The sequence below is a fragment of the Amblyraja radiata genome, chromosome 3, assembly GCF_010909765.2.
Source record: "Amblyraja radiata isolate CabotCenter1 chromosome 3, sAmbRad1.1.pri, whole genome shotgun sequence".
NCBI classification, from domain to species: domain Eukaryota; kingdom Metazoa; phylum Chordata; class Chondrichthyes; order Rajiformes; family Rajidae; genus Amblyraja; species Amblyraja radiata.
The window spans coordinates 89,818,575-89,890,663 of NC_045958.1; the positions used below are offsets into that span (position 1 = coordinate 89,818,575).

Consider the following 72,089-nt stretch of genomic DNA (forward strand, 5'->3'; position numbering starts at 1 on the left):
TGTCGAATCCCACGGACGAGTGGGACACTCACTACAGTGTCGAATACTCAGACACTGTAAATTTACTTGTTCTATTTTTTTTTAAAAATCACAATATGTCACATCTATGTGCTTCTTTTTCAAGGAAAATCGCGGAAGGGAACTACCAAAGAAGTCTATAATATAAACGCCCCCCAAATAACCAGAGTCCTGAGGTATGGACGCACCGCAATGCATGACGACAATCAAAAGAAAATGGGAGGAATCACACTATGTAGTTGGAATATAAGGGGTATTAATGAACCTATTAAAAGGGGCAAGATACTAGCTCAGTTGAAATCATTCAACACGGACATTTCGTTTCTACAAGAAACGCATCTTAAACACGAGACTGAGGGCGAATTGGATAGGCCAAACATGTCACTCTTCATTCACTTCCAAATCTAGAGGCACTGCAATCATTATTCGTAAAGGAATACCATTTAAATCAAAGAATATTATATCAGATAAGGAAGGAAGATACCTTATAGTAACAGGAGAAATCAATACTACGCCAATTACGCTGGTAAACATTTATGCGCCCAATTTTGATAATCCTCAATGTTTTAATAAAATGTTGAATATAATTGCAGAATTTAATTATCAAAATGTTATAATTGGAGGAGACTTCAACTGTGTTTTAGACCCGTATCTAGATAAATAGATGCAAAAACAAAGGTAACATGAAATCTAAAACCAGTGAACTCTTACATACATATATAAAAAACACAAATATAGCAGACGTTTGGAGGATTGCAAATCCGACGGGAAGGAATTATTCGTTTTATTCAACGGTACATAAAACATACTCACGTATAGACTATTTCCTAGTGGATACAAAATTAATTCCGCATACTATGAACCCTAAATACCACATCAATGCGATCTCAGACCACTCTCCGTTAACTTTTGTTTTAAAATTAGAAGGAATGTCTATGAATAAATCGTTCTGGAGGTTTAACTCGCAAATTTTAAAAGACCCACAAGGGAGTATATATCTAAAAAAACAGATGGACCTATTTTTTGAGATAAATGATACACCAGATATATCCCCCACGCTATTATGGGAATCCTTCAAAGCATTTATTAGAGGAGTCATTATTTCATTTCAAGCTTTTCAAAATAAAAAGAATAAGAATGAACAAAGACATTTAGAAGAACAAATAAAACAATTAGATACAGATAATGCTAAAGATCCAACTATGGATAAACATAATAAAATTCTACTATTGAAATTCAAGCTAAACAAATTGTTGTCAGAGAAAGTTATAACACTATTTCAAATTACTAAGCAAGAACATTTTGAATTTGGGGACAAACCCCACAAACCTTTAGCACGCCAATTGAAAAAACGAGAAAAAGAGAATGCAATACTAAAGATTAAATCAGATAGAGGGGAATTATTAACACTACCCAAGGATATCAATAAAAGATTTGCTCAATTTTACCAGAATCTATATACATCTAAAACGTCAATAGACAATAATAAAGTCTCAGAATTTCTGGATAATTGTAATCTCCCTCAATTAGAACTGAGGGAACAAGAGGAACTGGGAGCACAAATTACTTCTAAGGAGATAGAAGACACAATAAACACAATTAAGAATGGAAAAACACCTGGACCAGACGGATTCAGTAACGAATTCTATAAATCCTTTTACGACATAGTTACTCCACGCCTACAGAAAATGTATACATATGCTTTTAAAGAGCAAAGATTACCTGAAACATTAACAGAATCAACGATCACACTAATACTTAAAAAAGTTAAAAATATAGAAGAACCAGGATCATATAGAGCTATTGCTCTGTTAAATACGGATCAAAAAATAATAGCGAAAACACTAGCTAGAAGACTACACAAAATTGCTGGGGAAACTCAGCGGGTGCAGCAGCATCTATGGAGCGAAGGAAATAGGCGACGTTTCGGGCCGAAACCCTTCTTCAGACTGATGGGGAGTGGGGGGTGGGGGGAGAAAGAAGGAAAAGGGGAGGAGGAGGAGGAGCCCGAGGGCGGGCGGATGGGAGGGTGGGAGGAGACAGCTAGAGGGTTAAGGAAGGGGAGGAGACAGCAAGGGCTAGCAAAATTGGGAGAATTCAATGTTAATGCCATACGGACGCAAGGTCCCCAGACGGAATATGAGGTGCTGTTCCTCCAATTTCCGCTGTTGCTCACTCTGGCAATGGAGGAGACCCAGGACAGAGAGGTCGGATTGGGAATGGGAGGGGGAGTTGAAGTGCTGAGCCACCGGGAGTTCAGGTAGGTTATTGCGGACTGAGCGGAGGTGTTCGGCGAAACGATCGCCCAACCTACGCTTGGTCTCCCCGATGTAAATCAGCTGACATCTAGAGCAGCGGATGCAGTAGATGAGGTTGGAGGAGATACAGGTGAACCTTTGTCGCACCTGGAACGACTGCTTGGGTCCTTGAATGGAGTCGAGGGGGGAGGTTATATTCCGTCTGGGGACCTTGCGTCCATATGGCATTAACATTGAATTCTCCCAATTTTGCTAGCCCTTGCTGTCTCCTCCCCTTCCTTAACCCTCTAGCTGTCTCCTCCCACCCTCCCATCCACCCGCCCTCGGGCTCCTCCTCCTCCTCCCCTTTTCCTTCTTTCTCCCCCCCCCACCCCCCATCAGTCTGAAGAAGGGTTTCGGCCCGAAACGTCGCCTATTTCCTTCGCTCCATAGATGCTGCTGCACCCGCTGAGTTTCCCCAGCAATTTTGTGTACCTTCGATGTTCCAGCATCTGCAGTTCCCTTTTGAACAGCTAGAAGACTAAGCAGGTATGTTAGTAGATTAATAAATGAGGATCAAACAGGATTTATACCTAAGAGACACTCATTCAATAATTTGAGATGCTTGCTTAACATAATGCACTCACATAAATCTCATGACCAAGAATTATCTATCATTTCACTGGACGCAGAAAAAGCGTTTGATCAAGTAGCATGGGATTATATGATTAAAGTATTGCAAAAATTCCAAATGGGAGAGAATTTCATCGCATGGATAAAATTATTATATAACAAACCCACGGCTAGAATACTAACTAATAATATACTATCCACGAAATTTGAATTATCAAGGGGTAATAGACAAGGATGTTCATTATCACCGCTGTTATTTGCATAAATGTTCGATCAACGTACGACATACTCTCATTCAATTCAAAACATTACATAGACTATATTATTCAAAAACTAACATAAATAAATTCTTCCCTAATGTCTCACCCATCTGTGATAAATGTCTGTGTCAAGAAGCTACCATAGCGCATTCTTTCGTTTTTTGTACAAAAATACAAAAATCCTGGAATGAAATATTTGACATCTTTACAAAATTAATTAATATAAAATTGGTACCAAAACCAGAATGGATTATTTTTGGAATATCGGAAGGTAACCCTGAACTAAACGTGTTTCAGAAGAATTTACTCAATTATGGGCTAATAATGGGAAAAAAGCTTATACTTAAATTCTGGAAAAATGCGCCCACACCAACAATAAAAATGTGGATATCAGATATGTTTGAAACACTACATCTGGAAGAGATGAGATTCCTCTTAGCAGATAAAGCAGATCAATTCCAAAAGACGTGGTGTACGTTTTTGGAACTATTACAAGCATGAGGTGCAATAGTAATCTAAAAAATAAATAAATAAATAAATAAATGGTACCAGGATCTGGCAACAAAAACAGACTTGGTTGGGAGTTCCCTTTCTGCGGAGTTTAATGTTATAATAGAGCGATTGTTTCTCCTCTCTTTTTCCTTCTTTTCTAGGGTCTACTTTCTTTCTTTCTTTACTTCCTTCTCTAACTTATTGTCTAAGGGGCTTTCTTTTCTCAACACTTGCACCTTCACGACTCTTGCGCACTTTCCTTACTTCTATCTTTTTCTTAAAGCTTAAAAAATGAAGCGGTACAAAAAAATGTATTAAGACATATGTGTTGTGTATTACTGTAACTTACCGTACTTCTAATTAAAAGAAAAAATAAATAAATATTGATTTCTCTAATTTCAAGTAACCCTTGCATTCACTCTCTCTCCGTCTCTCCCCCACCCTAGTTGTCTTGTTAGTTTCACTGTTCGTATCCCCTCAATATAATTTCTTCTACAGCCAGCAATGGACCATTGTGGGCTCCATCTTTCTTGCGTCATCAGTGCCAGCTCTGGTTTGTTCTGTACCTTTTCATATCTCTAGTTTCCCCCTCCTCTGACTCTCAGTCCGAACAAGGGTCTCAGCCCGAAACGTCGCCTATTCCTTTTGTCCAAAGATGCTGCCTAACCAGCTGAGTTACTCCAGCGTTTTGTGTGCACCTTCAGTGTATACCAGCACCTGCGGTTCCTTCCTACACATAAATCCTGCAACCATCAGTTTCTTGAATCGACCTGCACAACCCTAATCCCACCTCAGCAACAGAGCACTACAGACCACCTCTTAGACTTGTTTCTCTAACTTGCTTTGCCCCGCCTTTTTTTGCAGTCTTTTTCTTTTCATTATCTTGTACATTTTTTTTGTGTCATTTATATTTTCTTGTATTGTCTGAGTTCATGTGCCTGAGATGCTGCTGCAAGCCAGATTTTCATTGTAACTGTACCTCACCATAGTTGCGCATGCGTTAACAAACTCGACTTGACTTGATGTTCCTTAGTCAAGGGATTCCTATGAGCTGTTGGTGACATTTCAGGGGCTTTGAGAACATTGTTCAACTGTTTCTTCCTAAAGAAACACTGCTCACAGGTATCTTAGTTTTTGTTTAGATACAGCATGGAAACAGGCCCTTCGCCACAGAGCCCACGCCAACCTTCGATGACCTGCGTACGAGCCCTGTGCGTCAAATGCTCATCATATGTTAACCCAATCATTCCCGGGATCATTCTCGTAAACCACCTCTGGATCCTCTCCAATGCCAGCATATCATTCCTCAGATATGGGGCCCAAAGCTGCTCACAATACTCCAAAGCAGCCTGACCGGTGCCTTATAAAGCCTCCGCTTAAAGTGATGGGGTCTTTAAGTAATGTTTCTTCCTAGCCTTGGTTTGACTGTTATTTCTCCAAATCAAAGAGGTCCATTTATAATCAGACCAAAACCACTGAGAACCTCACCAACGAGTAGGCACGGAAATCGCTATCAAAATATGGAGGGGACCGGGGGACACAATTTCTTGGCGGCCGCGCGTGCATGCGCACACTCACACACACACGCGAGGCTTTGGAGGCTCAATCCAGCGCTAAATGCTGTTCAACTCTGCCTGTCTCACCGGGTTAACCTACAGCCCTGCCTGGGCTGACAGGACACCAACGCTGCTTCTCCGCGCTGGCTGTAAACCTGGGCCATATTTCCCGCAAGTCCAGGCAGGGCTGTAGGTTAACCTGGCGGGACAGGCAGAGTTGAGCTGGGTTTTGCGCTGCTTCTCTGCACTGGCTGTGGGCCTGGGGGCACCGCGCCCGTCTGACTCAACGTCTCTGGCCCCCCCCGGGTGGGGGGCACTCGGGTGGGGATGGGACAGCGCCGGAGAGCCGGGTTCGATCCTGGCTGGGGATGAGGCGCAGATCTGTGCCGCCCCCATTGCCTGCTGACCAACGTCCCTCTTGTCCAATCGGCGTCCTCGATCAGCAGTCCCACCCCCACTATCTCACAGAAAGCGGAGATTTCACCGGGTTTTAAAATCCAATCAAATCAAAGAAAATATTGTCCAAAGACAAGCTGGTGATGTTAGCACTCATGGTTAGAAACATACATGACCATTACACCATTCTTTGCCAATTACACCAAACATGCTTAGGGTGGCACGGTGGTGCAGCGGTAGAGTAGCTGCCTCACAGTGCCAGAGACCCTGGTTGAATCTTCACTGCGGGTGCTGTCTGTACGGAGTTTGTACCTTCTCCCTGTAACCGCATGGGTTTTCTCCGGGTGCTCCAGTTTCCTCCCAAGTCCCAAAGACATGCAGGTTTGGAGGTTAATTGGCTTCTGTAAAATTCTCCTAAGTGTGTTGGAAAGAACTAGTGTGAACATGTGATCATCGATCGGTGTGGGCTTGGCGGGCCGAAGTGCCTGCTTCCATGCTGTATCTTTAAGACTAAAATTAAAAAAACTATGCCAGTGCAACTTTCAACACTATATTGCCATTTTGTCTTGGTGTTGTGCAGATGAATTTCCAAACCTTTTTCTTTTATCAAACTTTGAGATTCCCATTTTATAAAAAAAACACCTCTGGCAAAGAGTGATTGGAAAATTGAAAATGCAATTCAAGAATCATTAGATGTGGGCAGTGAAATGGCACCAAGTTGAGTGGTGGTGCAGGCAAGAAGGTCTACTGCTGTTTCTACCGCTTGTTCATGCGTATTTGGTGCCCTCTATTGTAACACAAGGTACAGAACTCAAGAGTAGATGTAAAGTCAATAATTGGCCCATATCTGTAGTTTTTGTTTTAATTGATTGAAAGATACAGCAGGGAAACAGGTTAATCAGCCCACTGAATACACGCCAGCTAGTGTGTAGTTCTATGTTATCCCATTTTCACATCGACTCCTTACACACAAGGAGCAATTTACAGCAGCCACAGCCTACAAACCCGCACGACTTTGGGATGTGGGAGGAAACTGGAAACCCACGCGGTCACATGGGGAACGTGAAAACTTCACACAGACAGTACCCGAGGTCAGGATTGAGCCCGGTTCGCCGGCGATGTGATGCAGCGGCTCTACCCTTTGTGCCGGTGATTCGTCAAGATCATCTCCTTGGCTGGCTGACCTACCAACCGGCACGACTTTGGCATGAGGGAGTGGACAGCAAAGCAGTGCATCCAGAGGAACCTCGCAGTTACAGGGAGAATGTGCAAACTCCACACAGGCAGCACACAAGGTCAGAATCAAACCCAGGCCGCCAGAACTGTGCAGTAGCAACAGAACTGACTACTGTGCCCGATCGCTCTGCCTGTTCACACTGAAGATGTGAACACAGATCACACACCCCCAGTCAGTTCAGGGAAGGAAGGGGTTGTAACACAGCACCCACAAAACAATAGGCACAATGTGCTGGAGTAACTCAGTGGGACAGGCAGCATCTCTGGAGAACATGGATAGGTGATCTTTCAGGTTGGGTCCCTTTTTCACACCCACAAAATGATTCTGTAAGGGCAATGCCTTTATATTGGTGTTAGTATTGGTTTATTATTGGCGTGTGTACTGAGATACAGTGAAAGAGTGGCAGTCACGGTGGCGCAGCGGTAGAGTTGCTGCCTTACAGCAAAAATGCAGCACCGGAGACCCGGGTTCGATCCCGACTATGGGCGCTGTCTGTACAGAGTTTGTACGTTCTTCCCCTGACCTGCGTGGGTTTTCTCCGAGATCTTCGGTTTCCTCCCACACTCCAAAGAGGTACAGGTTAGTAGGTTAATTGGCTTGATAAATGTAAAAATTGTCCAGTATAAGTTGTCCAACTTCCAGTATTCGAGGTGGACTCTTCGGAAGTGACGACCACAAGGTACAAGGGTTGTGTAGGAAGGAGCTGGTTTATACCGAAGATAGACGCAAAGTGCTGAAGTAACTTAGCGGGTCAGGCATCATCTCTGCAGAAAAGGAAGGATTGTAATGGATTATAGCAAATTCTGCTCTTGGCACAGGCAGAATAAAGGGGATTTTTACTGACACAATGCTCAAAATGATCAGACAAACAAGTTTGTGTGAAGCAAATTATCCAAAGAAAATTAAAATCATCATCTATCTGTTCTTTGGTGGATGTGCCAATGATATTTGGCACTGACGGGGTTTTTTCCTCCCAAACATCAAATCTCTGGTGAAGCCGTCCTCATTTCCGGATTTACAAGATGATTCGACACCATAACCAGAAAAAAAAGTGAGGTAATTTCTGATTTCAATTACTCTGGGCTTCATTGTGTGTTGTGTGCGGGAAGCAGCACTACACCGACTCCTTGATGAGTGCAGATAGTCTTTGTAAACCCTGAAAGAAGAAGAAAGATGCAAGTTAGGAACACTAATCAAATTATTTTAATGAGAAGACAAACTATTGTACAAAAAGATCTGCCATTTATATATCATCTAATTTTTATATCTCTATATGCAATGAGATATTAATTGAAGCAATGAGATTATCTGTTGAAGTAGAAAATGTAAGTTCTCGTTTTCGAGCAGTATAGTAGTTGTTGAGAAGAACAGCATGGAAACAGGCCCTTCGGCCCGAGCAGTCCATAGCGACCATCGATCATCTGCTCACACTAGTTCTATGTTATCCCCATTTCTTAACCACTTACTATACACTAAGGGCAATTTACAGAAGCCAATTAACTTAACAACACGCGCGCCTTTGGGATGTGGGAGGAAACCGGAGAGCACCCAGGGAAAACCCACGCGGCCATAGGGAGAACGTGCAAACTCCACACAGACAGTACCCAAGGTCGGGATCAAGTGACATGGATGGGAACGATTGCAGAGGTTGGAAGGAGCAAGGCCATGGAGGGATTTTGAAGACAAATTGCGTTGTTCCTTCATCAGCAACCAATGTAAGATGACAATGAAAGGTCTGGAAAGAGTGAGTGCGGAGATGATGTTTGCAATAGAGGGAGAGTCCAGGACCAGAGGGCAGGTGGGACTAGTGTAGATGGGGCATCGGCGAATGCAACCTGCCTCAACCACTTCCTCTGGCAGCTCGTTCCATATACCCATCCTGGGGAGCCTCTAGCCTCGCGATACATGAACTTTCAACCACCTTGTAAGCATGCATCGGAGAATGTGGGCAGTGTTTACCTGGTCTATTTCTTCAGGTGTAGAAATGGAGAAAGCAGCACGCACGTAGGCACAGGGCGCAGAGCTGTCAACCATGAATACAGAACCAGGGACAAACAACACCTGTGGGGAGACAAACCGAGGCAACGATTACACAGCGGCCATCTCCCAATGACCGATTACACTCACCAGAGTGATAGCTGGAAACTTGTGTAAAGAAAATATACATAGAACAGTACAGCACAGGAATGGTCCCTTCTGCCCACAATGTTCAGTTTAGTTTATTATCACATGTACTGAGGCACAGTGAAAAGCTTTTGTTGCGTGCTAGCCAGTCAGCGGAGAGACAATACATGATTTCAATCAAGCCATACACAGTGTTCAGATACATGATAAAGGGAATAATGTGAATAACATTTAGTGCAGGATAAAGTCCAGTAAAGCCCAATCAAAAATAGTCTGAAGGTCTCTAATGAGGTAGATAGTAGTTCATGACTGCCTTCTACTTGTTGGTGATCGGATGGTTCAGTCGCCTGATGCAGCTGAGAATAAAGTGTCTATGAATCTGGAGGTGTGCATTTTCACACTTCTGTGCCTCTTGCCCGATGGGAGAGGGGAGAAGAGGAGGTGACCGGGGTGAGACTCGATCTTGATGATGCTGGTTAGCCTTGCCGAGGCAGCGTGAAGTGTAAAAGGAGTCAATGAAAGGGAGGTTGGTTTGTGTGATGGTCTGGGCTGCGTTCACAATTCTCCCCCAATTTCTTGCAGTCTTGGATGGGGCTGTTCCCAAACCATGCAGTGATGCATCCCGATAAAATTATTTCTACAGCGCATCTGTAGAAGTTGGTGAGAGTTGTTGGGTAATTACAAACTTCTAAGCTATATTTGCACAGAACATGATCCCAAGTAAAACTAATCTCATCTGCCTGCCCGTACATGATCATTATACCATCATTCCCTGCAGTTCCACGTGCCTATCTAAAAGCCTCTTAAACGGCAATATCGCATCTGCCTCCACCACCACCCCTGCCAGTGCAGTTCAGGCCCCCCACCACAAAAATTTGCCCCACATATCTCTATTAATCTTTCCCCTTCTCACCTTACAGCTACACTCTCTCGTGTTGGATATTTCCACCCTGGTGAAAAGGTTCTGACTATCTACCCTATCCATGCCTCTCACAATTATATATACTTCTATCAATTCTCGTCTCGACCTCCGACATTCAGGAGAACACTAGACTTCTCTACTTCTAAACTCAGATGGTTTTGTAGAGAAACTATGCACAAATCAAATCATCTGTACGTAATGCGTCCAATACCAGGGTCAATTATGCCCAGGTTTTTGAAAGATACAGCACGGAAACAGGCCTACATTGTGCCTACATTTTTCACAACCATCTACACTATCTGCAAAACCACCCACTTTTGTATCATCCAAATCATTAATGTAGATGACAAACAGTAACGGGCCCAGCACCGAACCCTGACACACACCACTAGTCACTGGCCTCCAGACTGAGAGGCAACCTTCCACCATAACCCTCTGCTTTTTCCATGAAGCCAATTTTTAAAATCCATTCAGCTATCTTTCCTTGGATCCCATGCAATCTAACCTTCCAGAGCAGCCTACCATGAGGAACCTTGTTGAATGCTTTGCTGAAGTCCATGTAGACAACAGCTCTGCCCTCATCGACCCTTTTGTTCACGTCTTCAAAATACAATCAGATACATGAGAGACAACCTCCCACGTACAAACCCATGCTGATTATCCCTAATCAGCCCTTGTCTGTCTAAATGCCTGTATATCCTATCCCTCAGAATGCTCTCTCATAACTTTCCAACTACAGGTGTTAAACTGTAGATTTGTAGGTTAATTGGTTTCTGTAAATAAATTGTGTGTCAGAGTGATCTACGGGGTGATCGATGGTCGGCGCGGACTCAGTGGGCCAAAGGGCTGGTTTCCGTGCTGTAACTCTAAAGTCTAAAGGCTAAAAGGAAAAGAAGGTTAAATGAAAAAGAGGGTATAAAGCTTAGAGCGAGTGGGGAACAATGTGAGCCACAACATTACCTCCTTTTGCACGGCTTTCTCCGAGATGAGTTGGTGAGTGTCCGGGATCCCCTTTAGCTTCATCCAGTAGAACATGCCAGCACTTGGAATATTCCAGTCAACTAAACCTGCAAGGACAGCAAGGCAGTTCAAGTTCAAGTGAGTTTAGTGTCATGTGTCCCTGATAGGACAATGAAATTCTTGCTTTGCTTCAGCACACAGAACATAGTAGGCATTTACTACAAGTGTCCAAAAGTGGACGGGCGAGGAGAGGGACACGACGTCCATGGAAGGAGATGGCTGGAGGCCCGCAACAGCGTGGGACTCGCCTGGAACAGGCACCGCTCATAAGAACTGGAGCGTGGACTTTAAAATGGTGCCAAAACATGGCGTCTCTTGCATGCTGGCTCAGTAGACTATTTCTGTACACCTGCTAATTGAGGATTGGGTTATATGGCAATATTCTACTGGACTGTTTGTATAATAAAGAATTTCACTGTGTTAGCACTTTGCACACGTGACAATAAAAGCAGCAATGAACCATTGAAGATTTGAGATCCTGTCTGACTGTCCAACCTGGTGCCTTGGTTCTAGAATAATCCACTCTATAACCCCCGGTTCTCGAACAATCCAGGCCTTCCTTAAAATTCCTGGTTTTACAACAATCCAGGGGTTCTACACAGCCCTAGTTCTAGAATAATCTCGACTTTCCATGTAACCTGGTTCTGGACTCATCTACGATTTCCACGTAACTCCTGGTTCTAAACTCTTCGTCCTGGGGAGATGTCCAAGATGTCCTCCTGTGTCCGTCTCATCCTGCAAGAACTTTGCAAGTTTCACTGTGACTGCCTCTCATTCTTAATATGTGGTAAGTTATTGAAGTTATGGCCACAAAAGCTTACCAACGCCTCTACTTCCTTAGAAGGCTTAAGAAATTTGGCATGTCTCCAACAACCTTCACCAACTTCTACATAAGTGCAGTAGAAAGCTTCACAGTCTGGTTAGGGAACAGCTCCATCCAAGACCACAAGAAATTGCAGAGTTGTGGACATAACCAGACCATCACATAAACCAACCTACCTTCTGGTGACTCCATCTACACTTCACACAGCCTCAGCAAGGCCACCAGCATAATCAAGGACCAGTCTCATCCTGGTCACCCTTCTCCCCTCTCCCATCAGGTACATAAGCTTGAAAAGAGACACATCCAGATTCAGGTTTAAGAAGGAACTGCAGATGCTGGAAAATCGAAGGTAGGCAAAAATGCTTGAGAAACTCAGCGGGTGCAGCAGCATCCATGGAGCGAAGGAAATAGGCAATGTTTCAGGCCTGAAGAAGGGTTTCGGCCCGAAACATTGCCTATTTCCTTCGCTCCATAGATGCTGCTGCACCCGCTGAGTTTCTCCAGCATTTTTGTCTACCTCCAGATTCAGGGACTGTTTCTTCCTAACTGTTATCAGGCAACAGAACAGTCATTTCACCAGCTAGAGTGCGGTCCTGAACTACTATCAACCATTGGAGATCTTTGAACTATCTTTAAATCTGACTTTATTGGACTATATCTTGCACTAAATGTTGTACCCTTTATCTGTTCTCTGTGGACAGCGTGAATGTAATCATGTATTTTCTTTGACTGGATGACATGCAAACACAAGCTTTTCACTATACCTGGTTTATACTAAAGATAGACACAAAGTGCTGGAGTAACCCAGCAGGTCAGTCAGCATCTCTGGAGGAAACGGATAGGGGCCGTTTCGGGTCAGGTCCTTTATTCAGTCTGAAGTAACTCCAGTACTTTGTGTGTACGATATTTAAGAAACTAGAAGCTCTCCTCTTTAAAAAAGTGTGCATCCTAATCTTTGCAAACCGGGAATATTGAGAGTTGGAAGATAAATCCTGAAGTAAAGGTAGGTTCATTGAGTATAAGAGTCAGGAAGTCTTGATTCAGCTTTATAGGACTTTGGTTAGGTCGCATTTGGAGTATTGCAGGCAGTTCTGGTTGCTCCATTACAGGAAGGATGTGGAGGCTTTGGAAAGGGTGCAGAGAAGGTTCACCGGAATGATGCTTGGATTAGGGGGTATTAACTACAGGGAGAGGTTGGAAAGATGCATTGTTTTCTCTGCAACATGGAGGTTGTGGGGAGACCTGATAGTGTCGCATAAAAATTATGAGAGGCATAGAGGATAGACAGTCAGAATCTTTTTCCCAGGATAGAAAATTAAAATACAAGAGAGCATAGCCTTTATTTGAGGGGGAACCAACTAGAGAGCAGTCCTGACCTACCACCTGCCTCATTAGAGACCCTTGGACTCTCTTGTATTGGACTTTATTAGACTTTATCTTACGTTAAACTTTATTCCCTTATCTTGTATTGTGCGTTGTGGACGGCTTGATTGGAATCGTGTATAATCTTTCCTGCTGACTGATAGCTTTTCACTTTTCCTTGGTACACGTGATAATAAACTAAACTAAAAGCTTAAAGGAGATGTGCAGGTCGACACAAAATGCTGGACTAATTCAGCGGGTGAGGCAGCATCTCTGGAGAAAAGGAATGGACGACGTTTCGGGTCGCGACCCTTCTTATGACTGGAGAAGGTTCTCAATCCAAAACGTTGACCATTTACCTTCGATTTAAACCAGCATCTGCAGTTCTGTCTTACACAAGGGGATGTGCAAAATATGTTTTGCCACACAGTAGGTGGAGAGTGCCTGGAACGTGCTGCCAAGGGGTGGTGGTTGACAATAGACAATAGGTGCAGGAGTAGGCCATTCGGCACCTATTGTTTATTGTAAGCCAATAGGCCATTCGGCCCTTCGAACCAGCACCGCCATTCAATGTGATCATGGCTGATTTGATAGTGGCATTTAAGAGACTTTTGGATTAGATCATGGATATGCAAGGAATGGAGGGATGTCGATCACGTGCAGGTTGGTAAAGAGTTGGCATCATGTTCGGCACAGACATTCTGAACCAAAGGGCTTGTTCTTGTGTTTTAGTTTTAGAGATAGAGCATGGAAACAGGCTATTCAGCCCATTGAGTCTGTGCCGACCAGCGATTCCCACACACTGTACACTGTCCTATACACTAAGGACAATATACATTCTTTACCAAAGCCAATTAACTGACAACCCTGTATGTCTTTGGAATGTGGGAGTAAACTGGAGCACCCGGAGGAAACCCACACGGTCACAGGGAGAAGGTTGAAACTCCGCACAGACAGCACACGTGGTCAGGATCGAACCCGGGTCTATGCGCTGAAAGGCAGCAACTCTACCGCTGCGCTACCATGCTCCACCCTGCTCCACCGTGCAACCCCTACTGTTCTACTGTGCTGTGCTGTACTGTTCGATGAATTTACCGATGAAAAGCCAAGCCATGCACTTCCAGGTCAGTGGATTCACCAGAACAAACTAACAGCGAGCCGAAATACAGTGGCAGGATCACTTCTTGTAAATGATGGTGTCGGGGGTTGATGTTGGTGTATGAGCAGAAACATTTTTGAATTGGAGTTTCCTGTCGAGAAGCCGTTTTAGCAAATGGCTGCTACAATCAATTTTGTTGTACCAAAGGGAATCATAGTCAGTTAAAGCACATGAGCTGAGACTGATTAGAATTTAATCTACGTCAAGAAAATTGTAGCATCTCATATGATACCGGTTTCCAGGAAGTCCAAAGCTCGTTAGTCCTAATAAAATATTTTTAGTTGTAATGGCTGCACCAATTTAGCAACTTAGACAGACGGTCTGTCGGCAGCAGGTTCCACACACTGTAATTAGAATCACAGATGTGGAAACAGGCCAATCTGGTCCTTGCTGGTGCCGAACATGATACCAAGTAAACTCATCTCCTCTGCCTGCATGTGATCCATGTTCCTCCAATCCCTGCACATCCATACGTTATAGGAGCAGAAGTAGGCCATTCGGCCCATCAAGTCAACTCTGTCATTTGATCATGGCTGATCTATCTTTCTTTCTCAACCCAATTGTCCTGCCTTCTCCCCAGAAACCCTGACACTCTTACTAATAAAGAATCTGTCAATGGGGACGGAGCTGCACTGCAGCAGCCTCTACCTACAGCCAGTCTGTATTTCAATCTTTTTTAAAATTTTTAGTTAGTCTAAAGTTTTGTGTTGGGGGAAACTTTAACTTTTCTTGTGGGGGAGGGGGGCAGGGTAAGGGGGAAACCGTTTCCCAGTCTCCTCCTGGCGACTATTTTTCCGAGTTGCGTCCTCGCCCCCCACCTCGCGGCCAACCAGCTGGATCGGAGCGGCCTTTCCTGCCGGGGACCGGGAACCGGACCAGGAGTTTCTCCCTCCTTCCCCTCCCCTTCCCAGCTTGTCCACAGCCCACTGTCTCCGCCTCTTCCTTTCTTTTTCCCGCCACCCGACATCAGTCTGAAGAAGGGTCTCGACCCGAAACGTTGCCTATTCTCTCCATAGATGCTGCCTCACCCGCTGAGTTTCTCCAGCATTTTTGTCTACCTTCGATTTTTCTAGCATTTGCAGTTCTTTCTTAAACATTATGCACTCTGGTATTTGTCTCTTTGTACCTACTCGTGTATAGCATGTTTTGACTGGATAGCAAGCAAACAAAGCATTTCAGTGTATCTTGTATTAAAAAAAAAACTCGTACATCTCCTTGAAGATGTTGCCCTCTCACTTCAAACATATGCCCTCTGTTTATTTGACAATTCCACTCTGGGAAGACACCTCTGACCTATCTATATCTCACATACTTTTATAAACTTCCATCAGGTCTCCCCTCAGCCTCAGATCCTGCAAAGAAAGCAATCAATCGGTCCAACCTCCTCCGATAAGCTAATACGCCCTAACCCAAGCAATCTCCTGGTGAATCTCTACTGCATGCTCTCCAAAGCCTCCATGCCCTTCTAATAAGACCACCAGGGGTGATGGCTGCCCTGCCGGCAGTCTGTTCGTCTTTTCACTCTTTTTGTTATTTTTTAGTTTGTTAAATTTGTGTTTTAATGTTCTTCGGTTTGTTTTAAGTGGGGGGAGGGGGGGAGGGGATTGGGGGAAACTTTTTTTCAAGCTCTTACCTTCCTGGAGATGTGATCAATTTTCAGATTCCATTCTCCGGGCTCTGCTGCCTACCATCGATGGAGCTGGAAGCCTCCTCGGACTGTAGTGAGCCCCACCGCGGGGCGTGGACTTAATATCGGAGCCGATACCTTGCCTGGGATCGCTCCAACTGCGGCCTGCGGACTTACCATCAAGGGCTCGCAGTCTCGGGTGAGGCCGAGTCGAGAGCTCCAATGTCGCGGAAGGTTCGACCAGCCCCGACGCGAGGTTTGATCGCCCAGCGCGGGGGAACTGACATCCTCCCCGACGCAGGAGCAGATCACCTCAACGTGGAGGGCCCAAACGCCGCTGGCTACGGGAGTCAAGATCATCCCGTCAACGGGTGCTCGAGGCCCACGACCACGGAAGAACTAAGGGGACTTGAACTTTATTTCGCCTTCCATCACAGTGAGGAATGCGTAGAAGTCACTGGGGTGGATGTTCATGTTAAAATGTGTTTTTAAAGTGATCTGTTACTTTTAATTGTATGACTGACCTGGCCAATGAAATTCCTCGTATGTTGAAAACATACTTGGCGAATAAAGTGTGATTCTAATTCTGATAACGTGGTGACCTGAACTGCACGCAATGTTCTAAATGTGCCCTGATCAGAGTTCTACACAACAACCGTTCTTTCCCTCGCTCTATGTTGGTGCTGGCTTGCAGGTTGATAACTTTGAAAAGGAAAAGGGAGTCAGATAAGGAGGTGTGAAGTGTGAAGCCAGAGGGAGGGATATTGGTAGAAGGTGATAGGGGAGGGGGGGAAAGACAGACGGGATAGTGGGAGAAATGGGACTTTTCTGGGGTAATGGGAAGACAGAAAAGAGGGTGTATGGATACGAGAAGAGGGCTGTTTACATAAACTTAGAGAATGCAATGTCAATACCATTAGGCTGCAAGCCCTACCTTTCAACCATCTTTCTGCAGACAACTGCATGGCATCCCTCTGCTTGCTGTAGAATTCAATCACTCTATCGTGGAAAGAATGGAGAAAAGGACAGTTCAAAATCAGTCACCAGTGTTGTAATATGTCATGGATTAAACAGCGGATTAAATTCCCCACCGTCTGTTCGGGGATTTGAATTTCTCTCTCAAACTCATTAATCTAGGCCTCTAGCTAACTCTAGTTTATAGGTAGGGTACGGTGACTCAGCGGTAGTGTTGCTGCATCACAGCGCCAGAGACCCGGGTTCGATCTTGACGACGGGTGCTGTCTGTACGGAGTTTGCACATTCACCCTGTGACCTGCGTGGGTTTCCTCTGGGATCTCCTGTTTCCTCCCACACTCCAAACTCATACAGCATTGTAGGTTGATTGGCTTCTGTAAAAATGTAAAATGTCCCCGGTGTGTAGAATAGTGCTAGTGTGTGGGGATCGCTGGTCGGCCAAGACTCGCTGGGTCAAAGTTCCTGTTTCTGTGCTGGGGAGGAAAGCCAATGTTCCTACGTGGTCTGGCATATGTACAAATTTAGATCCAATCGTCCCAAACCTCCCAACCTGTGTTGCTATCCCTATCCTTTCGTCTCCCATCTGACTCCACTTGCCAATCAATCCTTCCTTACATGCAAACACCTAGCGTTTGCCAGCTCCTGCCCCACTCCTCCCCCTCACCCTTCTCGTGTCCCGACCCGAAACATCGACTGTCCATTTCCCTCCATTGACGTTGCCTCACCCTCTGAGTTTGTTTGTATGTACTACTTGCCTAGTGAGCTATTATTTGGCCACTCACATCATATGTGGACACTGGTGGCACTGCCTGTGATTATCATCTCTTGTGAATGAATAAATAAAATAAAGAAACAACTAACTCACTACATTTAGAGATGCAATTTAAAGAAGGGTCTCGACACAAAACATCGCGCATTCCTTCCCTCCAGAGATGCTGCCTGACCCGCTGAGTTACTCCAGCATAGACCACCAGGGGCGCTGGGGAGATGGCAGCCCTGCTGGCAGTCTGTTCGTCTTTTCACTCTTTTTGTTATTTTTTAGTGCGTTAAAAGTTTGTTTTAATCTTCTTTGGTTTGTTTTATGTAGGGGGAGGGGGGAGGGGGGAGGGGATCGGGGGGAATTTTTTTTCTTCAGGTTCTTACCTTCCCGGAGATGTGATCAATTTTCGAATCACATTCTCCGGGCTCTACGGCCTACCATCGACGGAGCTGGAAGCCTCCTCGGACTGACTTTGAGCCTTATCGCGGGGCGCACTTAACATCGGAGCTGAACCCTTGCCTGGGATCGCTCCCACCGCGGAATCAACATCAAGGGCTTGCAGTCTCGGGTGAGGCCGAGTCAGGAGCTCCAACGTCGCGGAAGGTTCGACCAGCTCCGACGCGAGGTTTGACCGCCCGGTATGGGGGAGCTGACATCCCCCCGATGCAGGAGCAGATCGCCTCGACACGGAGGGCCCAAACGCCGCCGGCTACGGGAGTTAAGATCATCCCGTCAACGGAGGGCTCGAGGCCGACGACCGAGGAAGAACTAAGAGGAAGGACTTGAACTCTATTTCGCCTTCCATCACAATGAGGAATGTGTAGGAGTCACTGTGGTGGATGTTCATGTTAAAATGTGTTTTTGAAGTGATCTGTTACTTTTAATTGCATGACTGACCTGGCTAATGAAATTCCTCGTATGTTGCAAAACATACTTGGCGAATAAAGTGTGATCTGATTCTGATTATGTGTCTACCTTCGATTTAAACCAGCATCTGCAGTTCTTTCCTACACATAAGATGTGGATGATCAGCCATGATCACATTGAATGGTGTTGCTGGCTCGAAGGGCTGAATGGCCTACTCCTGCACCTATTGTCTATTGTCTAAGAGGAGGTGAATGTTACTGTGCAACTGTTACCTGTCAACGTGCTGCAAGAATCCACTCTGTCCCCACTGTTGCAGGAGCTCGACAACCATGAGCTAGGATGGAACATATGTTAAAATTAACATCGGGTGAGCAACAACGCCACAAGCTTTCCTCAAAGTTAGCAAGACCGAAGAGACTGTGACTGACTTCAGGAAGCGAAGCAGTACACACACACATCCCTTGACGGCGTTGAAGTAGAGTTAGTCAAAAGCTTCAAGTCATCATAGTCATGAAGTCATACATTGTGGAAAAAGGCCCTTCGGCCCAACTTGCCCACACCAGCCGATATGTCTGTTCAATTTGTCCGCGCGTGGCCCATATCCCTCTAAACCTGTCCTATCCATGTACCTGTCTAAATGTTCCTTAAAGGTTGCAATAGTACCAGCCTCAAATACCTCCTTCAGCAGCTTGTGCCATACACTCACCATCCTTTGTGTGAAAAAGTTACCCCTCAGGTTCCTAATAAATCATCCTCCCCTCCCACCCCCCCCTCCCCCCCCCCCCCCCCACCCCGATCACCGCATACACTGACACTATCCTACACACTAGGGATGATTTACAATTTTTATTATGAAAGTCAATTAACCTACAAACTTGCCCGTCTTTGGAGTAGGTAGGAAACCGGAGACCCGCAGGTCGCAGGGAGAAAGTACAAACTCCATGCAGACAGCACTTGTAGTCAGGATCGAACGCGGGTCTCTGGCGCTGTGAGGCAGCAACACTACCGCTGTGCCACCGTGCCGTCCCGATCAATTCCTTTTTACAATGATTGTGCCAAGTAAGTCCCATTTTCTCAACATCAAACTCAGCATCTTGAAAACATGTTCATTCCAATTAATCAGGATTTGTCACAAAACTTTTTTTGGAAAATTACATGATGGTGAAAATTCATTATCATAAAGGTTGAAATTCTGGGCTTTCGGAAGGGGTTTGAACATAAAATGAGAAGACATACAGAAGTGCAATTTGTAGACACAAGGAATTGCAGACGCTGGAATCTTGAGTGAAACACAAAGTGCAGGGGGAACTCAGCTGGTCTGGCAGCATCTGTGGATGGAATGGACAGATGTCATTTTTGGTCAGGAACCTTTTTTACTGACAGTCTTCTCCAATCTGAAGAAGCGTCCCGAACTGAAACATTGCCTGTCCGTGCCCATCTAATTGCTGCCCGACCCGCTGAGTTCCTCCAGCACTTTGCATTTTGTATACCATTGATAAAAATAAGCATGGTTCAATTCCTGGAACATTTTTCATGTTGGTTCACATTTTACACAACTTCTCTTGACGCACAGTATTTGTCAAAACATAATATGGTATGTTGTTCATGGAATACGATTTTCAAAATTGTAAAACTGAAATTTTATTAGTTTTTAACCTGCAGTTTTCAGAGAAATGCAAAGTGTCCTTCAAACCCAAGATACACATTAGGCTTAAACATTGAAGTTAGCACCAATGAGAAGTGACTTTATTTGCTACTAAGAGATGTACTGGGCAGCACAGTGGCTTCATCTTCGTTCGTGTCTATCTTCCAGGTTTCAAATGTTGACATCGCTGTCATCGTCCGTCCTGAAAAGGACGCAAGCTTCCGGCGACAAACAGTGGGAGCCATCACTTGTTGCAATAGATGACGGTGGCAGCAGAATTAGCTCGGGATACTTTCAGTTTCCAGCCCCACGACGTGGACGCTGCCTTGCAGCGCCAGACACCATAGTTCGATCCTGACTACGGGCGCTGTCTGTACGGAGTTTGAACATTCTCCCTATGAGCGCGTGGATTTTCTCCGGGTACTCCGGCTTTCTCCCTCATCCCAAAGATGTTTGTAGATTAATTGTCTTTGGTAAAATTGTAAATTGTCCCTAGTGTGCAGGATAGCGTTAGTGTACAGGGTGATCGCTGGTCAGCACGGACCCGGGGGGCTGTTTCAGCGCTGTTTGTTGAGATGGGTACGCGGTTAGTCAAGATAGATTAAGTATTCACAATGATTGATTATTCACTTAATCAGAGAATGAAACAATGGAGCGTTTAAATCAATTGATTATTTATTTGGCCAATTTGATTATGACAACTCCAATATACATTGAAAGAATGCAGTCAGAGAAGCAGAGTAATCTCTTGGGCCAATTGATTATTTGTCCTGTTACACTTCCGGCATTGCTAAAGTTATCAAAGTTTGTTCATCGAGGTATCAGCATGGTTATTCCATTCATGTAAAACATTTAACACAGCAAAGTGTCTCAAGGTTTGACAGGAATGTTCTCAGCAAAAAAGCTTGGCCTCAATCCACATCGGCTTGGTTTATTATTGTCACATGTACCACCATACAATGGAAAATCTTGCTACCAACCATGTTATAGGAACAGGATTCAGCCATTTGGCCCATCAAGTCCAGTCCGCCATTCAATCGTGGCTGATCTATATTTCCTCTCAACCCCATTCCTCTACCTTCTCCCCATAACCTTTGACACACTCATTAATCAAGGACCTGTTAATTCTCTGCTTTAAAAAATACACAATGACTTAGCTTCCACAGCTCTATGTGGCAATGAATTCCACAGATTTGCCACCCCCTGGCTAATAAAATTCTTCCTCATCTTTCTAGAGGTACATCTTTCCAGAGGTACCACCGGTGCCCTCTGGTCTTAGACTCTCCGGATACAATAAGTGGCGCAGTGGTAGAGTTGCTGTTTACAGCACCAGAGAACTTGGTTCAATCCTGACTGTGGGTGCTGGCTGTAGAGTTTCTACACTTTCCCTCTGACCATGTAGGTTTTCTTCAGGTGCTCCGGTTTCCTCCCACATCCCAAAGACGCGCAGGTTTGTAGGTTAATTGTCCCTAGTGTACGGGGTGATTGCTGGTCAGCGTGGACTCGGTGGGCCAAAGGGCCTGTTTCCATGCTGTATCTCTAAACTAAACTAAAGGTACTGAAATATCATCAGCTTAAAGACTCTCCTACTTGTCTTCAAAGTCCTCCAGACATTTCTTCCTCCCATTTCAAAGATCCCAGAATCTTCTCCAGTTCTCATTATTGAAAATTCTCAAACATAATCTCCTCATCGTTGACAGATGTGCCTTCATCTGCCAAGGCTCCATGAATCCTTCTATTCCTTCTTCCCTTCCTTGAAACTTTCCCTCCTGTCCAGATTCTTGTTCATCTACCCTAATCAAGGAGCATTTTCATCCTGGTCCTCTCCTGTCGGGCAGAAGATACTAAAACTGGCCACCAGATTCAAGAACAGCTTCTTCCCCGCCGTTAACAGACTAATGACTGGTCCTCATGTACGGTAGGGTGCAGTCCCGACCATTCCAACCAACTTCATTGTGGTCCTTGGACTTTTTTAAAATCTGTACTCTCTCTGTAACTGTTTCACTCATGGGCCTGTCCCTCTTAGCGATTTTTTAGGCGACTAGGCTGTCGCCACATGGGCGGGAATCCTGGGGGGAACGGGGGAGGGGGGCACGTCTCCCCTATGCTTTGAGAGGTGGGGGACAATCCCCCCCATGTTTTGTAATCCAGACTTTATCAGACGCTTTCTAAGGGCTGAATCGGCCCGTTCACAGGACCTTTCAGTGCCCGGCGCGGCTTAAAATCAAACTGATGCATCGAGGCGATCGAGGCTCCCGGTGTTGAAGCCCCCACCGGCCGATGAAAGGCCCCGTGAACGGGCCGATTCAAGCCCACAATTTGGGACGGATGAAGCAGCTGTTGCTCGAGTTCGGAGTCGGTTACCACCCAGGTCAGCTCCTGATGTTACCGTCCACAGGACCCACGGCCGAAGCCTCGCGTGTGTGCGCATGCGTGTGTGCGCGCGCATGCGGCCGCCAATAAATTGTGTCCTCTGCATGTTTTGATAGCGATTTCCATGCCTGCTCGCCGGGATGTTGCCTGTATGGTCGTGAGTAGTCTCCACAATCGCCCAAAGAGTCGTAGCATCTTTCTGGTCACTGCTGGATTTTCAACATGTTGAAAATTATCGGAGACAGTCGGCAACAGTGGGTTTGACGCCAATGAGCGTAGCTGTCGCCAGGTTAACGTAGGTTGTCGCTGGTGCTGACTTTATTTTTGTTGTTAAAGTAATGATTCTACTTCAAATTTTATGTCGAAGGGGGGGGTCCAGTCGCCGGTTTTTCGGTGGCCTGCTATGACTATGACAGTCACCGGCAGTCACCTAAAAATAGCCTAAGTGGGACAGGCCCATAACACTATATTTTACATTCTTGTATTTTCCTCTTTACACTGCCTGTGATACAAGAGTGTGGCCCTATTCATGTATGGTATGATTGGACTGACAGCTCTGGGCCTGCACTCGTTGGAGTTTACAAGAATGAGGGGGACCTCATTGAAACTTAGCGAATAGTGAAAGGCCTAGATTGAGTGGATTTGGACAGGATGTTTCCACTAGTGGGAGAGTCCAATAGGTTTCAGTGAGATTCCCCCACTCATTCTTCTGAACTAATACCAATATTGGAGTCTGAAAATTACAATAATCTTGTTTGGAATTGTCTAGAAGGAATCACTATCTTTAAAGATGCAGGGGATGATAATGCAATAGGTTTGCACGCGCAGAATTTTAAAAGGGCGGCACAGTGTCACAGCGGTAGAGTTGTTGGCTCACAGCTCCAGAGACCTGGGTTCATTCCCGACTACGGGTGCTGTCTGTACGGAGTTTTACGTTCTCCCTGTGACCCTAGGGTTTGCCTCCAGGTGCTCTGGTTTCCTCCCACACTCCAAATACGTACAGGTTTGTAGTTTGGTAAAATTGGAAATTGTCCCTTGTGTGTAGGATAGTGTTAGTATACGGGTGATTACTGGTCGGCGTGGACGCTGTGGGAGCAAGGACCTGTTTCCACGTTGTATTTCTAAAGTGTAAAGTAAAGTTTGATCTGACTCACCTGTGTGAATGTGCTGGTGTGCATTGTAGAGGATTGGATGTGGAGAACGACTCGATTGATGAGTGGCTTCGGGCCAGATACGAATCCTATCCGCAGCCTGTTAAAATACAACGTAAGACCAGATGCATAAACAGACAGTCAGCAGGTCGGGCAGATCTGTGGAATGAGGAACAATTAATTGTTTCAACAATTGGAGGTCTTTCGTTGGAAGTGGAAACAAGACAAAACAAGTTAGGACGTAAAGAATTGGAGTAACTCAGTGGGTCAGGCAGCATCTCTGGAGAAAGAGGATGTGACGTCTCTTCTTCAGACTGTCATTGCCATCAAGGTTTTAAAAATAGATTAAATATATATGCTTAAGAGGAAGACTGAAGGTGGTATGGAAACATAAATGATTAAATACTCTGTAGAATTCAACGCCTTGAACTACTGACGAAGGATGAGTCACGGTTGAAATGATGCAGATTGAATTAGAACAGCATCATTTATGAGGCATCTCCTTAAAGCTATACCCTCTGCTACTGCATTTCTGCATCCTGGGAAAAGCTTCTGACGGTCTACCCTATCCACGTCGTTCATCATTTATATACTTCCATCAGGTCTCCCTGCAACCTCCGGCATTCCAGAGAAAACAATCCAAGTCTGTCCAACTTCTCCCTGTAGATAATAGCATCCCAATCCCGGCATCATTCTGGTAAACCTTCTCTTCTCCCTTTCCAAAGCCTCCACTTTCTTCCTGTAATGGGGTGATCAGTACTCCGAATGCGGCCTAAACAAAGTTCTATAAAGCTGCCATGGAGACATATGGAGATAAAACTGAAACTTTATCCAAGGGTGGATAGTTTGGGCTCAGATGTCCCAAATATTTGAAGCTGATTTACATTTTTTTAAAAAGAGGAATGATAGATTTTGCTTTTCACATTAAGTAGCCGGATTAATATGGTGTTATTTCTTGATCAAGAAGGGCACACAATGAACTCATTTAGTTCTTCCCGAGGTAATCTCTCCTGCCTAACATTATATCATCAACCTTTTGTTCTCTGTTTTGATCATATTCTCTTATTCCAATTCCGCTGCTCTAGAAGTCGAAACAAATGCTGGTTTAATGCAGATGCTGGTTTAAAATGCTGGTTTAATGCAGATGCTGGTTTAAAACAAAGGACGCAAAAGTGCTGGAGGAAGGAGAAAATGTTTCTCTCTTCACAGTTGCTGCCTAACCTGCTGTGTATTTCCATCATTCGATTTTTATTACAAACTTCACATAATCATAATGTTTTGCAACACACGAGGAATTTGATTTGACATACAGTCATACCAATAAAAATCACACAAAATACATTTTAACATAAACATCCACCACAGTGACTCCTCCACATTCCTCACTGGGAGGGAAGGCAAAATAAAAGTTAAATCTCCCCTTCATTGTTGTCCCGCAGTCGGGGGGCCTTGAGCCTTCCGTTGTCGGGACGATCAAGAGAGTTCAAGAGAGAGCGAGTTCAAGAGACATTTAGTATCACATGCACCAATTGGTACAGTAAGATTTGAATTACCATACAGCCATATGAATAAAAAGAACACAATGCACTATAGAATTTAACATGAACACCCCCCCCCCCCCCACAGCAGAATTAACGTTTCCCACTTTGAGGGAAGGCAATAACGTTCAGTCCTCTTCCTCATTGTTCACCCGTGGTCCGGGCCTTTGGGCCCTCCGTTATTTGCCGCAACAGCAGCCCAATGTTTCAGGCCCTCTCGCCGGGATGATCAGAGCTCCGGCGTCGGAGCGGAGAACACTCTCAGCGGCTTGGAGTTTCCGAATCGGCCACTTGATAACGTAGAACGCAGTTCCCGGTCCACAGTCGAGCTGGACGGAGCTCCAACACTGGCGATCCTTGGCAAGATCTCAGGCTCCGCGATGTTAAAAGTCAGTGTCGCCCTCGTCTGGAAGCCCTGCAAACCACAGCCACAAGTCAGCTGGCCGGTAAGGCATCGCCCGGTCTGCGATGGTAATTCAGCGCCGCCACTGAAGCTCTGGCCGGTCTCCAGCAGGAAAGGCCGCGCCAATCCAGATGGTTGCCCCCTTCCCCTCCCAAACTCCCTCACATAAAAAAAGAGTAAGAAACCTCCAGGAACATACTGATAGACTAAAATGTAATGGTCTTGTAATGTAAAAAACTGTAGTAAATGTAATTTCGTTCAAACCTAGGTTTGAATGACAATAAATAGCATTCCATCCATAATCACAGCGTCATATAACACAGAAACAGGCACTTCAGACCTGTCTGAAGAAGGGCCTCAACCCGAAATGTCACCCATTCCTTCTCTCCAGAGATGCTGCCTGTTCTGCTGAGCTACTCCAGCATTTTGTGTCTATCTTCAGTTTAAACCTGCATCTGCAGTTCCTTCCTATGCCCTTCAGCCCAGTGGGTCCATGCCGACCAAGATGACCCATCTAAGCTAGTTCCATTTGCCTGCATTTGACCCTTATCCCTCTAAACAGTTCCTATTCATGTACTGGTCCAAATGTGTTTTAAATGCTGTTATAGTACCTGCCTCAACGACCTCTTCTGGAAGCTCGTTGTGAATAACCACCACCATCCAAGTGAAAAAATTGCCCCTCAGATTTGTGTTAAATCTCGCCCCTTTTCATCTTAAACTATGTCCTCTTGTTTTTGATTCCGCTGCCTTGGGTAAAATACTCTGTGCATTCCACAATGAAAATCTCCATTCTATTCCAACTCTCAAACCATTCTCCCCTTTCGCATGAAGCCTTGGTTGCCACAGTAACAATTGTACAGTGTTTATCTCCTGCCCATTCTTAGTTAATATTGATCGGAGGTTTTCAATTTTCCTTTAACTGAGTCACGTATGAGTGTCAGCCTAGCACCGTCATTCAGTTGAACATTGAACAGTACAGCACAGGATCAGGCCATTCTGCCCACAATGTCCATGATAAACAATGCAAAGTGTCATTAATTGTGTGTATGGAGTTTGTGCGTTCTCCCTGTGATCGCGTGGGTTTTCTCCCACATACCAAAGATGTGCAGGCTTTTGGTTAATTGGCTTCTGTAAATTTCCCCTAGTGTGTAGGATGTGAAACTGGGACATAGTGAACCAATGTGAACGGGTGATCATTGGTCAGCGGGCTGAAGAGCCGTTTCCGCACTGTATCTCTACACTAAAACTAAACACCCACACACACTGCACTGTCCACACGCCGCACACCTGCAGCACCCGTGCTGCACCATCGCAGACACAATTTCTACATTCGGCCTCCCTTGATGCCGACCTCGTTCTTCTCTGGGGCGTAACATCCATGATTGCAGACAAGCGGTTAGGGGGGTCCTGGGGGCAACTGTCGAGGCTGACACTGCCACTGCCACAGTAGGGGCATCTGGCAACTGATGGTGATTATGGGGGGGGGGGGGCGAGGGGGTGCTTATACTGCCACTTCTACGTGCTCTCAATGTACAGCATCGAGACTGTCAACACTCCAGCACTTTGTGTTCTATACAAGGTTCCAGCAACTGCAGTTCCTTGTGTAGAGGCACTATAAAGCAGGGCTGGGGAGTCGAAGTCGGAGTTGTCGAGTTGTAGTCGGAGTCGGTAAAAGAGTCCCTACTCCGACTACGACCTCAACATACATTTCAGAGACTACCTAAATAGGAAAAAAATCCCGCTTTTTTAAACATACCGCACACTTTATTTCCACCCGAGAGAATGAGAAATCACATCGGTGCTGCCATCTGGCAGCAGAACGACGAGAAACATAATGTAAACAAACACCATCACCAGCTGACTTCCCTCCACATGTTACTGAGTCAACATGTCTGCATAATTTCTGAATTCAAAACGTAAATGTAGTCATTCATTTATGGGGAAATATATTATAAATGAATAAAGATTACGAATTATATTATACCTAGGGGTCGGAGTTGGAGTCAGAGTCAGATTCCGAGTCGGATACACAAGAAATCAAGGAGTCGGGTGGTTTGGGTATCGACTCCACAGCCCTGCTATAACAACATTTAAAAGACATTACAACAGGTATGTGGATAGGAAATGGGCCAAACACGGGCAGGTGGGACGAGCCGAGATGGGGCACTTTCAATGATTCGATGATACTTTATAGTCACATGTTCCTCGGCACAATGAAATGCTTTGTTTTGCGTTCGACCCGGTAAAAATCACACAACAGACCTCATCTAGGCAGTACACACGAACGCCACGTTTCTGGTGCCGACAGTTACAAATGTTCACTGAACTGAAGTCCTATCTGCTGCCTACCGCCGCACGTGGCAGCAGCCCCACCCCCGCTCGGTCCCCCCCATTGTTCCCGACGGCCCACTTCGGTCTCGATACTTCATCTCACTCTTGCTCTTGGTGACGCCGGTGGCTCGGGGCTGGCTTCAGGGTCTGCGGTGGGCAAGCCGGGCCTCTGTCCCCTGCGGGCGATCCTCGGTCCTCTGAGTGAGTGAGTGAGTCCTCGGTCTGTGGCGGGTGGGTCCTCTGGCGTCAGTCCGGTCACCACGGACACATTGGGCCGAATGGCCTGGTTCCATGCTGTGTGACTTCATGACTACTCACCACGACTGTGATGCACAATGAATACTGACCTTGATGCCAAGATCCCACAATGATAACATATTTTTAAAAGTAACATTAACTAAACACCTTACCCTGAAGACAAGATCTTGGAGAAGGAATCCATCCTGAGTACTCGCCCATCTACATCCATAGAAAGGAATGATGGACCCCAAGGCTGCAAATGAAATGAAATACAGAAGAAATTTATAAAGTTATGAGAGGCATAGAGAGGGTAGATATTCAGAACTTGATGGGCCGAGTGGTTTAATTCTGCCCCTATAACTTATGAACGCTTATTTTTAAACAGAGGATGGTGGATGCCTAGATGGAGGGTATTAGCCAAAAGAGGACAAACTTGGATTGATTTCTCTGGAGCGTCAGAGGTTGAGGAGAGACCTAATAGTAGTGTGTAAAATGATGAGTGGTGTAGATAGAGTAGACAGTGAGAACCTTTTATCCCAGGGTGGAAATGCCAATAGACTAGGGGGCATAAGCTTTCAGGTCAGAAGGGGAAAGTTTAAAGGAGATACGCAGGGCAGGTATTACACAGAATGTGGTGGGTGCCTAGAACGCGCTGCCTAGGGTGGTTGTGGAGGCAGTTACTATAGTGGTTTTTAAGAGGCTTTTAGACAGAGGAATTTACAGGATTTAGAATCAGTACTGATGAAGAATTGACGATCTATATGGGCCAAATGCAGGCAGGTGGGACTAGTATAGATGGGACATGTTGGCTGGTGTGGGCAAGTTGGGCTGAACAGCCTGTTTCCACGCTGTATGACTCTATATATAAAAGTACAGCACAGGAACAGGCCCTCCATCTCACAATGTCTGTGCCGAACATGATGCCAAGAAAAATTAACCTCATCTGCCTGCACACGATGCATATCCCTCCATTCCCTACATATCCAAAAAGCCTCTTAAACAGCAACTAGAATATTAAAAGCAGCATTTGGACTGTAAAATCTCTCCTCAATGCAATTAAACAGGATTAAACTGGAGGAATGTTCATCGCATGCTACTTCACAAGCCTCAAATCAAGAGAAAGAAAGAGTTGCATTTCAGGTCAGTTTTGACCAAAGACCATCAGACTGAATCTCTGAGCACCTATTTTTCTCTTCCAACAGTTTCATTTTATTTTACTTTTGGTTCCCTCGCATCTGCAATGATTTGCACCCTTCATAAAAAAACTGTCATTACATGCAAGCCCTGCTATCATTACCATAGCAACCACGTTGTGCTTAATTGCGCTTTAATAGGTCGCTGAACAGACCTATGGGGCTTTCAACCTCTGCTGCCTGCAGTAAATGCACGATGCAGTAATGTACCGAGTATTCAAAATTGCCACCGAGTTTCATCAACCTTTCCCCTCTAGGTTAGGGGACTCTAAAACTAGAGGGCACAGGTTTAAGGTGAGAGGCGAAAGATTTATAAGGGATCTGAGGGGCAACCTTTTTCACACAGAAGCTGGTGGTACATGGAACAGGCTGCTGGTGGAACTGTTAGAGGCAAGTATAATTACAATATTTAAAAGACACTTGGACAGGTATATAAAACACAAGGTTGCTGGAGAAACTCAGTGGGTTTGATCCTGACTAATGGTGCAGTCTCTATGGAGTTTGTATGTTCTCCCTGTGACCACGTGGTTTGTCTCCGGGTGCTCTGGTTTCCTCCCACATTACACGTACAGGTTTGTAGGTGAATTGGCTTCTGTAAATTGTCTGTACTCACTCTATACTCATGACTGCGTAGCCGGTCATAGTGCAAACTCTATCATCAAGTTCGCTGACGACACCACGGTTGTGGGACGTATCGCTGATGGGGACGAGTCAGAGTATAGAAGAGATATCGAGCAACTGTCCATATGGTGTCAGCACAATAACCTGGCCCTCAACACCCGCAAAACCAAGGAACTGATTGTGGACTTTGGAAGAGGTAGGATGGGGACCCACAGTCCCGTTTATATCAACGGGTCGATGGTGGAAAGGGTCAAGAACTTCAAATTCCTGGGAGTGCATATTACCAAAGATCTCTTGTCCCAGCACACTAATGCAATTATTAAGAAAGCACATCAGCGCCTCTACTTCCTGAGAAGAATACGGAGAGTCGGATTGTCAAGGAAGACTCTCTCTAACTTCTACAGGTGCCCAGTAGAGAGCATGCTGACCGGTTGCATCGTGGCTTGGTTTGGCAACTTAAGCGCCCTCGAGCGGAAAAGACCACAAAAAGTAATAAACACTGCCCAGTCCATCATCGGCTCTGACCTCCCTACCATCGAGGGGATCTATCGCAGTCGCTGCCTCAAAAAGGCTGGCAGCATCATCAAGGACCCACACCATCCTGGCCACACACTCATCTCCCCGATACCTTCAGGTAGAAGGTACAGGAGTCTGAAGACTGCTACTTCCCCACAGCCATCAGGCTATTAAACTCGGCTCGGACAAAACTCTGAACATTAATAGCCCATTATCTTTTTATTTTCACTTTATCAGTTTATTTATTCATGTGTGTATATATTTATATAATGGTATATGGACACATTGATCTGTTCTGTAGTCATGCCTACTATGATCTGTTGTGCTGAAGCAAAGCAAGAATTTCATTGTCCTATTTTGAATCTTGAATCTCTCTTGAATCTTGATAGAACTAATCTATGGGTGATTGCTGTTCAGCACAGACTCGATGGGCCGAAGGAGCTGTTTCCACGCTGTATCTCTGAACTAAATTAAATAAACTAGTGTGATAATTAACAAAGTTAGCCACGTGCGCCATTTGGAGTCAAGAGTCAAGAGTCAGATGCACTGAAACCGAACAACAAAATTTACAAAACTAATACCAAACTAACACCTTCCATACAGGTGCATAATAAATCTCTTGATATTTTACCTTTTCAAACTGCAGGAAGAAATAAGGATCATCCTCAATTATCAGTAAATCATATTTTCTGGCAATCTGCAAAGAAACAAGAGCATAGGTTAGAAATTATGCAATGAGAGGACTTTTTGCCTGGAGTCTCAGCTCTGCAGTGTGAATAGAAACATAGAAACATAGAAATTAGGTGCAGGAGTAGGCCATTCGGCCCTTCGAGCCTGCACCGCCATTCAATATGATCATGGCTGATCATCCACTCAGTATCCCGTACCTGCCTTCTCTCCATACCCTCTGATCCCCTTAGCCACAAGGGCCACATCTAACTCCCTCTTAAATATAGCCAATGAACTGGCCTCGACTACCCTCTGTGGCAGGGAGTTCCAGAGATTCACCACTCGCTGTGTGAAAAAAGTTCTTCTCATCTCGGTTTTAAAGGATTTCCCCCTTATCCTTAAGCTGTGACCCCTTGTCCTGGACTTCCCCAACATCGGGAGCAATCTTCCTGCATCTAGCCTGTCCAACCCCTTAAGAATTTTGTAAGTTTCTATAAGATCCCCTCTCAATCTCCTAAATTCTAGAGAGTATAAACCAAGTCTATCCAGTCTTTCTTCATAAGACAGTCCTGACATCCCAGGAATCAGTCTGGTGAACCTTCTCTGCACTCCCTCTATGGCAATAATGTCCTTCCTCAGATTTGGAGACCAAAACTGTACGCAATACTCCAGGTGTGGTCTCACCAAGACCCTGTACAACTGCAGTAGAACCTCCCTGCTCCTATACTCAAATCCTTTTGCTATGAAAGCTAACATACCATTCGCTTTCTTCACTGCCTGCTGCACCTGCATGCCCACTTTCAATGACTGGTGTACCATGACACCCAGGTCTCGCTGCATCTCCCCTTTTCCTAGTCTGCCACCATTTAGATAATAGTCTGCTTTCCTGTTTTTGCCACCAAAATGGATAACCTCACATTTATCCACATTATACTGCATCTGCCAAACATTTGCCCACTCACCCAGCCTATCCAAGTCACCTTGCAGTCTCCTAGCATCCTCCTCACAGCTAACACTGCCCCCCAGCTTAGTGTCATCCGCAAACTTGGAGATATTGCTTTCAATTCCCTCATCCAGATCATTAATATATATTGTAAATAGCTGGGGTCCCAGCACTGAGCCTTGCGGTACCCCACTAGTCACTGCCTGCCATTGTGAAAAGGACCCGTTTACTACTACTCTTTGCTTCCTGTTTGCCAGCCAGTTCTCTATCCACATCAATACTGAACCCCCAATGCCGTGTGCTTTAAGTTTGTAAACTAATCTCTTATGTGGGACCTTGACGAAAGCCTTCTGGAAGTCCAGATACACCACATCCACTGGTTCTCCCCTATCCACGCTACTAGTTACATGGTTCCTCTATTTCTGTCCTGGGTCTCCTCCATTGCCAGAGTGAGCAACAGCGGAAATTGGAGGAACAGCACCTCATATTCCGTCTGGGGACCTTGCGTCCGGATGGCATTAACATTGAATTCTCCCAATTCTGCTAGTCCTTGCTGTCTCCTCCCCTTCCTCGACCCTCTAGCTGTCTCCTCCCACCCTCCTATCCGCCTGCCCTCGGGCTCCTCCTCCTCCCCTTTTCCTTCCTTCTCCCCCCCACCCCCCATCAGTCTGAAGAAGGGTTTCGGCCCGAAACGTCGCCTATTTCCTTCGCTCCATAGATGCTGCTGCACCCGCTGAGTTTCTCCAGCAATTTTGAGTACCCTCTATTTCAGAACAGTTTTGCCTTCCGACTGTGAGGATTTCATGCGAAAAGCTGACGACACAGTAATGGGTTTGCACACTGGAGTGTCGGGAAGAGAGCACAATGTGTGCACGCTCCTGCAATCACACATTTAATGCTGCTGGCGCGAGGAGAATTCACTCCCCTGCCTTTGAGGAACTTGTCAGTCAGGTTAAGAGGAAATTATAGAGGGGGACCGTCAGATAATCAAGAAGGGGAGAGTCAAGAAAGAAAAAAGACACAAATTGCTGGAGTAACTCAGCGGGCCAAGTAGCATTTCTCGAGGACATGGATAGTTGACATTTTGGGTTGGGACCCTTCTTCATGCTGTCGGGTATCCATGTTCTCCAGAGATGCTGCCTGATGCGTTGAGTTACACCATCCCTTTGTGTTCTATCCAGAGCCATCTCGATAATCTAGACTTATTTAATGGATGTGACATTTTAGGGCTCTTCTTCATGCTGTCATACAAGGTTAATTCCCGGGATGGCGGGACTGTCATATGCTGAGAGAATGGAGCGGCTGGGCTTGTATACGCTGGAATCTAGAAGGATGAGAGGGCATCTTATTGAAACATATAAGTTTAGTTTCATATAAGGGTTTGGACACGCAAGAGGCAGGAAACATGTTCCCGATGTTGGGGGAGTCCAGTACCAGGGGCCACAGTTTAAGAATAAGGGGTAAGCCATTTAGAACTGAGATGAGGAAACACTTTTTCACACAGAGAGTTGTGAGTCTGTGGAATTCTCTGCCTCGGAGGGCGGTGGAGGCCGGTTCTCTGGATACTTTCAAGAGAGAGCTTGATAGGGCTCTTAAAGATAGCGGAGTCAGGGGATAGGGGGGAAAAGGCAGGAACGGGGTACTGATTGGGGATGATCAGCCATGATCATATTGAATGGCGGTGCTGGCTTGGTAGGGCGAATGGCCTACTCCTGCACCTATTGTCTATTGTTGGGTATCCATGGTCTGCAGAGATGCTGCCTGACCCATTATGTAACTCCAGCACGCTGTGTCCCATCTCAATTATCTAGACTTATTTCATGGATAGGTGGCGGTGGCATTTCGGGGAACTTTCTTTGAACTAACTGGCGGGTGGCGGGGGGGGGAAACTGGGGAATAGGAGGCAGGACAAAACAGGATGAGTGATAGGTGGATACAGGTGGGGGGAGGGGATATTGATTGGCAATGTTTGGACACAGGACAGAAATGAAAAGACAAAAGGATGTGAGATAAAGATAGACGGAGTGGGGATTGTGAAGCCAAAAGATGGAATAGAGGTGGAAGGGAGGGAGAGGTGGAGAAATGTTCAAAGAAAGGTTCTGACCCAAAACATCTCCTATCCATGTTCTCCAGAAATGCTGCTGGACCCAATGAGATCCTCCAGCACTTTGTGTCTTTTTTGTAAACCAGCATCTGCAGTTCCACTTTTCTATATATGTGACCCAACTTGACTTGGGAATATCTGCCTCCACCTCCTCTGCAGACAGGGTATTCCTGACTCCAGCCAATCCTTTAGAGACACAGCACGGAAACTGGCCATTCACCCCACTGAATCCATGCCGACCAGCGATCACCCCGTACACTAACCTACACACACTAGGGACAATTTTACAACTTACCAAAGCCAATTAATTGACAAACCTGCATGTGGGAGGAAACCGAGCACCCGGAGAAAACCGACACGGTCACAGGGTGAATGTTAAAAAAAAACTCCATACTGACAGCACCTGTAGTCAGGATCGAACCCGGGTCTACAGCGCTGTGAGACATCAACTCTATCGCTGCCACTGTGTCGCCCCTTCTGTGTTGATTCTTATTCAGATCCCCTGTAAACCTCACTGCTTAAACCTATCCCCTCTTGCGTTCGATACCCTCACCACAGGTGGGGTGATCAGGCAACTGAACCATCCTACCAACAATTGGAGAGCAGTCCTGAGCTACCATCTACCTCACTGGAGACGCTCAGACTATCTTTGATCGGACATTACTGGACTTAATCTTACGCTAAGCATTATTCACGTTACTGCCCTTATCATTTACATGTACACTGCGAATGGCTCAATTGTAATCATGCATTGTCTTTCTGCTGACTGATTAGCACGCAACAAAAGCTTTTCACTATACCTCGGTGCATGTGGCAATAAATTAAACTCAAACTCAACTCAATGGCTTCAACCCAATCCATCCCCATCAATTGTGCAATTTTGTACACCTCCATCAGGCCACACCTCAGCCTCTGACCTCTCTCTTTGCCCACCTATCATCCTCTGCTCTGGTCTGTCCCACTAATCACTGAATCAGGAGACTGGAAACACTTGCATGTGTGTTGCCAATCTCAGAGTTATACAGCACAGAAACAGGCCCTTCGGCCCATACCGACCAAAACGCCCCATCTAACCTAGTTCTATTTGCCTGAGTTTAACCCATATCTCTCTAAAGCTTGATCAAAAAAATAATTTAGCAATGAGTTTTGTTTAGTTTCCTGTATATTATGTTTAACTGACAGATTAATGGGTTTCAAATTAATTCATAAATTATTAACTTTTTTAATTTGAAGCAATTTATGTAATTACTCAAATCGATTTAAGTGTCCCTGATCACTGTAACCAATCCCATGGCTTGTGGGAATGAAGTGTAATGAGAGCTTCTGTCTGTAGAGATTAGCGATGAAATGGAAAAGATGAGCTACGACAGAGGAAAGCGAGAGAGGCGGAGGGTGTGGGCTAGAGGTAGGGAATGGAGAGGTAAGTGAAAGACAGTGGACAGGGTTTGGAAATGATGCATCGATAACCAGTTATAGTGCTGTTCTGAAACATACACCTCTGTGTAAACCGAACCCGACTGTTTACAACACTGGCAACGTTTTTATCTCTAAGATTTAAGATTTAACTGGAACTCTAAGGGCAGCACAGTGACACAGTGGTAGTGTTGCTGCCTTACAGCTCCATAGACCCAGGTTCAATCTTGGGTGCTGTCTGTACAGAGTTTGTATGTTCACCCCATGACCTGCGTGGGTTTTCTCCGGATGCTTCGGTTTCCTCCCGCACTCCAAAAATGTGTATGTTTGTAGGTTAATTGGCTTCAGTAAAATTGTAAATCGTCCCTAGGGTGTGTAGGATAGCATTAGCGTACAGGGATCACTGGTTGGGGTGGACTCTGTAGACCGAAGGGCCTGTTTCCGTGCTGTTTCTGAACTAAACTAAACTAAATTAGCTTTAATTTATACTTATTTTTTTTTTATGCAGATTTTTATTTAGAGTATGGAGTTCAGTTTTGGGCACCATGGTATCAGGAAGATGTTGCCAAGCTGGAAAGGGCGCAGAGAAGATTTACGAGGTTGTTGGGGGTCTGAGGTTGGGAGAGGTTGAGCACGCTCGGACTTTATTCCTTTGGATCGCAGGAGGATGAGGGGTGATCTTACAGAGGTGTACAAAATCGTGAGAGGAATACATCGCAGTCTCTTGTCCAGGGTAGGGGAAATCGAGAACCAGACTTAAGTTTAAGGTGAGGGGGGAAAGATTTAATAGGAATCTGAGGTGTATGGTTTTTTTTACACAAAGAGTGGTGGGTATGTGGAATGAGTGGGCAAAGGTGGCAGTTGAGGCAGATACAATTGCAACATTTAAGAAACATTTAGACAGGTACATGGATAGGATAGATTTAGAGGGATATGGGTCAAATGCAGGCAGGTGGGACTAGGGTGTCAGAAAACCAAGGGTGCCAGAAAATCGCTGGTGGACCTAGAAGTGACTGCGGTCTTACCTGATATACCTCCTTCTTTCTCTCAGTACTAATGGAGGCTCCAGTTGGGTTTCCACCGTTTGGAACAGTGTACAGTAATTTCGGGATATTGGAGTCGGGGTTCTTCGCATCCGCCGGCTTCCATCTCGAAAGGATGTCGGACAGGGACTGGGGAATGATCCCGTGTTGATCACTCGAGACGGCGAGGATCTTGCACCCCAGTGGATGGAGCTGCTCAGAAAACAAGAGATCACATGGGACATTTATTACAATAAAGCCAGCAACTAGTTTAGTTTCAGTTTAGAGATACAGCGCAGAAACAGGCCCTTCAACCTACTGAATCTGCACCATCCAGCGATCACCCGTACACTAACATTATCCTACACACTAGGGCCAATTTACAATTTTACTAAGCCAATTAACTAACAAACAACCAAGACTGCAACTCTACCCTACACCACTGTGTCGCCATAATATTTTCACTTGTGTGTCATTATCACTTGTGCTCCCTAACGAGTTTCCTATTTAAGTGGTGACATTTGTCTCTGTCTTTGCTCAGTCTTTGATCTCATCATATCAAGCCTTGTACTCTTGTTGATTAAGATTCTAGTAAAAGCCATTTTGAGTTTATGGCTCCTATATATAGATATATATATATATATAGAAACATATAAAATAGATGCAGGAGGAGGCCATTCGGCCCTTCGAGCCAGCACCGCCATTCATTGTGATCATGGCTGATCGTCCCCTATCAATAACCCGTGCCTGCCTTCTCCCCATATCCCTTGACTCCACTAGCCCCTAGCGCTCTATCTAACTCTCACTTAAATCCATCCAATGATTTGGCCTTCACTGCCCTCTGTGGCAGGGAATTCCATAAATTCACAACTCTCTGGGTGAAAAAGTTTTTTCTCACCTCAGTCTTAAATTACCTCCCCTTTATTCGAAGACTGTGGCCCCTGGTTCTGGACTCTCCCAACATTGGGAACATTTTTCCTGCATCTAGCTTGTCCAGTCCTTTTATAATTTTATATGTTTCTATAAGATGCCCACTCATCCTTCTAAACTCCAGTGAATACAAGCCTAGTTTTTTCAATCTTTCCTCATATGACAGTCCCGCCATCCCAGGGACCAATCTTGTGAACCTACGCTGCACTGCCTCAATCACAAGGATATCCTTCCTCAAATTAGGAGAACTGTACACAATACTCCAGATGTGGTCTCACCAGAGCCCTATACAACTGCAGAAGAACCTCTTTACTCCTATACTGAAATCCTGAGATCCCACAAATCCAGTACTCTGATTTGTGTCTACAAATCCCTCTACTGTTACACAAACTCCATGCAGACAATGCCAGCGTTCCGGACTGAAGCTGGACAGGGGTGGCACACTGGCACAGCGTTAGAGTTCCTGCCTAACAGCGCCAGAAACCTGGGTTTGATCCTGACTACGGGTGCTGTCAGTACGGAGTTTGAACTCCCTGTGACCACGTGGATGTTTTCAAGATGCTCCTGTTTCCTAAACACGACAGGGTTATAGGTTAATTGGCCTCTGAAAATTGTCCCTAGTGTGTATAGAATTAGGGTATGGTTGATTGTTGGTCAGCGGGGACTCGGTGGGCTGAAGGGCCGATTTCCACTCTATAATTCTAACATAAACAAAACTAACTATTTCTAAAATAAACTAGGCTAGAGACGTACAAAGATTTGCAACCTCTGGCATTCCCCTCATCCCAATCCCAGATCCATGTCTCCACTGTTCCTCCAGTTATTATTTGTTTACCTTGCTTCATCTCTCTCCTACTGTGGCACAGCCGTGGAGCTGCTGACTCGCAGCGCCAGAGACTCTGGTTCAATCCTGACTTTGGGTTCTGTCTGGGTAGAGTTTTCCCTGTGACTGCATGGGATTCCTTCGGGTGCTCCCACATCCCACTGACAGGAGAGTTCGTGTGTTATGTGGCCAAGGTTAATTGCTCGTGATCTGTGAGTGGTTGGTGGAATCCGAAAGGGATTACAGTTGGTCTCTGGCCAAGAAGAACTTAAACACTTCTTACCGTGGCAAGGGTCCCAGCGTACGTGGGGCAGTCCAGAAGAATGTTGTCCCCAGGACTGATAAGCATCTCAAACACCTGGGAAAAGGGGGGAGAAAAAATTGATGCAAAGTTACTGAGGGTAGAGCCTGATTTTGCCATATATGCCATGTGCCTTTTCATGCCTTTTTGATGATTTCACCAGGATAATGCCTTTTTCACAATCGAGTGCCTAAATCAGCCTTTTTTTTTGCCATTTTGCTAAAAGATCGTGCTTTTATGTAGTTGTACCGTGATTACAATGACATTTTCTACGTTAACACGTTAATATCAATGTTATTATTAACGTGTTAACATAGTATAACTTACAAGAAAACTTCCACCAACGGGGCAAAACCCGGGATGCCACCATCGGTCGTTCATTTGTTCGTGCCGCTGCCCGCTGGTTCAGTTGTCTCCAAGATCTATTTAAGAAAGAACTGCAGATGCTGGAAAAATCAAAGGTAGACAAAAAAATGCTGGCGAAACTCAGCGGGTGAGGCTCAGTGGAGAGAAGAAATAGGCGACGTTTCGGGTCGGCACCCTTCTTCAGACTGATATGGTGGGGCGAGGGCTGGAAAAAGAAAGGAAGAGGTGGAGACAGTAGGACGAGAAGGAGAGCTGGGAAGGGGGAGGGGAAGGAGGGAGAAGACAAGGGCTATGTAAAATTAGAGAAGTCAATGTTGATACCGCTGGGGTGTAGACTACCCAAGCGAAATACCCAAGCTTGTCTCCTCACTACATTTACTGCTGGCTCCAGTCGCAAATCTGTATTTTCGAGTGATCTGTGCAAGGCATTCATTGATGCTGGAATTCCACTGTGGAAATTGGAAAACAAGTCTCCCAGAGGGTTTTTAGAGAAATAAACAGAGGAACATATACCAAGCAAGTCATCATTACGGAAAAATTATGTTGACAGCAACTTCAACATTGTTGTGCAGAAAATTAGAGATAAAGTTGCATGCAACAAAATATGGATCACAATAGACGAAATAACCAATGCTGTGGGGAGATGTTGCCAATGTGGTCATCGATACACTGGAGGCAGGTCAACCATCAAAGGAGTATTTGTTGACATCGGAAGTATTGGAGAAGTCAAACAGCTCAACTATTGCTCAGTTGTTTACATCCTCACTTGCTCTACTTTGGCCAGAATGTATAAAACACGAGAATGTACTTCTGTTTGTGACTTAAAGTTTTATTCCCCAAAATGTTGCAGTTATTTAGTGCCTAAACATCTTGGCTCTACCGACTAGCCACAGGCTCGAGGATTGGCAAAGAGGCATCTTCTTGGTTGTTTAGTTTAGTTTAGAGATACTTCATGGAAACTGGCCCTTCGGCCCACTCAGTCCTTGCCGACCAGCGATCCCCGCACATTAACACCGCCCTACACATACTAGGGATGATTTACATTTATACCAAGCCAATTAACCTACAAACCTGTGCCTCTTTGGAGTGTGGGAGGAAACTAAAAATCTTGGAAAAAACCCAGGCGGTCACGGGGAGAACGAACAATCTCCATACAGACAACACCCGTAGTCGGGATCGAACCCGGATCTCCGGCGCAGAAAATGCTGCAAGGTAGCAACTCTACTTCTGCGCCAATGTGCCGCCCGTAAATTGTAATCATATTCACGCCCTCCAGGAGAGTATCCGGGAATCAGAAAGGAGGGGGAGGGAGTCGGTGACGGCAGCGAACACCGGACAAAAAGCCCGGTAAGAAGAACCAAGGTGTGGAGGGGGAGGGGGTTGGGGGGGGAAAGGTGGTCTTACCTTCCACGCCTTGAAGGCCGGTGGTGGGAGTCTCCTCTCCCCCACACCCCCTCCCAAGGAACAAAGGCTGAAGAGTGCCGTGCAAGGAGAGGGACGACGGTTTGCGGAACGACCGGAATGGAGGCGACGGCTGCAACAGGCCTTTGTGGCCGGCTGAAGCGGGGACTGTGAAACGGGGCCAATACAGCGACTCTTGCCTATGGACTCAGTGGGCTGTTCTGTACTAACTAGGGGACTGTGCTTATTATGTATGGTGATAATCCTGCTGATCAAACAAAGTATTTTGCTGTACCTTGCTACACGTGATAATAAAGTAACCATTAGGAGGGTAACTCTACAGTTTCAGACAGCAGAAGCTATAAGAATATCTGACGGGTAGTTGAGAGAGGAAACTGGAGGAACAGCACCTCATATTCTGCTTGAGAAGCTTACAACCCAACGGTGAGAACATTCAATTATCCAGCTTTAGGTAATTAATCCATCACCCCTTCTCCCCTCCCTCTTCCTGTGCTACACCAGAATTTGCACCCATTTCTCCCCACCCTCTTCACCCATATTCCTTCCTCTGACCTCAGAATTCTTCTATCTTTATCTCATATCTTTTGTCTTTTCATCTCTGTCCTATGTCCAACCATCTGCCTATTAACCCCTCCTCACCTGTATCCGCCCATCACTTATCCATCAAGCTCCGTACTGCCCCTCCTCTCTTCCAGCTTCCCCCCCCCCCCCCCCCACACTAAGCCTGTAAAAGGGTCCCGACCCAAAACGTCGCCTATACATGTTCTGCAAAGATGTCCAGTTACTTCAGCAATTTGCATCCTGTTTTCCCCATATTCTAACCATATGGTTGAAGATGTTTCTAAATGGATTTTACGAATGATTCAATTCTGGTCCTTAATGAAAAGACCTCTCCTCTCTATCCCGTTCCTCACCAATATCCATATTATTGGATAACTCCTAGTAATTATATTTTATCCACAGGTTGAAAATATGTATCTCAAAACGAAAATCCTGAATTTGCTCCTGCATCTCCTATCCATTCCCTCCACAGATGCTGCCTGACCCACTGAGTTACTCTTGTTTTAAGGTTTAAGGTGAGGGAAGGAAAATCTGATGGGCAACTTTTATTTTGCACAAAATGGTGGTAGGTATATGGAACGAGCTGCCAGATGAGGTAGTTAAGGCAGGTACTATCACAACGTTTAAAACACATTTGGACCAATAAGATAGGTTTGGAGGAATATGGGCCAAACGCAGGCATGTGGGACTAGTGTAGATGGGTCATGTTGGGCGGTGTTAATTGGGCCAGGTTCCATGCTGTATGACTCTATGATTCTAGCACTTGGTGTTCTGCTCCTGTACCTATTATTTAAAAGCTTCAGTCACACTTTTAATTGTACCTCGGTACACGAGACAATAATAAAGCCAACTCAACCCAAAACAAACCAACCCAAACTCTTCTGCTGCTGATAAGAGTTCAAGGTTATATCGTGCACTCATGCGTCCCAGTTTCTCTCACCTTACTGAGCCCCTCCTGACTGCCGTTGGTGACACACAAGTCCATCTGCTCTTGCTCCGGGCTGTAGCTCATGGTTGGTGGGTTGTGAAGCCTTTTCTGCAGATCCTTCATCCAGGAAATTAACTCTGGAATTCTGTAAAACACAAGATCGAACAGGTTAATTGGTCTCTGCCAATTACCCCTTGCGTCCAGCAAGTGCACGAGAAAGTGGGGTAACATAGAACTAGTGTGAACAGGTGAAGGGCCTGTTTCTATGCAGTCTTCCTGAAACAAGAACAATGGGCCGCTGTCGAGAAAAGGGCACAGGAAAATAGAAGCAGGAATGGATCTCTCACCCTGCCTTGCCATTCAACCTGATCTACCCCAGGCCTCAACCCATCTTTAAAGCCAATACCCCATAGCCCTCAATTCTCCAATCTTCCAAACATTTAGCTAGTTAAATTTGGGGTTAGTTTAATATTAATGTCACATGTACCAAGATATATAGAACAATAGAAAATAGGTGCAGGAGTAAGCCATTTGGCCCCTTGAACCAACTCCACCATTCAATGTGATCATGGCTGATCATCCACAATCAGTACCCCATTCTTGCCTTCTCCCCACATCCCCTGACTCCGCTATCTTTAAGAGCTCTATCTAACTCTCTCTCGAAAGCATCCAGAGAATTGGTCTCCACTGCCTTCTGAGGCAGTGAATTCCACAGCTTCACAACTCTCTGGGTGAAAACGTTTTTCTTCATCTCCGTTTTAAATGGCCTACCCCTTATTCTTAAACTGTGGCCTCTGGTTCTGGACTCCCCCAACATTGGGAACATGTTTCCTGCCTCTAGCGTGACCAATCCCTTAATAATCTTATACGTTTCAATAAGATACCCTCTCATCCTTCTAAATTCTAGTGTATACAAGCCCAGTCGCTCCATTCTTTCAATATATGACTGTCCCGCCATCCCGGGAATTAACCTTGTGGACCTACACTGCACTCCCTCAATAGTAAGAATGTCCTTCCTCAAATTTGGAGACCAAAACTGCACACAATACTCTTGGTGTGGTCTCACTGGGGCCCTGTACAACTGCAGATGGACCTCTTTGCTCCTCTACTCAACTCCTCTTGTTATGAAGGTCAACATGCCATTCGCTTTCTTCACTGCCTGTTGTACCTGCATGCTTACTTTCAGTGACTGATGAACAAGGAAGTCCAGATCTCATTGTACTTCCTCTTTTCCCCAACTTGACACCATTCAGATAATAACCTGCCTTCCTGTTTTTGTCACCAAAGTGGAAAATCTCACATTTATCCACATTAAACTGCATCTGCCATGCATCTGCCCACTCACCCAACCTGTCCAAGTCAACCTGCATCCTCATGGCATCCTCCTCACAGTTCATACTGCCACCCTGCTTTGTGTCATCTGCAAATTTGCTAATGTTACTTTTAATCCCTTCATCTAAATCATTATGTAAATAGCTGCGGTCCCAGCACCGAACATTGCGGTACCCCACTAGTCACTTCCTGCCATTCTGAAAGGGACCCGTTAATCCCTACTCTTTGTTTCCTGTCTGTCAACCAATTTTCTATCCATGTCAGTACCCTACCCCCAATACCATGTGCCCTAATTTTGCCCACTAATCTCCTATGTGGGACCTTATCAAAGGCTTTCTGGAAGTCCAGGTACACTACATCCACTGGCTCTCCCTTGTCCATTTTCCTAGTTACATCCTCAAAAAATTCCAGACGTTTAGTCAAGCATGAACAGTACAGAGCAGACCTGAAGAAGGGTCTTGACCCGAAATGTCACCCATTCCTTCTATTCCGAGATGCTGCCTGTCCTGCTGAGTTATTCCAGAGGGAGTGACCGGGATGAGACTGGCCATTGATTATGCTAGTGGCCTTGCCGAGGCAGCGCAAAGTGTAAATGGAGTTAATGGAAAGGAGGTTGGTTTGTGTGATGGTCTGGGCTGGGTTCTTGATTAATAAGAGCGTCAAAGGTTACGGGAAGGAGGCAGAAGAATGTGGTTGAGAGGGAAAAGTAGATCAGCCATGATCGAATGGCAGAGCAGACCTGATGTTCCAAATAGCCTAGTTCTACCCCTATGTCTTAAGATCTATCATTACCCTGATGAGGGGGAGTATTGTAGAGCTCGCTTCATGGTCTCCTTGCCAAACGTGATACTCCTTCCACCCTTGATGGTGAAGCTGGCGGTCTCAAAGGGGAACATGTTGGGGTTCGGCATTCCTCCAGCGAGGGAGATCATGGTTGGCGGACTCCTCAGCTGCAATTCGGCTGAAAACAACCACAGGAAGACTCCAGGTCACACAGTGAACAATAGGGCTCTGGCAAGTCAGGTAATTCTGCAAATACCATCAAGCCAAACTCAAGTACAATTGGTAGAGCAAGGCGGAAGATACAGAGTGCAGAATATAGTTCTCAGCATTGTAGAGTATCAGTTCCATAGACAAAGTCCAATGTCCGCAATGGGGCAGAGGTGAATTGGGCAGTACCCTATTTAATGGAAGGGCCATTTAAAAGCCTGATAACAGAGGGGAAGTAGCTGTTCCTGAGTCTAGTGGTGCACGCTTTCAAGCTTCTGTACCTTCTGCCCGATGGGAATTGGGAGAGGAAGGAACGACATTACAGGGGGTGTATTGTCTATAGCGAAGATGGCTGTGAAAGGCTACAGCAGGATCTTGATCGGTTGGACAGGTGGGCTGAGGAATGGTTCATGGAATTTAATATGGACAATTGGGAGATGTTCCATTTTTGGGAAGTCTAACATGGTCAGGGCCCACATAGTGAATGGCAGGGCTCTGGGGAGTCTTGTAGAGCAGAGGGATCTAGGAGGGCTGGTGCACAGTTCGTTGAAAGTGGCAGCACAGGTGGATGGGGAGGTCAAGAAAGTTTTCGGCACGTAGGCCTTTATAGTGTTGAGTGTAGAAGTTGGGAGGTCATGTTAAAAGTTATATAAGACATTGGTGAGACCACATTTAGATTATTGTGTTCAGTTTTGGTCAACATTTTATAGGAAAGATGTTGTCAAGCTAGAAAGGCGTAGAGAATATTTTCCAGGATGTTGCCAGGACTCGAGAGCCTGAGCTATAGGGAGTAGTTGAGCAGCTAGGACTCTATTCCTTGGAGTGCAGGAGGATAAGGTGATTTTATAGAGGTGTACAAAATGAGAGGAATAGATCGGGCAAACGCACAGAGTCTTTTGCCCAGAGTAGGGGAATCGAGAATCAGGGGACATATGTTTAATGTGAGGGGGGAAAGATTTAAAAAATTCCACTAAAGGTGGTGGGTATATGGGACAAGCTGTCAGAGGTGGTAGTTGAGGCAGGTACTATTGCATTGTTTAGAAACATGTAGACAGGTACATGCATAGGGTAGGTCTAGAGAGATATGGGTGAAAAACAGGTGGGTGGGAATAGTGAAGATGGGGCATGTTGGTCTGCAAGGGCAAGTTGGACCAAAGGGCCCAATTTCATGCTACGTGACTCTAGATCATCAGCCCATTCTTTGCAACTTGCACTAACAATAGCAGGGAGGGCAATGGGATTGGTGCTGGGAAAGAGGGAGCCGAGGGTGGGTGGGTGTGTTTAGTTTAGTTTATTATTGTCACATGTAGCTAATGTTATCCCACTTTTTAAGAAAGGCGGAAAAGAGAAAACAGGGAATTATAGACCAGTTAGCCTGACATCGGTGGTGGGGAAGATGCTGAAGTCAATCATAAAAGATGAAATAGCAGCACATTTGGATAGCAGTAACAGGATGGATGTCAGCATGGATGTATTAAGGGGAAATCATGCTTGACTAATCTTCTGGAATTTTTTGAGGATTTAACCAGGAAAATGGACAAGGGAGAGCCAGTGGATGAAGTGTACCTGGACTTTCAGAAAGCATTTGATAAGGTCCCACATCAGAGATTAATGGGCAAAATTAGGGCACATGGTATTGGGGGTAGAGTGCTGACATTGATAGAAAATTGGTTGGCAGACAGGAAACAAAGAGTAGGGATTAACAGGTCCCTTTCAGAATGGCAGGCAGTGACTAGTGGGGTACCGCAAGGCTCGCTGCTGGGACCGCAGCGATTTACAATATATATTAATGATTTAGATGAAGGGATTATGTTACATTAGCAAATTTGCAGGTGACACAAAGCTGGGTGGCAGTGTGAACTGTGAGGAGGATGCTATGAGAATGCAGGGTGACTTGGACAGGTTGGGTGAGTGGGCAAATGCATGGCAGATGCAGTTTAATGTGGATAAATGTGAGGTTATCCACATTGGTAGCAAAAACAGGAAGGCAGATTATTATCTAAATGGCGTCAAATTGGGAAAAGGGGAAGTATAATGGGATCTGGGGGTCCTTGTTCATCAGTCAATGCAGGTACAGCAGGCAGTGAAGAAAGCGAATGGCATGTTGGCCTTCATAACAAGAGGAGTTGAGTATATGAACAAAGAGCTCCTTCTGCAGTTGTACAGGGCCCTAGTGAGACCACACCGGTATTGTGTGCAGTTTTGGTCTCCAAATTTGAGGAAGGACATTCTTGCTATTGAGGGAGTGCAGCATAGGTTAATTCCCGGGATGGCGGGACTGTCATTTGCTGAGAGAATGGAGCGGCTGGTCTTGTATACTCTGGTATTTAGAAGGATGAGAGGGGATCTAATTGAATAAGATTATTGAGAGATTGGATTCACCAGAGGCAGGAAACATGTTTCCGATGTTGGGAGAGTCCCGAACCAGGGGCCACAGTTTAAGAATAAGGAGTAAGCCATTTAGAACAGAGACGAGAAAACACTTTTTCACACAGAGTTGTGAGTCTGTGGAATTATCTGCCTCAGAGGGTGGTGGAGGCCGGTTCTCTGGATACCTTTAAGAGAGAGCTAGATAGGGCCATTAAAGACAGCGGAGTCAGGGGATATGGGGAGAAGGCAGGAACGGGGTACTGATTGTGGATGATCAGCCATGACTGCTTTGAATGGCGGTGCTGGCTCGATAGGGCGAATGGCCTACTCCTGTACCTATTGTCTATTGTGTAACTAGGTACAGTGAAATGTTTTGTATTGTGTGCTGTCCAGTCAGCAAAACAACTATATACTGTATGATTACAATTAAGCCATCCACAGTGTACAGATGCAGGATAAAGGGAATAAGGATTAGTGCAAGATAAAGTCTGATTAAAGATTATCCAAGAATATTTCATGAGGGAGAAGGGAGTTCAGGACCACTCTCTCGTTGGCGATAGTTGGTTCAGTCGCCTGATAACAGCTGGGAAGAAACTGACCCTGAATCTGGAGGTGTGCTTTTTCACACTTCTGTACCTCTTGCCTGCTGGGAGAGGGGAGAAGAAGGAGTGTCCAGGGTGAGACTGGTCCTTGATTATGTTGGTGGCCTTAGCGAGGCAGCATGAAGTGTAGATGGCATCAATGGAAGCAAGGTTGGGTTGTGTAATGGTCTAGGCTGCGTCCACACTCTGCAATTTCTTGCGGAGGAAGGAAAAAGGAGGAGAGAGTAATGAGGGGAGAGGAAAAAAAATTAAAGTGGTCTTTACACTAAAAAGGGGAGAATTAGACCTAAATTACTGGCCTAAATGTAATAATAAAGGAACAGCAGACACTGTTTATACCAAATGTAGGCACTAAATGTTGGAGTAACTCAACGGGTCAGGCAGCATCTCAACCCGAAAAGTCACCTATCCATGTTCTCCAAAGATGCTGCCTGACCTGCTGAGGTATTTTGTGTCTATCTTTAATTTACCGGTCTGATAGCTTGTCAGTGGTGGTTTAACCTACAGGTATTAATCTGTGACAAAGTTTAATTGCACTTTGAAATACCTTGCTTAATAAATGAAAGCTGGGATTGAATCATTAAATTAGGTTTGACTAACTTGATTAATTGGACTTGGGTACATGGGACGCAATACCAAAGTCTGGGGCATAGCGAAGAGAGTGGTAACAGACTTCAGGTGAACTATCCAGTGGAGTAGATAGACACAAGACTGTGGACGTTGCATGCTGGCAAGTGTGACGTGCTTGGTTAAAGGAGGTGTAAATTAACTAGTGGAATATTTGAAGAGATGTATGCACAGTTCCTTGACGTTGGCAGGAAGGTAAATGTAATGTTAGCATTTATTTTGAGAGGACTAGAATGTAAAAACAGGGGTGTAAAGCTGAGGCTTTTTTTTTTTACACAAGAGAATTGAGCGGAGGGTTTTTAAGGCACTAGTCGGACCACATTTGGAGTACTGTGAGCAGGTTTGGGCCCCATATCTGAGGAGGAATGTGCTGGCATTGGAACCAGAGGACATGGGTTTAAAGTGAGAGGAGAAAGATTTAATGGGAACCTGAGAGGCAACTTTTTCACTTGGAGGGTGGTAGGTATATGGAATGAGCTGCCAGAGCAGGCAGTTGAGGCAGGTACTACACAGCACTTAAAAGACACTTGGAACAGTACATGGATAGGAAAGAGGTTCAGAGGAGGTTTACGAGAATGATCCTAGGGATGATTGGGTTAAAATATGATGAGCGTTTAACGGCACTGGGCCTGTACTCGCTGGAGTTTAGAAGAATGGGGGGGGGGGGGAGGACCTCATTAAAACTTACGGAGTAGTGAAAAGCCTGGCAGAATGGATGTGGAGAGAATGTTTCCACTAGTGAGAGAGTCGAGGACCAGAGGGCACAGCCTCAGAATAAAAATACATACTTTTAGAATGTAGATGAGGAGGAATTTCTTTAGTCAGATGGTAGCAAATTTATGGAATTCGTTGCCACAGAAGTCTGTAGAGGACATTAGATATTTTTTGAAGTGCCGATTGGCAGATTCTTAATTAGTACGGGTGTCATAGGTTATGGGGAAAAGGCAGGAGAAAGGGTTGAGAGGGAAAGATTGATCAGCCATGATTGAATCTCGGAGTAGACTCAATGGGCATGGATAAGTTGGACGAAGAGCCTGGTTCTGTGCTGTTTGACTCTGTATGAGTCTTTACAGGAGACCAGGGTATATAATCAAGGTAACATGTATACATCAGAGGTGTACTTGTATTGGATGTTAGTGAGTAACCTATTTACACAAGTAACCCAAATGTCTAAAGTTCAGCTTTTGCATTTTTTTTTGTGTTATAATATTTACCTCAGCACCTGTTGATCATTACTACTTTTAATGGCATGTTTACAGTCACTTTATCATAAGACTACAGAATAGAAAGCCAAGTGTCATCATTTTAATACATGACCAGAGTGAGATTATAGGGAGAAGGCAGGAGAGTGGTTTTGTGAGGGAAGATTGATCAGATTGGCCTAATTCTGCTCCTATAACTTACGAACATGAATTCAACTGAGAAAGTGGAAAGAAATACAAGACACTTGAAAGAATGTATATGCAATAATTACTAATTGGAGGCACACGAGACTGCAGGTGCTGGCGTCCTGAGCAAAATAAACTGTTGGAGGATCTCAGCAATTCAGGCAGCATCTGTGGAAGGTAATGGACAGATGATCTTTGGGTTCTGACCCTTCGTCAGACTGGGTACTCGTTTGGTTTAGAGATACAGCATGGAAACAGGCCTTGCAGCAAACCGTTCACAACTGATTTATCACATCCCCACGTTCTCATCCGCTCACTACGGATAATTTACAGAGGCTAATTAACCTACAAACCTACAGGTAATAGGGATGTGGGAGGAAACCGGAGCACCCAGAGGAAACCTACGTGGTTTCCACAGTGAGAATGTACAAACTCCAACACAGATAGCATCTGAGGTCAGGATCAAACCCAGGTCTGTGGCTCTGTGATGCACCAGCTCTACCTACTATGCTGCCTTTTTTGGGTTAGGACCATTCTTCAGACTGAAGATTTATGAATGCGTTGCCAGGACTTTGAGGGCCTGAGCTATAGGGAGAAGTTGGGCAGGCTGGGACTTTATTTCTTGGAGAGTAAGAAGCTAAGGGGTGATCTTGCAGGGATGTATGAAATCATGAGAGAAATAGAAAGGGTGACTGTACATACACTCTTACCCAAGATGGGGACATAGATTCAAGGTAAGAGGGAAAAGATTGAATAGGACATAGGTTTAAGGTGAGAGGGGAAAGATTTAATAGGAACCTGTGGGCAATGTTTTCACTCAGAAAGAGGTGGGTGTATGGAATGAGCTGCCTGAGGAAGTAGTTGAGGCAGGTACTACACCACATTTAAAAGACACTTGGACAGGTACATAGATAGGAAAGTTTTAGAGTGATATTGGCCAAATGTAGGCAAATGGTACTAGCTTAAATGGGGCATCTTATTCGGCATGGGTGAGTTGGACAAAGGGCCTGTTTCTGTGCTGTATGACTCTATGGGGTTTACAGGAGACAGGATATATAATCAAGGTAACATTTATACATTGGAGGTGTGCTTGACCTTGGTGTTAGTGACTAGCCTATTACAAAAGGAACCCAAATCTCTAAAGTGCAGCTGATCCATGTATTTTTGTGTATTAATATTTACCTCAGCACCTGTCGATCATTGCTATTCGTAACAGCATGTATGCAGCAACTTTATCATAAGACTACATTCCTTCCAGATCGGAATAGAAAGCTAAGTGTCATCATTTTAATACATGACCAGAGTGAATTCTGGTTTAAACAATGTGCTATGGATTGTAAATTAGAAGCAGTCATAACTTAACAGTTGTTAATTATTGGACTAGCAACCTAGAAATCTGGCCTAGTGAACCAGAACACGGCACACGTGACAATAATGAACGGAACTAAACTAAAAACTGAAATTTAATCTTGTGGCGCAGTGGTAGAGTTGCTGCCTTAAAGCACCAAGGACCCGGGTTCGATCCTGACAACAGGCTCTTGTCTGTATGGAGTTTGTACACACTCCCCGTGACCTACGTGGGTTTTCTCCGAGATCTTCGGTTTCAACCCACAATCCAAAGACGTACAGATTTTTAGGTTAATTGGCCTGGTATAAAATGTAAATTGTCCCAGTATGTGTAGGATAGTGTTAATGTGCGGGGATCACAGGTCGGTGCGGACTCGGTGGGCCGAAGGGCCTGTTTCCGCGCTGTATCTCTGAACCAAACTTGACACTAGAAAATGCAAATATTGGCATTTTGAGAAAAACACAAAGTACTGAAGAAACTCAACTGCTCAGGCAGCATCTGTGGAGGAATGGACAGATGACGTTTCAGGATGGGACCTTTCTTCAGACTTGATTACCGGTATACTAGAGGTTTATGATATAAGATAAAACTGTTAGATGAAGGTATTTATAAAATGTTTGTGTGTTGGGAAGACAGGGATCAACATCAAAGCTTTTTCAAGATGATAGGAATCCACATTTTACTGTGGTTTGCCTGCCATTCTGAGCCCTGAGAATTCATGCAAGCAGAGTTGGGCACAGATTGCTGGTACAACTCAGTGGGTCAGTGGTGCAGCAGCAGAGCTACTGCCTTGCAGTGCCACAGACCCAGGTTTGATCAGTTGGGCATGTGGGCTGAGGAATGGTTGATGGAGTTCAATGCAGATTAGTGCGGGGTGTTGGATTTTGGGAAGTCAAACCAAGGCAGGACCTTCACAGTGAATGGTAGTTGTTGTAGAACAGAGGGGTCTTGGAAAGCAGGTGCTGTATGGCTCTGTTGGAAACGTCAAAGACTAGAGGGCTGTAAGGAAAGATGGGCAAAGGAGATGTGCAGGGCAAATATTCTTTTACAAAGAGGATGGTGGTGCCTGCAACTTGCTGCCTGGGGTGGTGGTAGAGACAGATATGATAGTGGCATCTAAGAAACAGGCTCTTTGGCCCAATTAGTCCAAATGCTGACCAAGATGCCCCATCCAAGTTAGTCCCATTTTCCGATGTTTGGCCCATATCCCCCCTAAATCTTTCCGACGCATGTAACTGTCCAAGTGTCTTTTATACGCTGTTATTGTATCTGGTCTAACTACCTCTTCTGGCAGTTTGTTCCATCTACCCACCGCCCTCTGAGTGAAAAGGCTGCCTCTCAGGTTTGTGTTCAATTTCATCCCTCTTCACTTAAAGATATGTTTTTGATTCTCCTACCGTGGGTAAAAGACTCTGCATTCACCCTATCTATTCCCCTCATAATGTTATACACCTCTATAAGATGACAACTCAGCCTCCTGCGCTCCAAGGTATAAAGTCCTAGCCTGCCCAACCACTCCTTATAACTCATTCAAGACTCTGGTCAACGTTCTAGATTTCAGCCAACTCTCCTGACCCTGGTGCTGGTTGTGCCGATGGCCCACAAAGCCAGCAATACATGGCTAAACCGTGCAAGCACATGGATCTGGGAGGAATGTGGTTGAGATGCAGGGTCAGGAATGAAATTGAACCAAGGCAGGGGTTTAACGATTCTTATCGCTAACTCTGATGAGGTAGGGGGCGGGGAGGGTGGGGGACACACACACACACTTAATTGTAAATTACCGAATAGTGAAAGGTCTGGATAGAGTGGATGCAAAGAGGATGTTTCCACTTGTGGGAGAGTCTAGGACCAGAGATGAAGGAGATGAAGAGGAATTTCTTTAGTCCGACAGTGGTGAATCTCTGGATATCATTGCCTCTTGCCTGGTGGGAGAGGGGAGAAGAGGGAGTGACCGGGGTCAGACTCATTCTTGATTATGCTGGTGGCCTTGCCGTGGCAGCGCGAGGTGTAAATGGAGTCAATGGGAGGGAGGTTGGTTCTTGTCTGCACTGGGTTCTTGATTGTTAAGGGCGTCAAAGGTTACAGGGAGAAGGCAGGAGAATGAGGTTGAGAGGGAAAGATAGATCAGCAATAAATGCATGGCAGTGTAGACTTGATGGGCCGAATGGCCTAAGTCAGCTCCTATAACTTATGAACTACTTTCACTTTAAGCTGTTTTAAATGCAACCACTTTTCATGCAAGGCTATCAGCAAAACTTACTCAATGCTCTGATGGGCGATATTTTTCGAGCTGCACTCACTGCATTGATATATCGTGAGTAGTTCATGATAATGATGAAGGTTTACGATATGAGCTAATGGACTGAGACAGTTGAACTAAACCTGTGGAGAGAGAAACCTGGTTATTGAATTAGGTCGTCATTTCAGCAGACATTTTTTTAACCAGTGCCTTTCTTAGTGAGAAGTCGCAGTGTTGATTTCCCTGGGAAAAGCAGTGAAGTCAACCAGGGCAGCACAGTAGCGCAGCGGGTAGAGCTGCTGCCACACAGCACCAGAGAGCCAGGTTTGATTCTGACCTTTGGTGCTGTCTGTGTGGAGTTTATACGTTTTCCACATGACTGCATGGGCTTTCTCCGGGCGCTCCGGTTCCCTCCCACATCCCAAAGACGTGCGGATTTGTAGGTTAACTGGACTCTGTAAAATGCCGCTACTGTGCAGGGAGTGGATGTGAGTGAGATAACATGGAACTCGGTGGGCCGAAGGGCCTGTTTCCATACTGTATTGCTAAACTAAATTAGCAGCGGAGCTGTTACCTGAAGAAGGTGAGTGAGGAGAGGTTTAAAATGGACCTTAGTGACAACTTGTTCACTAAGAGGGTAGCCAGGAATGTTTTGGCAGAGGAAGCTGTGGAAGCAAATACAATTACTCTCAAAAGAGTTTGGACTGATATATGAAGACAAAGGGCTAAATGTTATAGGAGCAGAATTACGACATTTGGCCCATGGTGTGAACTCCACCATTCAATCATGGCTGATCTACCTTTCCCTCTCATCCCCCCTCTCCTGCCTTCTCCCCATAACCTTTGATACCCTTACTAATCAAGAACCTGTCAATCCCTACTTTAAAAATATCCTATCGGCCACCACAGCCGTCTGTGGCAATTAATTCCACAGATTTGGATTTGGCTTTGGATTCACCTTCCTCTGACTAAAGAGGGTTCAGAGGGCTATGCAACAAATGCAGGCAAATGTGACAAGCCCCGAATTCCAACTTGGTCCGCATGGCCAAGGTTGTCAAACACAAACCATTGACATTTTAACCAAAGCAGGCAGCAGTACAAGCCAAAAAGCAACAAACACTCCCAGGGTGAAATGCGGTTCACAGTCTAACTACAGTTTCTTGCACAGCAGGAGAAACAGAAATTCAGTTAGTTTAGTCTATTATTGTCACATGTATAGTTAAATGCTTTTTTGTTGTATGCCATCCAGTCAGTGACAAGACTATACATGGTTACTATCAAGCCATCCACAGTACAGATACAGGGTATAAGGTTTATTGCAAGATAAAATACAGTAAAGTCCAATTAAAAATAATCTGAGGGTCTCCAATGGGGTAGATTTAGTTTTAGTACAGCACTGAAACAGGGCATTCGGCCCACCAAGCCCGTGCCGACCAGCGATCTCCGCACACTAGCACTATCCCGCACAAACACACACGCACATCAGCGACAATTTACATTTTTACCAAAGTTAATTAGCCCACAAACCTGTACAACTTTGGAGTGTGGGAGGAAACCAGAGCACCTGGAGAAAACCCACATGGTCATAGAAACATAGAAAATAGGTGCAGGAGTAGGCCATTCGGCCCTTCGAGCCTGCACCGCCATTCAATATGATCATGGCTGATCATCCAACTCAGTATCCTGTACCTGCCTTCTCTCCATACCCCCTGATCCCTTTAGCCACAAGGGCCACATCTAACACCCTCTTAAATATAGCCAATGAACTGGCCTCAACTACCTTCTGTGGCAGAGAATTCCAGAGATTCACCACTCTCTGTGTGAAAAATGGTTTTCTCATCTCGGTCCTAAAATATTTCCCCCTTATCCTTAAACTGTGACCCCTTGTTCTGGACTTCCCCAACATCGGGAACAATCTTCCTGCATCTAGCCTGTCCAACCCCTTAAGAATTTTGTAAGTTTCTATAAGATCCCCATTCAATCTTCTAAATTCTAGCGAGTACAAGCCGAGTCTATCCAGTCTTTCTTCATATGAAAGTCCTGACATCCCAGGAATCAGTCTGGTGAACCTTCTCTGTACTCCCTCTATGGCAAGAATGTCTTTCAATGGTCACAAGGAAAGCGTATAAACTCCATACAGGCAGCACCTGTAGTCAGGATCGAACCCTGTTCTCAACCGCTGTGCCACCCTGATGTTAGGTCAGGACAGTGATCTAGTTGGTGAAAGGATGGTTGGTTGCCTGATAACAGCCCCTCTATATCAGGGTACTGCCTCTCTATTTCACTAATTTCCCTGAGAACCACCTGCCCCACCACCTCAAATATCTCCAACCAAATGCATTATTTAAAAAATGCTGGTCTTTACAAACTAAAAGTACAATCAAATACTGAAGGGTCCCGACCTCGAAATATCACCTGCCCACGTCCTCCACAGATGCTGCCTGACCCGCTGAGTTACTCCAGCACTTATCGTAAAACGTAAACAAATGATTTTGTTTTACCAGAGCAGGCAGCTAGATGCGCCAAAATAACAACAACAAGCTCTCAGACAGTGGATGAAGTGCAGCCCACGATAATAATTGCGTTTTTCTTGCACAGCGAGATGAACAGAAATCCCTGAAAGAAATGTTTCAAAACAGACATTACAATCCCACCCCCGTAAAGCAAGTAGCGGATTGGACAGCTGTGGGAAATCTCCAAACCAGTCAGCAAAGGCTGACGACTGTGACCAGGGCCATTTAGGGACATGAAAGCCACCACAGACTGACTATAAGGTCCATGCATGCAGCCCCGGGGCTAAGCCGTGGTCTGTGTTGGGAGCAGACACCCACACCGCACTTTGCATACAGCGCTACAAACCCCTCTTCGGCCGCTCTCCCCTGCACCGGCTCCGGCTCCGGCCCCCCATCTCCGATCCGCGCTCTCACTCATACATACACACATACATACACATACATACATACAGGGCCTCCGCTCACCGCCACCGCCGAACAACTGCGCTCCAAGGGGAGGAGGCAGGAACCGCATCCAGCTAAATGCACAGCCCGCTCCGCTTGTGCAACACACCGATTATGCAACATGTAGTTTATTAAGGTGGAAATGAATGATTCATACCGCTTTGAACCTGCTAGAGTCACAGGGTCATTCAGCGTGGAAACAGGCCCTTCATCCCAACTTGCCAGAGAGTCATACAGCGTGGAAACAGGCCCTTCATCCCAATTTGCCAGAGAGTCATACAGTGTGGAAACAGGCCCTTCATCCCAATTTGCCCATACCGACCAAGATGCCCCATCTACACTAGTCCCACTTTGGTCCATATTTCTCCAAACCTACCCTATCCATGTACCTGTCCAAATGTTTTTTTAAATGTTGTGATCGTTGTGTTGTCTCAACTACCTTCTCCGGCATTTCCTTCCGTACACCTAGTACCCTTCATATACAAAAAGTTGCCCCTCAGGTTCCTATTACATTTTTCTCCCCTCACCTTAAACCTTTGTCCTCTGGTTCTTGATTTCCCTACCTGGGTAAAAGACTCCTTGCATTCACCCTTTCTATTCCTTTCAAGATTATATACATCTATAATATTACCTCTCATCCTCCTGCGCTCCAAGGGATAGAGTTCTAGCCTGCTTAACCTCCCCTGAAGTCCCCTCGAAGTCTTGGCAACATCCTTGTAAATCCTCAGTCTGAAGAAGGGTGCTAACCTGAAAAGTTTATGACAGCACAGTAGATAGAACTGCTGCCTCACAGCACCAGAGACCCGGGTTTGACCCTGGCCTCATCCTGCGTGGAGTGTGTACATTCTTCCCTGTCACCGTGTGGGCTTCCTCCGGGCGCTCCAATTACCTCCCACATCCCAAAGACGTGCGGGATTGCAGGTTAATTGGCTGCTGTAAATTGCCCCTGGTGTGTCAGGAGTGATTGAGAAAGTGAGCTAACATAGAACTAGTGTGAACGGATGTATCGTTGGTCAGTGTGAACTCGGTGGGCCGAAGGGCCTGTTTCCATTCTGTATCTCTAAACTATCAAGCAGCTGTAATACCCCACTCCAAGTCCCAGTTTGCTATCTATTGTGCTTGAGTTTGACTTGATTGTATAGTTTAGTTTAGCTTAATTTAGAGCTACAGGGGTCTGCAACCTACGGCCTCTGGGCCGAATGCGGCCCGTAACCCGAAATCATCTGGCCCGCAGGTGGATTTTTTTACCCGTAATCATCCGGACCGCCGAGTGCCCTGAGCAGCGGCCGGATGCCCCGAGCAGCAGCGCCCTGAACACATTTAAGAAAGAAGTGCAGATGCTGGAAAAATCGAAGGTAGACAAAAATGCTGGGGGAACTCAGCAGGTGAGACATGCAAGGATTGCATGAAGCACCCGCTGAGTTTCTCCAGCATTCTTGTCTACCTGTGAACACGTGATTTGATGCCTGCCATCCGGGGCAGGATGGGATGGGATCCATGTGTACATGTGATAGATGTGGCCCGCCATCCGCTCACAGACATGCGTCCCGGCCCCTATGCAAAACAAGGTTGCCGAGATACAGCGCGGAAACAGGTCCTTCAGCCCATCGTGTCAGCGCTGACCAGCGATCCCCGCATATTAACACTATCCTACACACACACTGGGGACAATTTAATGTTTTAAAATATACCAAGCCAATTAACCTACAAACCTGTACATCTTTGGAGTGTGGGAGGAAACCAAAGATCTCAGTCGCCGGGAGAACGTACAAATTCTGTACAGACAGCACCCATAGTCAGGATCGAACCCTGGTCTCTGGCACTGCAAGTGCTGTAAGGCAGCAACTCTATTGCTGCGCCACTGTGCTGTCCCTAGTGTCTGATTTGTATCTGTGTGATTTGTATGGGTTTGGATAGCATGCAAATCAAAGCTCCTCACTGACGATAATAATAAACCTAATCCTGGGAATTGTGTCTCTTGAGCAGAGGTTGACTGAATTAGCTATGACGGAAGCCAATAGGTAGCAAAGGGAAAATACTCATGGAATTATACAACACAGGAATGGGTCCTTCGGCCCATCACATCCATGCTGACTGTGATGCCCACTGGTCTGCATGGGCCTGTATCCATCTACCTCCTTTACTATACAAAATGGCTTTTAAACAAAATCTATATTACTAAAAGTCTGATCTTGACCACTTCCTGTTGTTCTGTATATTGATTTTAGAAAAAACGCTGCCACTTACGGCTGTGATTATTGGCCATCTTACTTAGAGTCCCCCTCCGCTGTGCAGGACAAGAGGACTTTTCCTATTGATGAAAAATAAAAGAGTTATTAGTGTTTAAAAAATGTTGAGATTCTCTTTCCTGAAGGCCACGCCCCTTCCGGAGGGACTATAAAACCCGGAAGTGTTGAGTGCCTCAGTCAGTCTCTGCAAGGTTGGGTAGCGAGAGGGTCACGTCTTTCAGTCTGAGCTGTGAATAACACTGAACACATGTCTACTAAACTGTGAATGTGGTTTAACTGACCTTGAGTGCCCTTAATGTTATTTGATCTAAAAATGTGGTTGGTTTGAGGTGAAGCACTGTAAATGGCTGTTGGTGGTGGTTGGTTTGAAGTGAAGCACAGCAAATGGCTGTTGGTGGTGGTTGGTTTGAAGTGAAGCACTGCAAATGGCTGTTGGTGGTGGTTACGTGACAACTTCCTGTTTGCATTGTATATTGATTTTAGATAAAACGCTACCACTTACTGCTGTGATTTTTGGCCATCTTACTCAGTTCCCCTCCGCTCATCAGGTGCAGAGGATTCTTCCCAACAATCTCTCTCCTGTCAATCATGCCATGAAAGTCACGCCCCTTCCGATGGGAGGGGGGAGGGATTTTAAACCCGGAAGTGTGGGTGTGGCTCAGTCTCTGCAAGATGGGGGAGGGAGAGGTCACGACTCTGTCTGAGCTGTGAATCAACTGAACACACTGAATGTCTACTGAACTGTGAGTGTGGTGTTTTGTGGTGTTTTGTGTGGGTTTTATGGTGATTTCACCCTGCTTGAAATAGTATGAAACTGCATTTGAATGTGGTGGCCTTGCACCCTGCATGAAATGGTATGAAACGGCATTTGAATTTGGTGGCCTTGCACCCTGCTTGAAATGGTATGAAACTGCACTTGAATTTGGTGGCCTTGCACCCTGCTTGAAATGGTATGAAACTGCACTTGAATTTGGTGGCCTTGCACCCTGTTTGAAATGGCATGAAACTGCACTTGAATTTGGTGGCCTTGCACCCTGCTTGAAGTGGCATGAAACTGAACTTGAATTTGGTGGCCTTGCACCCTGCTTGAAGTGGCATGAAACTGAACTTGAATTTGGTGGCCTTGCACCCTGCTTGAAGTGGCATGAAACTGCACTTGAATTTGGTGGCCTTGCACGCTACTTGAAATGGCATGAAAGTGCACTTGAATTTGGTGGCCTTGCATCCTGCTTGAAGTGGTATGAAACTGCACTTGAATTTGGTGGCCTTGCACCCTGCTTGAAATGGCATGAAACTGCACTTGAATTTTGTGGCCTTGCACCCTGCTTGAAGTGGTAAGAAACTAACTTGAATTCGGTGACCTTGCACCCTGCTTGAAGTGGTAAGAAACTACACTTGAATTTGGTGGCCTTGCGCTCTGCTTGAAATGGTAGGAAACTGCATTTGAATTTGGTGGCCTTGCACCCTGCTTGAAATGGATTTTCAAGGAATAGCCGTGAGTCAACTGGCAGCCCACCAGCCGTGAGTGAGCTGCCAGCACATCAGGCTTGAGTGACTGAGCTGCCACCCCAAGAATCCATTTGGCCCACAATGTCCATACTGGCCCTCTGGATATCAGTCCCTTCAGCCCACAACACCAATACTAGCCCTCCAGAAAGCCCCCCACTAGCCACCAATATTGGAATTGGTGGAGAGGTGGAATATTGCGTTGGGGGACCAGCCCACTTAGGGTCCCACTTAGTCTAGTTAACTATAGAGCTGTACAGCATGGAAACAGGGCCCACTAATCAATGCCGACCAAGACTTGCTTGGCTAGTCCTCTTTGCCTGCGTTTGGCCCATATCCCTCCCCATCCATTTATCAGTCCAAATATAGTATCAAGTCAAGTCAAGTTTATTTGTCACATACACATACAAGATGTGCAGTGAATTGAAAGTGGCAATGCCTGCGGATTGTGCAAAAACTACAGAACAGAATAGAACACAATCAGTATTTACATGTTAGAAAATATTTTTTTACAAAAGACACAAATTAGTACAGTAAATTAGTCCCTGGTGAGATAAGAGTTTACAGTCCTAATGGCCTGTGGGAAGAAACTCCGTCTCATCCTCTCAGTTTTCGCAGCATGACAGCAGAGGCATTTGCCTGACCGTAGCAGCTGGAACAGTCCATTGCTGGGGTGGTAGGAGTCCTCCATAATGTTGCTGGCTCGGGATCTGCACCTCCTGGTGTATAGGTCCTGCAGGGGGGCGAGTGTAGTTCCCATAGTGCGTTCGGCCGAACGCACTGCTCTCTGCAGAGCCTTCTTGTCCTGGCCAGTGGTTGATGGTCGGCGTGGACTCAGTGGGCTGAAGTGCCCGTTTCCATTGCTGTATCTCTTAAACAATCAATTTGGCATTCTGTGAGAGTCCCATTTGCCTGCATTTTGCCCATATCACTCCAAATCTTTCCCACCCATATATCTGTCCAAATGTCTTTTGAAAGTAGTTGAGGCCAGTTCATTGGCTGTATTTAAGAGGGAGTTAGATGTGGCCCTTGTGGCTAAAGGGATCAGGGGGTGTGGAGAGAAGGCAGGTACAGGATACTGAGTTGGATGATCAGCCATGATCATATTGAATGGCGGTGCAGGCTCGAAGGGCCGAATGGCCTACTCCTGCACCTATTTTCTATGTTTCTATGTTTCTATGAAAGTCGTAATTGTATCCGTTTCTATAGCTTCCTCTAGCAAATGTAACACCTCTACCAACTCTTCTGGCACCTTCCCCTCAGATAGACTTTAAATTTATCCCTTTAAACCTTTACCCACCTTCACCATCACAGACATCAGATCAGACTTTCTCTTCAAGATACAACAGTGCAGCACAGTGGTGCAATGGTAGAGCTGCTGCCTTACAGCACCAGAGACCCTAGTTCAATTCTGACTATGGATTATGCCTGTGCAGAGTTTATAAGGTCTTCCTGTGACAGCCTGGGTTTTCTCTGGGTGCCCCAGTTTCCTCTCGTGCAAAACATGCAGGTTTGTAGGTTAATTGTATATTGTCCCTAGTGTACAGAATAGTGCTAGTGTACGGGGTGGTCGCTGGTCAACATGGACTCGCTGGGCCAAAGGGCCTGTTTCCGCCCTGTATCTCTAAACAAACTAAATTACTTGCTGCAGCCTGTAAACACAATACACATAGATAATATATAATTAACACAAATTCTATAAACTAATAGTCCTAATACTAGTTAAAAATCTATAATATAGTTATTATATAATTACATTATAATGCCATCTGATGGCTATCAGCCGAGAGCAGAGGCCATCCCGACTGAAGTCCCGTCACCCCTTTGCTCCACATGGAAAACAACTCCTGGCATCCATCCAGCCAACTGAGCGAAAAGCACATTGGATAGCCACCAAGTGGTCACAGGAGTGGAAGGCAACCTCATCTCCATTACACAGCTACATCTCTTCACCAGATTAAAGCTGTCCAGGATCTGACCTCCCCAGAGGAGCATGGGTGAAGCTCAACAGACTTGGTACTGGAGTTGGGCGTTTCAATGCCAGCATGTGGAGATGGGGGCTCCGCCATGTGAATGCAGAGCAGAACACCACTCAGCCAACCATGTCATCTCTGGGTGCCCGCTCTACCACCTACCAAATGGAGCTCAGGGCCTGGCAGACATTGATGCAGAGACAATAACCTGGCTGCTTAACACCCAGCTTCAGATCTAACTATTCCTTTGGTTTATGTTTCATTCGCAAGAAGAAGAGAAAGAAGACATTATAATATAATATATGATAAACAAAAAAATAATAAATGAATAACCCCAATAGTTGTTTTGAAAAATTGAAGCTATGACCAAGAAAGGACTTTAATGCCTCTACTTCCTCAGACGACTAAGGAAGTTCGCAATTGTATGAAGTACTGATAACACTGAGTCGTTGAACTTCATAATAAGTACTTTAATAAGAATACATACAGAGACTATAGCAACAGGTACTATAGGCTTGAAGTCATAGGTTAAACTGAAAGCATGGCTGCTTGCACACCACCAGATGGCATAGTGGAAACCTGACATGGATCACAGATCGGGTTAGCAATAGCAAAGCCAGACAAAGGATCAAATCAGCAATATTGATTGATCAAAGGCATGTCTCCAAGTCCTGTTGTGATGCATCACAGCAACCCTAGGCAGTAAGAAATTGCAGAGAGTTGTGCACGTGGCCAGTCCATCACACAAACCAACCTCCCTCCCATCTACATCTGTTCTTCGTGTTGCTTCAGGAAAGCAGCTAATATAATCAAGGACTATTTCACCCTGATCATTTCCTCTTCTCCCCTCTTTGATCGGGCAGAAAATATAAAAGCTTGAAATCCGCGTTATTCGGAGACAACTTTCTCCTGCTGTTAGTTAGTTTAGTTTATTGTCATGTGTACCGAGGTGCAGTGAAAAGCTTTTGTTGCATGCTATCCAGTCACTGGAAAGACAATAAATGTTATCAGGCTACTGAGTGGACCTCTCATAAGCTAAGGGTGTAGATCTGATCTCCCAATCTGTCTCATTGCATCCATTACACTTTTTAAAATCTGTACTTTCTCTGTAGCTGTAATGTTATGACGCTGCCGCAGTGCATTTTGCACTCTGGTATTTTAAATCACCTGGCGACTCTTGCATGCGGTCTCAGTGGACTATTTCTATACATTTTATTCTAATCGAGGTTTAAGTATGGCGATATATTACTGAACAGTATGCAATGAAAGAATTTCACTGTACGTATGTACATCTTACAATAAAGAACCGTTGACATAGATAGATAAAAAGATAGAAAATAAGTGCAGGAGGAGGCCATTTGGCCCTTCGAGCCAGCACCACCATTCATTGTGATCATGGCTGATCATCCACAATCAGTAACCCGTGCCTGCCTTCTCCACATATCCCTTGATTTCGCTAGCCCCTAGAGCTCTATCTAACTCTTTTTTAATTTCATCCAGTGAATTGGCCTCTACTGCCTTCTGTGGCAGAGAATTCCACAAATTCACAACTCTCTGGGTGAAAACGTTTTTTCTCATCTCAGTTTTAAATGATCTCCCCTTTATTCTTAGACTGTGGCCCCTGACCATTAATAACCTTCTCTGAATGACCTGTGTAATAGTTTGAGTGTCCTCATGCATTGTGTGGTTTGACTGGATAAAACGCAAACATAGTTTTCATTGTATTATGGTACGTGTGACAATAATAAATTAATAACCATAATATAGTAATACGAGACCACCGCTGCTTCTGGGCTCATTTGAAAGCTTGAAGGTGATATGAAACTCAGACGTGTTAATAAACAGCGAGAAACAGGATGGCAAACATCAAAAGGATATAAAGAGCTTGGCTGACATTCAGTAGATGAAATTTAATGCAAAATGTTGTAAAGTGACACCTTCTTGTGGAGAGAATGTGAAGTATTATAAATCAAATGGCACAAATTTTAAATGAGTGCAAGAATAAAGAAGCCTAAGTGATATATGATTAGAAGCCTTTAAGGATGGCAGGGAAAGTTGATAAGGTTATTAATCAGATAGATGAGATCCTTGGCTTTATAAATAGGAGAATAGTTTTTTAGGATATTATGCTCAGAGAAAGAGCCCTGAGGATTTAATAGAATGGATTTGGGGATGAAACACTTTGTTTCAGTGGAATGTGAGATCTTTCTTAGAGCAGAAAAGAATTAAAACATGCATTCAAAGCATGTTTTGAGAGTAAATAAGGAGAAATAAAAGGGAAGAAATAAAGTAGAAAAATAAATAAAGTAAATAAGGGGCCTGACAATGGCACAGCAGTAGAATTGCTGCTGGCTCCCTCTGATTGTCGCCGGAAGCTTGTGTCCTTTTCAAGACAGACGATGACAGTGAGGTCAACATATGTAACAAGATGGACTCGATAGAAGAAGACGACAGCGCCAGAGACCCGCGTTTGATCCTGACTACGGGTGCTGTCTACACAGAGTTTATACCTTCTCCCTGTGACCACATGGGTTTTCACCGTGTGTTCCGGTTTTCTCCCACACTCCAAAGACGTACAGCTTGGTCGGTTAATTGGCTTTGGTAAAATTGTAAATTGTTCCATGTGTGTAGGATAGTGCTAGTGTACAGGGTGATTGCTGGTCGGCGTGGACTCGGTGGGCCGAAGGGCCTGTATCTGCGCTGTATCTCTAAAGACGAAAGGTGGCCATGGCCAAAAAGATAAAGACTGCAGATTTAAGTCATGGACAAAGAAGCAGGTTGACAAGGTGATGTTTTGTTTAACCGGTACGTTGTGATGGTCTGGAATACTATGCTGAAGGCTAGTGGAAACTAAATCATCAGACATTAATCAACAGTGATTGTCAAGTCAAGAATCAAGACTGTTTAATAGTCATATGTACTGGCAACGGAACAATGAAATTCTTACTTGCTGCAGCATAACAGGCCCTTTAGTTTAGTTTAATGTAGGGATACAGTATGGAAACAGGCCTTTCGGTCCACCGAGTCTGTGCTGATCAGCCATCACCCGTACACTAGTACTATCCTACACACTAGGGGCAATTTACAATCTTTTACCAAAGCCAACTAACATACAAACCTGCACATCTGGAGGCAAGTTCACTGGAAGTTTTCAAGAGAGAGTTAGATTTTGCTTTTCAGTCTAAGGGAATCAAGGGATATGGGGAACAAGCCAGAATGGGGTACTGATTTTGGATGATCAGCCATGATCATATTGAATGGCGGTGCTGGCTCAAAGGGCCGAATAGCCTACTCAAGCACCTATTTTCTATGTTTCTATCTTTGGGATGTGGGAGGAAACTAGAGCACCCGGAGAAAACCCACGCAGCCTCAGGGAGAGCCTACAAACTCCGTACAGACAGCCCCCATAGTCAGGACCGAACTCGGGTCTCTGCCGCTGTAAGGCAGTAATTCTACCGCTACCCAACCATGTGTTTACGCTACAAAACACAGCCGATATATAATAATGAATGCAATAAATGAATAACCATAACACTAGGTAACCATAGCAGCATAAAATCGAAGTCTATGGTGCAATCAAAGAGCAGTGCATCGAAGTTCATAGTTGCTGAGATAGGATTAGTGTTGAGTAGCATGCAAGTAATTGAAAATTTTAAATCATTGACAATTTTGTGGAAGGTGCGGGGGGTTGGGTGGGAAAAGGACTCATTTAATAGCACTGCTAAAATGTCGCACATATATGAAGGAGGAATTGGCAATAGACAATAGGTGCAGAAGTAGGCCATTCGGCCCTTCGAGCCAGCGCCACCATTCAATGTGATCATGGCTGATCATCCACAATTGGCTTCCTTGCGTGACTTTCTGATCCTTCCGTATTGGTATTGGTATTAGTTTATTATGTTAGAGAGCTGTCCAAGCAAATCCTAACATACATGAGTAAAAGCAAACCATACGCAAGTACGACAAGTAATACAATGAGAGAAAAGAAACAAAGTGCAGAATATGCAACTGCAGATACAGGGAAAGAGTAGATAAAGAAAAGTGCAAGGAGTGCAACAGGGTCGATTGGAAAATCGGGCCTACACCCTAGCTTACGAGAGGTCCGTTCAAAAGTTTAGGGTTTATAGTTTAGAGATACTGCATGGAAACAGGACCTTCGGCCCAACGAGTCCATGCCAAATATCAATCTCCCGTTCATACTAGTTCCATGTTACAGTGTAGGGAGTGAATGAGGTCAGAAATTTACAGAGGTCAATTAACTTACAAACCTGCATGTCTTTGGGATGTCAAGGGAAACTAGAACATGCAAACTCCACACAGACAGCACCAGATGTCAGGATCAAACCTGGGACTTGGGCATTGTGAGCAGGCGACTCTAACCACGGTGCCTCTGTGACACCCCTGGCGACAGGAGGGAAGAAGTTGTTTGAGTCTGGTGGTACGTGCTTTCAAGCTTTTGTATCTTCTGGCCGAGGGGAGAGGGAAGAAGAGGGGATGACTGGTGTGTAAGTGTTCCTGGATTATGTTGGTTACTTTCTGAGGAAGTGTGAAGTGTCGGTGGAGTTGACGCTGGGAAGTAGTGGGTGAGTTTGGTTTGTGTGATGGACTGGGCTGTGCCCATAACTCTCTTCAATTTCTTGTAGTCTTTTCAGAGCAGCTGCCAAACCAATTTGGGATACTTTCCGATAGGATGCTTTGTCGAATGCATCTGTGCATCTGTGGAAATTGGAGTGAGGCCTAATTTCCGAGTCTTCAATTTCCTCAAGCAATGGGCTTTCTTGAATAAGGCACCAATTTTGTTGAAAAGGGCAGATTGTTGCGGCTTTCATTAGAAGCGTTTAAATATAAAAATTCCTCTGGCTATCTTTGCTGACAGATGAGGACAGGAATAATGGGCCAAATGTTCTGCAGTTAGACTTGAGACTTAATGCTTGCAGCGCAGAAACAGGCCCACCGAGTCCCCGCCAACCAGCGATCACCCCGTACACTATCACTATCCTACACATAAGGGACAATTGACAGAAAGCCAATTAACCTACAAACCTGTATGTATTTCGAGTGTGGAGGAAACGGGAGCACCCAGAGAAAACCTACATTGTCACAGACAAATAAAGCAAACTCTGTACAGATAGCATCCATAGTCAGGATCGAACCCTGGTCTCCTGCACTGTGAAGCAGCTACTCTACCACTGCGCCACAGTGCCGCCCATACATGTTGTATTGAAAAGCTCTATATTTCTACATTTGACAGTTATAGTCATACAGCACGGAAACAGGCCATTTGGCCTAACTTGCCCATGCTGACTGAGATGCCCCATCTATACTAGTCTCACCTACCCTCATTTGGCCCATATCCCTCTAAACCTTTCTTATCCATGCCCCTGTCTAAATATATTTTAAATGCTGTTATAGTACCTGGCAACTGCCTCCATCAACAGCTCGTTCCATACACCCACCACTTTCTGTGTGAAAAAGTTGCCCCTCAGCTTCCTATTAAATCTTTCCCTCTCACCTGAATCCTATGTCCCCTGATTATGATTCCCCATTTAGTTGAATGTAAAAATGTTCCCCACATACTTTTACACTGGCTTTCTATTGATCCTCTGGTGAAGGACTGCGAGTGAAGGGAGCAATTCATCTGCGCATGCTTTGAGGAGCTGCAAGAAGATGGTGGGGGCTTGAGGAAAAGGACGATGCCAGTGAGCAGGTTCTCTCTGAGGGGCCCAGGGCACGAAGGCCAAGCGGTGGCCGCGTGAGGCAAGGGATCGGCTTATTTATGGGTTGGCGTCGAGGAGCAGTCGGAGTGGGTGGAGTCGGCCGAGTGGGCTGCAGGAGGCCCTACAGCAGTCTGGGGCTCAGTTAGGCTGGGAGCGGCTCCAAGTGGCCTGGCGCATGGATCAGTTGTGGCCTGCAGCGGTATGGAGCGACTGAGGACACCGACACATCTCCTGGGCTAGGCCGACACCCTTGCAACTCCGACCCAGAGCCGTCACCCGGGCAACCGGCCTTTACGGCCAAGCTAAGGCTCTAACATCTTTAAATAATTTACTGACTTGACTGGTACAAGATGGTGCCTAAAACATGGTGTCTCTTGTGTCTTACCTATACTTAGTAAGATTGTGTCCAATGTATAGAGGACTGTCAGTAAACTGTATGCAAAAAAAGAATTTCACTATACTTAGTTACACGTGATAATATAGTACCATGAACCATTGAACATCCTTTAATTCAATATAATTTGTAAGTAACTAAGGGAAAATTCCAACAGCTGAAAGTAACTTTGATTTGCTGAGCAATCAAAGTAATTCTTATCCCTCACTGCACTCTGATGGCTTATTTATATTTGCAAGAAAAACACAGTGGCAAAATTGTATAGGCAGTTAAAGATAAAGGGGATTTACCAAATTGATTTGGGATAATTGTGTAAATCTTTGTTAATACAGAAAGCTGGGCTTAACATTGCTTTAGTGCTTGAGATCTCAGCTGTAATTTGGGTTTCGGCCGATTTATAGAGCATTGAACAGCACAGCACAGAAACAGGCCCTTCGGCCCACAATGTCCATGCTGAACATGATGCCAAGTTAAACTACTCTACCTGCATATAATCCATATCCCTCTATTCCCTGCATATCCGTGTGCCTTACCAAAGCCTCTTAAATGCCAGTCCCATATCTTTCTCCACCATCACCCCTTGCAGCGTGTTACAGGCACCCGCCACTCTCTGTGTAAAAAACTTGCCACATACATCTACTTTAAACTTTGGCCCTCTCACCGTAAAGCTATGTCCTCTAGTCTTTGACATGTTCACCCAGGGAGAAAAGTTCTGACTGTCTACGTAAGAGATGTTGCCTTCAGTGCCAGTGATGTGGGTTCGATCCCGACCACGGGGCCGGCTATACCGAGTTTATACATTCACTCTGTGACCACGTAGACTTTCTCCGGGCGCTCCGGTTAACTCCCACATTTCAAGACATGCAGGCTTGTAAGTTAATTGGCTTGTGTAAATTGTCCTTAGTGTGTAGGATAGTGCTAGTGTATGGGGTGATCGCTGGTCAGTGTGGACTCAGTTGGCTGAAGAGCTTGTTTCCTTGCAGTAAACCAAACCAAACTAAACTAAACTAAACTAAACTAAACTAAACTAAACTAAACTAAACTAAACTAATAATTAAACGTAACACATTTGATGTTTTTTAATAACCAGACCAACATGCAACTTATGTCTCTGATAAATATAAAATAAACAAAGTTAGCGTCACAAATCGTGATCAGCAATCAATCAGTTTTGTAAATCTAATCTGGTTTATACATTAGGGACAATTTACAATTTTACCAAAACCAATTAACCTACAAACCTGTAAATGTTTGGTGTGTAGGAGGAAACCGAAGCTCCCGGAGAAAGCCCACACGACCACAGGGAAAACGTACAAACTCCATACAGACAGCACCAGTAGTCAGGATCGAACCCGGGTCTCTGGTGCTGCAAGGCAGCAACTTTACTGCTGTGCCACTGTGTCGCCCCTATCCATGCTTCTCATACCTTTATATACTTATATAAACGTTGTTTTTCCATTAGGTGTCACTGTTGCCACGCGAAACCAAGAATTTTTCACTTGAACTGTGGGGAACGTGCAGAAGAGAAGAGTGTTTGACGACACTATATATCTATGGTCCAAAGCTGCACTGTTGGAGCGGGAGTAACAAGGAAGCACTGAACATTCAGAGATAATTCAAGATTCAAAATTCAATTTAATTGTCACATGTACCAATTAAGGTACAGTGGAATTTGAGTTACTGTACAGCCATACTAAGTAAAAAGCAAAAATACACACAGCATATCAAATAAAGTTTAACATAAACATCCACCACAGTGGAATCAACATTCCTCACTGTGATGGAAGGCAATAAAGTTCAGTCATCTTCCTCCTTTGTTCACCCGTGGTCGGGGCTTTTGAACGGAGCCGTTGAAGATGGTTCGCTGTTCAAGCCCTCTCGTCGGGATGATCGAAACTCTGGTGTCGGGACGGATTGAACCACAATGAAAGGCCTGGATAGAGTTGATGTGGGGAGAATGTTTCCATTAGTGGGAGAGTCTAGGACCAGAGGGCACAGCCTCAGAATAAAATGACGTACCTTTGGAATGGAGATGAAGAGGAATTTCTTTAGCCAGCGGGTGGTGAATATGTGGAATTCATTGTCAAGTCATTGGGTGTTTTTAAAGCAGAGATTGATAAGTTTGTGATTAGTAAGGTTATCAAGGATTACAGGGGAGATGGCAGGAGAATGGGGTTGAGAGGGAAAAATAGATTGGCCATGATCGAATGGCTGAGCAGGCTCGGTGAGACGATTGGACATTATTTTGTATGTCGTAAGATTTTATTCCCACTGTTTGGGGCAGCACAGTAGCGCAGCAGTAGAGTTACTGCCTTACAGTGCCAGAGACCCGGGTTTGATCATGACTATGGGTGCCGTCTGCTCCGGTTTCCTCCCACACTGCAAAGACATAGTGTGTAGATTCATTGGCTTTGCTAAAATTGTAAATCGTCCCGAGTATGTAGGATAGTATTAGTGTACAGGCTGGTTGGCTCGGACTCGGTGGGTCGAAGGAACTGCTTCCAATAGACAATAGACAATAGGTGCAGGAGTAGGCCATTCGGCCCTTCGAGCCAGCACCGCCATTTAATGTGATCATGGCAGATCATCCCCAATCAGTATCCTGTACCTGCCTTCTCCCCATATCCCATGACTCTACTATTTTTAAGAGCCTTATCTAGCTCTCTCTTGAAAGCATCCAGAGAACCGGCCTCCACTGCCCTCTGAGGCAGAGAATTCCACAGACTCACAACTTTCTGTGAGAAAAAGTGTTTCGTCGTCTCCGTTCTAAATGGTTTACTCCTTATTCTAAACTGTGGCCCCTGGTTCTGGACTCCCCCAACATCGGGAACATGTTTCCTGCCTCTAGTGTGTCCAAGCCCTTAACAATCTTATATGTTTCAATGAGATACCCTCTCATCCTTTTAAACTCCAGAGTGTACAAGCCCAGCTGCTCCATTCTCTCAGCATATGACAGTCCTGCCATCCCTGGAATGTCCAAATCCTTAACAATCTTAAGGGCCTGTCCCACGAGCATGCGTGTGCATGCGGCAAGCGCGACCAAACTGGAAGCGGGGGCCGCGTGGGGGTCGTGCGGAGGTCGAGTGATCCCCGTACAGGACCGGTCCCACCAGCATGCGACTGCATGCGGTGAGCGCGACCAAACCAGAAGCAGGGGCCGCGCGGAGGTCGAGTGAGTGACGTGAAGTTCGAGCGAAGTCCGCGGGAAGTTCGCGCGTGACGTACGGCGTCAAGACGCTGCGTATGCCCATCGAGGCGGTGCATACGGCCTCAATGCGGCTGCGGGCCGGCAGGCCGTTGCCATGCGGAATTTTTGAACACTCAGTTTTCCGGAGCCCCATGCGATGTCGGGACCAGCTCCGCACAACTCCATACAGCTCCGGCGATCGAAGTGGGACGGCCCCGCGAGGCCGTACGGCTCAAGCAACCACGTGAGATCGCGCTTGCCGCATGCAGTCGCATGCTGGTGGGACAGGTCCTTAATATGCTATGTCTCTAGAGTTGTCTAAAGGAATGAGCAATTTTACCCTCTTGTAGACTTAGTAATGAATGAGGTGAGCACTCTAATAGTATCAGTACTGAGCACTGCACCACAGATGGCTCAGTTCTGAGGGAGTACTGTACTGTCAATAAATGACTAGTGAGGTGGCAGTGCAGTGAGGAAGGTGACCATTTTTGCTAGATTGCTTTAAAAAACTATTCTTGGACCTAATTTATCACTTTATAAATTCAATTTATTTCCAAATGAAAACTTCTTTTCTCATTTTTGACAGTCAATTTTCTTTATCTGTGCCTACCTAATTATTACTACTGATCACTTAGGCACTCGTTACAATAATGATGTCTTATCCTGGTGAATGCAGAATTGTAATTATGAAGAATTCTGTCGCTGTCCACAATTTTCCCATGAATTCTATTCCTCTTATGCAGAACATAGAACTTAGACCGCTATGGACTTGGAACAAGCCCATCGGCCCACAATGTCTGTGCCGAACATGTTGCCAAGATAAACTAATCCCTCTGCCTATGTGTAGGAGGGAACTGCAGATGCTGGTTTACACTGAAGATGGACACAAAATGCTGGAGTTAAGTGACTTTTTCGGCGACTGCCGGCTCCCATCATAGGTCGTTGCAGGTCACCGATAATTTTCAACATGTTAAAAATCCAGTGGCGACCAGAACAAGGTACGACTCTTTGGATGACTACTCACGACCATACAGGCTTCACCCTGCAACATGTCGCCAGGGTGTCGCCTGTATTGTCGTGAGTAGTCTCCTCAGTCGCCCAAAGAGTCGTAGCGTCTTTCTGGTCGCCACTGGATTTTCAGCATGTTGAACATTTTCGGCGACCTATGACGGATGCCGGTAGTCGCCGAAAGTCGCGTAAGTGGGACAGGCCCATAACTCAGCGGGTCAGGCAGCATCTCTGTAGA

The 72,089-nt window shown here is 45.3% G+C and overlaps 1 protein-coding gene across 8 annotated transcripts; it reads right to left on the reverse strand.

Moving 5' to 3' along the window:
* Positions 1-6,440: 6,440 nt before the first annotated feature.
* aadat (aminoadipate aminotransferase) lies at positions 6,441-55,997 on the reverse strand. Of its 8 annotated transcripts, none has more exons than XM_033018307.1 (14): positions 55,824-55,892; positions 52,882-53,003; positions 44,086-44,254; positions 41,974-42,106; positions 38,667-38,741; positions 36,634-36,843; positions 31,111-31,176; positions 28,320-28,402; positions 23,641-23,737; positions 18,741-18,802; positions 16,801-16,865; positions 10,836-10,942; positions 8,789-8,890; positions 6,441-7,985 (listed from the first exon to the last, which is right to left on the reverse strand). In XM_033018307.1, the coding sequence occupies exons 2-14, from the start codon at positions 52,946-52,948 to the stop codon at positions 7,944-7,946; spliced, it is 1,278 nt and encodes a 425-aa protein (XP_032874198.1). In that variant the 5' UTR covers positions 52,949-53,003; positions 55,824-55,892; the 3' UTR covers positions 6,441-7,943. The 8 variants fall into 8 exon arrangements, with proteins under 8 accessions (XP_032874198.1, XP_032874197.1, XP_032874199.1 ...); XM_033018306.1 differs by having other exon boundaries at positions 55,820-55,862; XM_033018308.1 differs by having other exon boundaries at positions 55,816-55,848.
* Between the last annotated feature and the right edge of the window lie 16,092 nt (positions 55,998-72,089).

Excerpts from the sequence above, each read along its gene's own strand:
- aadat (XM_033018304.1), bottom strand. The coding sequence starts at position 55,940 with ATGTTGCATAATCGGTGTGTTGCACAAGCGGAGCGGGCTGTGCATTTA. Across the intron at positions 44,255-55,819 it reads GGTGAGCGGAGGCCCTGTAT|CCGAATTGCAGCTGAGGAGT; the intron begins GTATGTATGTGT and ends GGTTGTTTTCAG. Across the intron at positions 23,738-28,319 it reads TCCAAGATCTTGTCTTCAGG|GCTGCGGATAGGATTCGTAT; the intron begins GTAAGGTGTTTA and ends GTATTTTAACAG.